The sequence below is a fragment of the Vigna unguiculata genome, chromosome 10, assembly GCF_004118075.2.
Source record: "Vigna unguiculata cultivar IT97K-499-35 chromosome 10, ASM411807v1, whole genome shotgun sequence".
Classification (NCBI taxonomy): Eukaryota; Viridiplantae; Streptophyta; class Magnoliopsida; order Fabales; family Fabaceae; genus Vigna; species Vigna unguiculata.
Window position 1 is genome coordinate 31,811,532 of NC_040288.1, and position 72,089 is coordinate 31,883,620.

A 72,089-nucleotide genomic window follows, 5' to 3' on the forward strand; every position below is an offset into this window, starting at 1 on the left:
AAAACAATTGGAAAAGAATATTAGTTGGAATGAATTATCATTATCTATCAATAAATTAGTCAATCAATTACCAAATATTCTTATTGACAAAAAGGGTAATCAAATCATATATACCAATTGCTAATGTTTCGAGTATATTTGATATTATTTCATAATATGGCTGAAGCATGGTAGGCTTGTTAGTTCCAAAGACACGCTTGAAGCGTGGTAGACCTATTGGTTCCAAAGATAAAAACTCTTGAATAAGAAACAGAGCTAAAACAAATAGAATTGAAAAATAAATTTTCTGATGATCTAGTTAGGTCAATAAAGTTCAAAAATGGATTACAATAACAAAATTCTCATCATATTTTTTTAGTTTTGTAAGTTGTTTGATGATGAAATCCTATTTTCTAAAGTACTAAATCTTAAGAATATTTTTTTCTAATTTTATATATTTGTATATTTATTTATAATAAATTATATTTATTAAAATATATAATTTTTTTAATAAAATCATGTGAATATAAATTTTAAAAAAATTCAATATTTATAAATTAATACGGAATAAAAAATTTGAATAGTCATTATAATAAATAAGATAATTTGAATAAATTGTAATTATCGTAATAGAAAAGTATCATAATAAAATATTGTAATTATGGTTGTTTTTTTTTTTTAAAATTAAGTTTGATAAGTGTATATTTATTTGGGTTAAAATAATACATGTAATCTTTTTTTTGTGTGTAATAAGTTAGAAAAATAAGATTTAAAAATAATATGAATGTAGGTGAAAATGTTTGAGAAGAAATTTAATGAAAAGTTAAAAACTAGTAATACGAATGTAAAACATTTTGGTTTATTTATAAAAGAATTATTTAAAGAAAATATTAAAAAAGTATAGAATTTTTGTAAAAAAAATTATTTAGAAAAATATAAAAAATTTAAATATAGAAAAATATAAAATTATTTAATAGAATTTTATAAAAAATTTAAAATACAAAAGATATAAAATTCAAAAAGTTAAATTCAAATTCAAATTCAAATAAGATAATTATTCGTTGAAGCTATTAGTTATTTAAATTAAAGATAATAATTAAAAAAACAACTTAGTTAGAACTAAATTTTTTTAATTTTGAAAAAAAGTTAATACTTAGTAAACAAAGAATAAAGAATAATATTAATTAAGGCGATCGATTCGAATTAAATTTGATATATATATATATATATATATATATATATATATATATATTCAAAACTTAATTTAATTTTTCTAATTTATTACACACAAAAAAATAATATTATTACATAAATTATTTTAACTAAATATATATACATTTATTAAAATTCAAAAAGTTAAATTTAAATTCAAATTCAAATTAGATAATTATTCGTTGAAGCTATTAGTTATTTAAATTAAAGATAATAATTAAAAAAACAACTTAGTTAGAACTAAATTTTTTTAATTTTGAAAAAAAGTTAGTAATACTTAGTAAACAAAGAATAAAGAATAATAATAATTAAGGCGATCGATTCCAATTAAATTTGATATATATATATATATATATATATATATATATATATATATATTTAAAAATTATTTTAATTTTTCTAATTTATTACACACACAAAAATAATATTATTACATAAATTATTTGAACTAAATATGTATACATTTATAAAAATTAATTTTACAAAAATAGAACCATAATTATAATATTTTACTTCGATAATGTTTTATTATCATAGATTATATTTAAATTATTTTATTTATTATAATCATTTTTCAAATTTTTTATTCTCAATTAATTTATAAATATTGAATTAAATATATTTTTTAAATATATAGTCACACGAGTTTGTAAAAAATTATAAATTTTTAATAAAACAATTTATTATAAATAATTATATAAATCTATGAAACTAAAAAAATATGTTGTTAAAAACGCGTTCTTCAAAAAATATAATTTCAGCCGTTAATAATATGCTAAATTAGAAAAAGTATGATGATAATTTACTATTTTGCAACAAAAATAATTGTACTTGAACAATAAAAGGATCTAATTTGAGGAAAAACATTTAAAATGGTTTATAATTACATCAATAAATTTCAAAAGATGGTTGATAATATTAGAAAAAGTCTTACATTGTTCTTGCACTGTCCTTGTACGTAGTATTATCCATAACCCACAAAATGAGACTAGCCATAATGAAATGTTCACCGAATGATAACTATTCCATCCTAGGCTAGTAGAAAATTTCTGATATAACTAATGATTGTCCATTGATTTGATATATTTACTCATATGATTGATATTCATATGATTTTATACTCTTTATGTAAATATTTATATTAACTAAGTTGATTTGACTCTTCTTTATCTATAAATATGACTCTTATCAATAATAATACACAGATGAGTTGCTCCCTATTCTCTCATTTTCTATTCTCTATTGTTTCTTCTCTTCTCTATTATCTATTATTCTCTTTGTTATTTACTTTATTTCATAACATGTTATCAACACGATGCTCCAACCAATTGAGGACTAGTGAAAGCTTTTTCTCTCTAACGATAGTGCGCTGCGTGTCTCAATCTAGACTCTTTCTAATCCTTTATCAATTTATAATTTTACCTTATATTCTCCCTCTTGTGATAAGAATTGTTTGACTTTATCAAATTTCATCTCTGTCTTATTATTTTTATTTTTATTATGACAGTGATTATTATTATTTTGATGATGATTATTATTATTAATATTATTTTATGTGCTAGTTCTAAACACGCGAAATGTTGCAAAATTTGGATTTGTGACCCTTGATATTACAAGGAAGAATTCCTTACAGTGGCGGAACTTGGACTAAAATTGTAGGGGGGCCAAATTAGATTTGTTATATATAATTTTTCTTTAGAAGAAAAACTATTCATTTTTTTCTCTTCATTTCCTCTTCTTAAAACAAACACACATAATAGTAGAATTCAAAAAAATATTACTATCATTCGCTATTATATCATGATACCAATTCATGAATACCATTTTAGACAAGTCATTCGTATCTCATCAATTTGATTTGGTGGTATTGTCAAATTTGATATCGTTTTTCCCAGATCACGTTATAATGAATTGTTAAATTCATTATATGTAACTCTAAGAACCATAGATATTTGTTTTATATTGTCTTAAATTCTTGGTTCTTATTAAATTTCTCAAGTTTAGTTAAGGTAAATGCATTTCTTTTTCATCTTCATCACAAACCTTTCTCTTTGAAAAAAATGAATCAATTTTTTTTACTTTTTATCATAATCTTTCTAATATAAATTTATCACCTCTTACCTATTTAAAAAAAATAAATTTTATATTCACAAATCACAATTATCACAATGCAAAACATAACAAAACTCATACTACTTTAATTAAATAAGCTATACTGTATAAATTCAAAACTTAAAAAAAAATTTACCATAGGTAGAGAAAAATACAAAATTCCAAAATTTCATAATTAAGGGTTATAATAATTTAAGAAAAATTATAATTAGGGTTCATACCAATTTCATAAAAGAATCCCTAAAATTATAATTAAGGTTTATATTAATTTGGGATAAACTTAATTTGGAAGAAACATCCTAAAAAGAATCATAAACTAACATACATACATCATAATAAGATACTAACATTGATTTGTGAGAAATCATGTAAGAATGTATACATGAATCTCAATCTATGTGTTTCCAACCTATCTATTTGTATTTATCTCTCTTCATACACTTTCATGATAATTTACACGGTGGAAAGATCTTATAGTCAGAAAAAAAAATCCTAATCTCTTTTATAAATTAATGTCTCTATTAATTTATTTTATTTTATCTTTTATTATAATTTTCCATAATATAATTTTAATATAAATAATATATAATATAATTTTAAAAAATATATAAATATATATAAAAAAAAATTCAAAAAAAAATGGGGGAGCCGTGGCTCCCCCTGTCCTATGCTAGTTCCGCCCCTGATTCCTTATATTGAATTTTAATTGTTGAAATATATTTAGATGCAATAGATATTGGGATATCATTAAATAAAGAAATAAAACATCTAAACAACTAATTTGCTCATGCGACAACAATATTGTGAAAAGAGATTTCACAAATATTATAAATTTATTTCATGCCTATATATGGTTGGCTGGACAAAGCAATAAAGCTTTTGATGAAAAATCATGAGATCCGCCTAATCTGCTCCATTCCCAAAAGTGAATGCAGCAATAAATATTATGAATTTATTTCATGTCATTGTATGGCTGAACAAAGCAATGAGCTTTTGATAGAAAATCATGAAACCTGTCCAAATTGGTTATACTCTATTCCCAGAAGTGAATGCAACAACATTTGATTTATATTTTCATGATTGTGATCGTGATATTGATTATGGACATGGTTATAAAGAAAATTTCAAAGACACATTTTGTCACTTGAAGTTGCAAAATAATGTCAAAATATTGACAAAAAGATGAAAGTATATATTATCATTACGATGGTAAATGCCATTTGAGTTGTATTTATTGTACACCAAAGCATCTTACAAATAATGAGAAGAACATAGAAATACATTTTTCTTATGAAGATGGTGATTCTGATTATGGCCATATGGATGCTACTCATCTTGATATTATTATTTTCTTTGCTAAAGCAAATGGAAGCATTAATCACCTCATTGATTGTGAGAGTGTTAAAAAGCAAATCTCATATTGATATTTACGTTTATATGAAGAACAAATGTTGACACTAGTACTAATGATGAGGATGTGTGTCCTATTGATAGTGCAATAACTTATACAATTCTCAAGAGTAATAAATTTTTCTCTTGTTTGATAATGCGAGACATCAACGTTAGTATTATTTATAGTACTACAAATAAATTTGAAGGTTCTGGAAGAGCTATTATACTTCTACTAAGAAGTTGAATAGAAACTTATTAAGTTTCAAGGATATTTGTCTAAATGGATATTATATTGAGACAAACAATGAAAAAGATATGAAATATTTTTATATCTCTATGATTGAGTTGAAAAAAAAGGTATTGGAGAAATTATCAACATTCTCTTATAGTTTGTACTACAAGTTTATTAGTACAATTGAAATGCATGTCATGGTAAACCAGAAGTTTACAAATCAAAATGATTGCTTTGTTTGACATGATCAATTATTATGATGCAAAAAAAAAGGGTTGAAAACTCATGTGGACACGTTTGAAGCTTGGTAGACCTATTGGTTCCAAAGATAAAAACTCTTGAATGAGAAAGGGAGCTAAAATGCAAGATGACCTACCGAAAAGGTGGAAATTCCAAAAGATTCATTTAATATAATTAATGATTCGGTTCCAGAAGAACCTCAGGTACCTGAAATTATTGAAAGTGATGAGATCTTAAAAATTATGTCATGAATCATATAATATGGAACCAAAATGAAGTCAACATTGATGAAACTTTTACATATAATCTAGCGATGAATGCTATGAATTATAATGAGGATCAATAGCCAATGATCATCGAAGATTGTCGACAAAGACATGATTGGCCAAAATGAAAATATGCAAAGAAGCATAATTATATTTGCTTGCTAAATGAAAGGTTTTTGGACGTATAGTTCGCACACCTGAAGTTGTGAAACTCGTTGGGTACATATGGATTTTTGCGCAAAACTCAAATTAAGAATGATGAAATTGTTAGATACAAAGCAATTTGTTGCTCAAGGTTGTTCACAAAATCTTGTATTGATTTGTGAGAAAAAACATATTCACTAGTATTGGATGCAACAACATTGCAATATTTGATTATCCTAGTTGCACAACAAGGTTTGCATTTACATCTAATGAATGATGTTACAACCTATTCGTACGGTTCGTTTGAGAATCATATTTATATGAAAATCCCGGAAGGATTTTATCTGCCCAACAAGACAAATTCTAAAGAGGGTTATTCAATAAAATTGAACATACTCTTTTATTGACTAAAGCAATCGGGACATGTGTGACATAACCGTCTTATTGAGTACTTATTAAAAGAAGGATATAGAAATGATCCTATTTGTTCTTGTATTTATATGAAAAGATTCAAAAATGAATTTTCCATAATTATTGTTTATGTAGATGACATAAACACCGTTGGAACTCTTAATGAGGTCACGAAGGCAATTGATTACTCAAAAAAATAATTTGAGATTAATGATCTTTGAAGGGCAAAGTCTTATTTGAAATTAGAATTTAAGTATTTAAATAAAGGTGTTTTTATACGTCAAGATACCTATATAATTAAGTTGCTTAAAATGTTCTAAATGGACAAGTGATGTCCATTATGCACTCCAATAGTTGTGAGGTTGTTAGATGCTACTCTTCTTAAACCTCAAGAAAATGATGAAGATCTTCTTGGTCCAGAAGCACCATATCTTAGTATCATAGAAACACTAATGTATCTTGCTAATTATACTCGATCTAATATTGCATTTGCTATAAATTTGTTAAGCAAGATATAGTTCTTCAACTACAAGAAGAAAATGGTTTGGAGTAAAACATATACTTCGTTACTTTAAGGGTACTACGAATATGAAATTATTCCATCCAAATGATTCAGATTCAGACGAATGAGTTATGTATATTCATGTTATTTTACATATTCTCACAATGTCACAATGGTTAATCACAAACAAGATGTTTGTTCACATGTGGTAGCACAATGGTTTCATGAAGGTATATGAAACAAATCATAGTAGCAACATCGTCTAATCATACATAATTACGAGGAAAGTTGTTAATATATTTCGCTAAGGTCTATAATTCAACATATGCAAGAAACTTGTGACTATCCCCGACAAAGATGGAATCAACAACCATATATGAAGACAATAGTGTATTGTTCAATTGAAAGGATGATATAGATATCCAAAAATTCATTCATGTGAAAATATGGCAAGTCTATTTATGAAGTTTTTTGCCAAGAAGAACTTTTGAGTAAATGATTCACAAGTTCGAACTCCATCACATTAATGATGTAAGTTTACAAGAGGAGGAGAAATAGAATATGTGATGAACAATATTGTATTAAAGAATATAGAATGTTGTACTCTTTTTCCTTCACTAGGTTTTTTTAGGGGTGGCAAACGGGCCAGTCCGGCCCGTTTTGGCCCGGCCCGTATGTGGCCCGTCAAAAAACGGGCCGGGACGGGCTGGCCCGTCAAACAAAAACGGGCCAATATTCACAACCCGTCTCGTATATGACGGGCTAACAGGCCGGGCCGGGCTGGCCCGTCTAGTTTTTTATTTTTTTTATTTTTTTAATTAGTTTTCAAATTTTTTAATTTGTTTTATTTTTTAAATTTGTTTATATATACATATAAATTATTATTAAAGTCATATTTAATCAAATAAAATATTATTTTAACTTTTAATTGATTAGTTAATGTTTTAATTAGATAAGTTAAAATAATTATTAAATTTACATATTAAATTATTCAATTATAACTAATAATTCAAACTTAATTTGTAGGTGTTAATGATTTAAATTATAATACTATTATATATTTCTACATTTAAAATATATAATCTAAAAAATTAATTTTTTTAATTATTTTTATTGTATTTTATTTTTTTAAAACGGGCCAACGGGCCAGCCCGTACTTTGACCCGTCAAGTTGACGGGCTGGACGGGACGGGCCAGAACGAGCTGACGGGTTGAAATCTTCAACCCAGCCCGTTCCTTTTAGCACGGGCTGACGGGCTGGCCCGTTGGGTCCAACCCGTTTTGCCACCCCTAGGTTTTTTATCTCAAAGGGTTTTTCCTAGTAAGGTTTTAACGAGGCACCTTCTTTTATCAATGGACACGAAGTGTTATGAATTAATGATTGTCCATTGATTTGATACATTTACTCATATGATTGATAGTCATATGATTTGATACTCTTTATGTAAATTTTTGTATTAACTAAGTTGATTTGTTTCCTTTATGGATTACATCTTGTATCTATAAATAAGACTCTTCCTATCAATAATAATATACAGATGAGTTGTTCCCTATTCTCTCATTCTCTATCCTCTATTCTCTATTGTTTCTTCTCTTCTCTATTATCTATTATTCTCTTTGTTATTCACTTTATTTCATAACAATTTCTAAATAAAGGTCAATTTTAATAATTAAAAATAATTAGTCACTATAATGATCAATTTAGATATCAATTTATAAACTAAAAATTATGAGTAATTAGTGGGTTATAATTAGTCTCTAAATTGGTAACTAAAATATTAAAATATTATTTTCTATTATGAGATACCTACTAGTATGACTTGGTTTATAAATTGGTTACTAACATTAACTACCAAAGTTTAGATAACTAAAAAAATTGATATCTAAATTAATCTCTAATTAGTAATTTTTTTAGTGTATTTTATTACTCATTTTATTCTATTACTATATATATAATTTTTATATCCCTGTTCTATCTACGTATAATTTACTTATATATAAAAAATAAACTATAATAATAATATTAATAATTAACATTTAAAACTTAATTTTCAGAGATCGGTGGAGATGGGAAGAAAAAATGGCGATTTTCAGAAGGAGGAAGATGCGTTGTTGTTAGGGATGACAAAATTATCCGTGCCCGCGGATATCCGCAGATAAAATCCGCGACAGATAGTTACTACCCGCGGGTATTTATTACCCGCGGATAGCGAGTAGCAGGTATTTTAATACCCGCTTATAAACGGGTCGGGTACGGATATCATACTATCCGTACCCACGAGTACTCGTTACCCGCAAAAAGTTAAAATTAAAATTTAATTTATATTTTATTAAGTTAAATTTAATTAAAATTAGAAATAATAGTATATTTTATTATGTCAAATTTAATTATAATTATAATTATAATTATAATTTAATTTAATTTATATTTTTTTTTATAATTTTATATTAAAAAATTTATAAAATACATATATTTTTTTTAAATATTTGCGAGTATCGGGTATCCATGGGTATCCGCGGGATTTAAAATATTCGCAGGTATTTTTTAAGCAGATAACCAACGAATAAACGAATGGGTAATAGACAGATATTTCTTTGGCGGGTCGGGTTGCGGGTAGGCACTATCCGTACCCGACCCGACCCGTTGCCATCGCTACTTGTTGTATTGTTTCGAAGAAGATGCCATTGAACGTAACGCATGTTCATGGTTTAAAATCGAATGAACTGTAAAATTTGCAACAATTTAGATAATTGACAAAATAATTTTTATTTTTTAACTATTTAATATAACTATTACGATACACGGTTATTAAAAAATATTATTTTTCAGTAAAATACGTTGCGTTAAAATCAAAAAATATCACATATTACAATATTAACAAAAAATTATATTTTTTATCAATTTTGTTTTCAAATATTTTTTTAAAAAATATTTATAAATTTTGTTATGAAAAAAAATATATAAAAAATTGCTGTTAATATTTTTTTACAAAATATTTTATATAAAATACTTTTCACAATAAATTTATAAAAATACTTATAAATTTTATAACTTTATAAAAAATAATTATTCACACAAAATTCTTAAAAAAAAATTCAAAAAAATATTTTTTCTTATAAATTTTTATAATAAATTTGTAAGAAAATTTTATGTAATATAAATTTTTTTAGTAATATCAAATTATAAAATCCAAATATAAAAAAAAACAATTTAAATTTTTATACGTGACACTTAGTCATTAATATTAATTTAATAAAAAAATAAATCAACTTAATTTAAAACACTGAAAATTAGAAAATATTAAAATTAATTTCAATCGTATTATTAAATATAGATATTAAATTATTAATTAAATTTCTTTTCTATTAATGGTTAGTGAGAAGACTTTTATTCAACCCTAGTCTAGATGATAAGATATCAGTAGCACACAATATTTATTATCATAAAACATTTCGTTCTCGCCACACTTTGATGGTCCATGCAAAAAATTTTCTAGTGCAAGGACCATATGTCACGTTCTTATTAATAGTATTTAGACTTTATTGTTTTATTCGGCTAAATAGATGAAAAAATGGGGAAAATGAAAAGAAAAAGATAAAAAAATAGAAAGAATAAAAACTGTAATTATTTGAATTAATTTATATAACTACGAATAAAATTAAAAAGAATATATCTAATATTAATAATATTTTTTTAATTTTATTTATTTGGATAATATTATTATAATAAAAAATAAATATTAATAAAAACTGAATGATATAATAATTATATTAAAAATAAAATTGTGTATGGATCTTGACCAATATTTTTAGGAGCCAAAATAATAAATTCAAAATTTATATATTTAATTTTGTCACTAAGGCAAAGATAATGAAATACACTATTTAGTATAACCATGACTATAAAATAAATCATAATTCCTTCATATTTTTGAACTCATCGATAATTGAACCATAACTAAAATTTTTAGTTATTTATTTTTCAATGTAAATAACCCTATTGTCGGCAAAAAATTTATCTTCCATTTTTATTCCGCAATCTTTTTTGATATTCTTTATTGCAGAAATGATATTTCTATTATAGTTGTAGAAACAACGGAAATAACTCACTTCTAATTCTTTGAACCTTAAGAAAGAATTTCTATAATTGAATAATCGAGTCATTAATGTCATGGCTCAGAATATATGTAAAGGAGTTGGATTTGACATGTTTTTATCTCCATAGGTAGTTTCCTTTTATTACTTTTAGGATATGAATTTGTTCTTCTATTCTTAATCAATATAATTTTTTTTTTAATTTTAAAACTAAAAAATAATTTATCATACTCTAGTAAAAGATTGTGATGTAAATCCTAAAAGAAAAATTTATGATAATCATGGCAAATTAAAAACTCAAAAAACAATAAAAGAGAAAATAAAAAATATCTTAATAATTTTTTTATTTTTTATTATATATTTATTTCAGATTTTATTATTAATTAACTTTGAATATTATACTTTTATAAAAGAAATAAAAGAAATATTTATTTTAATTCTCATTGATTCCTCATATGCTACAAATGATTTTAAAAAAAATCAAAATACTATAAATAATTTTTAAAAAATTAAAACTTTTAGCTACACATAATTAAAATTTTACCTACCTCGTTATATAATCCTATCTTATGTTCCGTCATTAAGTATGAGTAACAGCAGTTATAAAATGAGTTATGATCTCCATCTATATATAAGGTAACATTATGTACTACATTGATGGTTAATTATTTTGTTTCCTCTTCATCTCCATGATTGGAGATAACAATGGTGGTGCCTATATATTTAAAAGATCGCATACTCACAGTTAATCTTATCATCTATATCATTCCCAATATATACACGCTTTCCTATTTTTTTTTTTTATAAATTAAATTATGAGTTCATTAAATAACAAATACACGCTTTCTATCTTTTTTTTTATAAATTAAATTATGAGTTCATTAAAGATTAATATATCATCGGACACAAGGATTTTCTTTCAACGGTTATTACCTTCCTAATTTTATTAGGGAATTCTTGCCAGAAAATGAAAAAGATAAAGTAAAGCGAATTTTCAACTGTTATCATTTCTTTTTCAAATTGCAGCACCCGTTTCTCACATGTATTTCTATACATACTTTGATAGGAAAAGTGGGCTTTGGATACCTCTCAGTGTCGGTCTCTCATTTTCCCGTGACCAGAAGAGAAGCAAAAGAATGGAGTATCTTCTTCCACTTGTTCTAATCACCATAGTGTGTATAACCATTCATGTACTCATCTCAACCTTCAAACCAAAGAAAACCTCAAAATACCCTCCAGGGCCTCGCCCTCTTCCCATCATAGGAAACATCTTGGACCTTGGAAACCTGCCTCACCAAAAACTTGCCAAACTTTATAAAATTTATGGTCCTACAATGTGTCTCAAGCTTGGTAGCACTACCACCATAGTCATTTCCTCTCCACATGGTGCCAAAGAAGTAGTTCAAAAACATGATCAAATCTTTTCCAACAAGACAATCCCAAATACTGGTTTGTAAAAAAAGAGGCCTACTAGATTTGATTGATATAGAATTGGTACACACTTTAGAAACAAGTGGCAAGAAGAAGCATAGGACTATATATATATGTATAATTTTTTGAATTTTTACTCCTATAAAGATTTTTTGGATCACCAATGATTTGTGGTTCTTATCTATCACATACGTCACAAAAGTTGACAAGTAACAAGATTAAGTACTTTCATTGGGTCACTGGTTTGCAGTAAAAGAGGTCTACCAAGTCTGATATAGGAGTGGTACACACTGTAGAAATAAGTGGTGAGCAGCTTAAGGCTTTATGTACAATTTGAAACTTTACTCCAATAAAGGTTTTTTGGACCACCAATGATTTTCAGTTAAAAAATATGCCTACTATGTCTAATACATAACTTCTACATAATACACAAATAAGGGGCGAGTAGCTCAAGACTTTTTATACAAGTTCAAACCAGTTTTCCTACAAATATCAAATACAATTTATTACAACATAATTTTACATCTTTTTCAATGTGCATTACTATGTTTGAATAAATAACAATGCACATGACTAAATTAGAATAATTAAATCTAAGTCTTGAATCATTGATTCTCTATGGGTAGTGTCTTCATCTAGTATCCAATCACACACATATTTCTCCCTAATATGTTGTTGTACTAGTTTTCAATGACAAATCTAAACCAAAATTTTTTTGGAAGCTAAAATAATATACTCAAAATTTATATTTTAATTATTGTCACTAATTCAATAAAAATAAATACATAATTTAATATAGCTATAACTATAAAAAAATTACATGTTTCTAAATGATTATCCATCATTTTTTTTTTCAAATTCTTGAACTCATAAATACTTGAATCATAACTATTTTTTCAATTTAAATTATCATATTATATGCAAAATATTCATCTTCAATGTGCATATATAGTCTTCACAAGCTTTCATTTTATTGTTACGCGATGAGCAACTATATTGTCCTACTTTCATCTTCATCGGTAGTTTCTCTTTTATCACTCTTAAAAACTAAATTTTATTTCTTTGTTCTTCATCAATACTCTTGTTTAAAAACAAATTTAAGACTAAAATATAATTTATCATAATTTAATAAAAAAATTGAGAGTCATAATTACTATAAAAACTATGATAATCAAGTGACAATTAAAAACCAGCCATAAAAAACCACATCATAGATTATTTTTTCTTCTATATTCATAAAAAATGAATATACACAAGGGTCATGAGATAGTGTTGAATATTAAGATAACATTTCACTGTCAAGTGTGACAAAAGAGAGTTACATTTTTTTTTCTTTAAGAATAGAAGAGAAGAAATGAAAAATAATGGCAAAAATAATGAGTTTGTATTATTTTTTTTTCTTCAACAACAAAAGAAAACCTGTAAGCATGAGAGATTGAGTACAATATTTGAAAAATGTAAGGCCCATTAATTTCTGGTCCCTTTTTCTGCCCTAAAGTGAAGGGCTGTCCTTTTGAAAGTGGGCCTAGAGCTGGCCCAAGTAATATAACAGGACCCCAGGTCTACCCTAAATAACCTTGCTTACTCTGTTTTAGACAAACCCTTAGAGCCGTAGTCATCTCCCGCTCCGTTAGAGTTTTGGTGTTACTGTGACCCGAAGAGCTCGAACCAACATTTTTTTCTCCTCACGCAAGTATTTCTTTTTCCGTGCTTAAAACTCCTGCTACTGTTACTCTGAGTAGCTCATGCCTCTACTGCCATTCTTTTTCCCAATTGCTAAGTCACCCCTGAGCTAGCATCAGAGCTACTATACTAATCAAGTTTGGTCCCGGAGCCTTCTGCTGAACCCTTCCAAGTAAGAGAAGCTAGGGTCCAACTGTCTAGGTCGTTTCTGCTTGTTTGATGAGTATATGATCATTGTATGGTCTGTGTGTGAATTTAATCGGTTGAAAACGCCTGTTAATCTGTGTGGTTTGCGTGTGGGTGGTTGTCACTCGAAAGAATAGTGGCAGGCACTGGTTTCCTCGCCCAAGCGAGCTTGCCTCGCCTATGCGAGATTAGCATAGGCTCGCCCAGGACCTGTTGCTCGATCTCTCGCTTAGACGAAAGGTTTTTATTTTTGAGCGAGGAGTGGTCTCGCCTAGGCGAGAAGGGACTCGCCTGAGTGAGACCTCGCAGAGTCCATTCTTCCCCCTTTCGCGATCTCGCCTGGGCAAGAAGGGTTTCGCCTGAGCGAGAGGACCCCCTCGCCTAAGCGAGACTGTGGGGTAAGTTTGATGCTATTGTTGAATGGTGCACTGATGTGTGATTGCTTATTTGATCTAAATGCCTTATTATGAGGGTTGAGGGATGATGTCATGATTGATATATGAGGTTGCGGTGGAAATGGTATGTTGTTGTATGTTATATGAGTTGGAAAGCATGAGTTGCATGATGGGCTTGTTATACATGATGTTAGTATTATGGGAACTTCTGATTGGTTGATGAAACATGTTAAATGTGTGAGTAGGGCGTAATTCCATGATTCTTGTAGTGAGAGCTTATGGTGGTGCCTCATCTATTGGACATAATTTTGTGGATCCTTCTAAAGAGGGGTTCCTGGTGGTGCCTCAACTATTGGACTTAATTCCATGAACCTCGAGGTGAGGGTTCACGGTGGTGCCTCGAGATAAGGACGTAATTCCACGCGAGTATCGGGGTGGTGCCTCAAGGCCAGGACGTAATTTCACGTAGGCCACGTAGTGATGCCTCTTGTAAGGGTGTAATTCCGTGAAGGCCTCGCGGTGATGCCTCATTGCTAGGACTTAATTCCACTGTCTTGTGGTGGTGCCTCATTATGCGTATCCGGATAGTCAAGTCTTGGAGTCTCATATATTTTTGTTAGCTTTGGTGTGATGCTTGTTATTTATGCTTGGCTTTGAAATTACCTGTGAACTGTTATAAAATGAGATTCTTTTACACTAGCTTATCCTTTGCTTGCTTGTATGTTGTGTGTGGTCTCCTCTATTGCGATGATCATCAACCTTGTTGATGTGAGCAGATGTGAGAACCCCTGGCAGTGGTAGTGTTGATAGGGTTGTTGCAGCGTGCTGGACTGGACTGGTATTGGGCCCACTCTGGGGCCCATTGCTGGAGAATTTATCTTCTATGCTTTCCTTGTTTGTACTAAACTTCTTGCCATTAGTTCATTAGCATTTTACAGTTTGGGCCGTGAGAGGCCTCCTTTATATTTATGGATATGTTGGGGTACAAAGTACTTTATATTCCAAATCTTCGTACCATCTGGATATTATATATGTGGCATTTTATTAAATGAGTTTTTATCTATTATTTGGGACGTTACATTTATGGTATCAGAGTAGTCGTTCCTTAGGTCTGTGGACTTGGGTGTCCGCTTAATTTTCTCTGTGTTTTCTGAATGTTCTTAGCTAATCTCTGTCTTATCAAGCCTAACCAAGTGACTTTCCTGTGTGTCAGTGAACCATGGCACAATCTCGTAGGACTACGCAATCTTCTCAAGATGATGCGCCAGATATAGCCCGAGTGATTGAAGCAATGGTAGCTGCCATGGCGCAGCAAAGTACGGTAATGATGCAACAACACGAAACATCAATGCAACGACAAGCGGCAGTGCTCGAGCAGCAACAGCTGGTGATGCAACAGATGGAGGCTGCTAGAGCGGCTGCTAAGGACGCTCACAGGCAACATATGGAGGCCCTCCACCAACTAGAGGAGAACAGGGTGGCTGCCCCTGCTTTTGGCCCGGAGCCACGACCTACAGTCCGGGAGTGGAGTCTGGAGGACTTTCTGAAGCACCATCCGGTGAAGGTTGGAGGCAAGACCAGTCCGGACGCAACAGACCAGTGGCTGAAGGATTTGGAGAGGATATTTGATGCCAAGATGTGCCGAGAGGAAAGTAGACTGGCATTCGTAGTGTATATGCTCACGGGTGAGGCTGAGCACTGGTGGGTCAGCATGAAGTCCATGATGGAGGAGAGGCAGGAGCCAGTTACTTGGGATGTCTTCAGGAGGAAGTTCCTTTCCGAGTACTTCCCTGACAACGTCAAATACGCTAAAGAGGTAGAATTCTTGCAGTTAACCCAGGGAAGCAAGTTTGTGGCTGAGTATGCGGAAAAGTTCAAGCATCTCAGTCGTTTCTATACCATGCCACTAGATGAAGAGTGGCGATGCAGGAAGTTCGAGAATGGCCTCCGTGGGGATCTTCGTTTGATGGTGGCCCCGCTATCCATCAAGGATTTTGTCGCCTTGGTGGAGAAGGCAAGGGTCATGGAGAAGATGAAAGTAGAGGTGGAAACTCAGCACTCACACCAACAGAGGATGGGAGGACCATCTGTGTCCAAGCATAGGCACGAGGAGAGGAGGAAACCCTACTAGGCCTCATTCCCAGTCTTAGAGGTTTAGGGAATCCTCTTCTCAGCAGGGTACAATTCAGTGCTATCAGTGTGGGGGACCGCACAAGAGGAACGTTTGCCCTCAACTCGCAGGCTTCAAGAGGTGTAACAATTATGGCAAAGAGGGCCACTTTGGCAGAGATTTCCCCACCCTTATGAGGACGGCGACGCGCACTCCAGTTCCAGCCCTAGTTTAGAGTCAATAAAGGAGGGGAGGCAACAGGCCTCAAACATCGGGTAAAGTGTACGCCATGACTGGAGCGGAGGCAGCAGGCTCATGTAACCTTGTCATGGGTCGTTGTGTGATTACTGGTAAATCTGCATGTGTTTTGTATGACTCTGGAGCGACACACTCTTTTGTGTCTGAAACTTGTGTGCAAAGGTTGGGTCTGCCGGTTTGTGAACTGCAATGTGACCTTGTGGTATCTACTCCGGCGTTGAGTCTGGTCAGGACATCGTCCTTGTGTGCTAGGTGTCCAATGGAGGTAGAAGGTCGCAGGTACAAAGTGAATCTGATCTGCCTACCTCTGCAAGAGTTAGAGGTAATCCTAGGGATGGATTGGCTCTCTACGAATCGCATTCTTATAGACTGCCGCGAGAAGAGGCTGTTATTTCCCAACTCAGAGGAGCCTGAGTTGTTATCGTCTCACAGGGTTATGAAGGAGCTACAAGACGATGCACGGTGTTTCCTGATCTTCACCCACCTAGAGGTGGAGGGAGAAGAGATGAAGTCTATTATACTGGTAGTACAAGAATTTGAAGACGTGTTTCCAGAGGAAGTACCGGGATTACCCCCTAGTAGAGAGGTGGAGTTCTCGATCAATTTGGTACCTGGAACCAGACTAGTGTCGATGGCTCTATACCGTATGGCTCCGGCAGAGTTGGTGAAACTCAAGAAACAAATAGAGGATTTACTGGGGAAGCAATTTATCTGACCTAATACCTCACCGTGGGGAGCGCCGGTGCTACTGGTGAAGAAGAAGGATGGGAGTTCGCGGTTGTGTGTAGACTACAGACAGTTGAACAAGATGACCATCAAGAACAAGTATCCCCTCCCGAGAATAGATGACTTGATGGATCAGTTGCATGGATCCTCGGTGTTTTCAAAGATTGACTTGTGGTCGGGATATCATCAAATTCTAGTGAAAGCAGATGATGTACAGAAGACGACCTTCAGGTCCCGGTATGGACATTACGAGTATGTGGTTATGCCTTTCGGTGTGACCAATGCTCCGGCGGTGTTCATGGACTACATGAACAGAGTTTTCAGGCCATTCTTGGATAAGTTTGTCGTAGTCTTCATAGACGACATTCTTATCTATTCCAGGACTTAGGAGGAACACGCCGAGCACCTGAGACTAGTGCTTGGTGTCTTGAGAGAGAAACAATTGTATGTCAAACTGTCCAAGTACGAGTTCTGGATGGACGAAGTACAATTCTTGGGCCACGTGATATCGGCACATGGCATTGCGGTGGATCCAACGAAGGTTGATGCAGTGGTTAAGTGGGAAAGTCCCAAGTCAGCAACCAAAATTAGAAGCTTTGTGGGTTTAGCCGGCTACTATAGGAGATTCATAGAGGGATTTTCCAAGATAGTGACGCCCTTGACCCAGCTTACTCGGAAAGACCAACCCTTCGCGTGGACGGATAAGTGTGAGGAAAGTTTCCAAGAGCTGAAGTGACGTTTGACGAGCGCTCCGATATTGGTTATCCCGGATGTTGGAAAATCCTTTGAGTTTTATTGTGACGCATCCCACCTTGGACTTGGTTGTGTTCTGATGCAAGAGAAGAAGGCAGTGGCATATGCGTTGAGGCAACTCAAGGTGCATGAGAGAAACTACTCCACTCATGACCTAGAGTTGGCAACTATAGTTTTTGCTTTGAAAATTTGGAGGCACTACCTCTATGGTGCTCAATTCCGGGTATTCAGTGATCACAAGAGTCTGAAGTACTTATTTGATCAGAAGGAGTTGAACATGAGGCAGAGGAGATGGATGGAATTCTTAAAGGATTATGATTTTGAGCTTTTGTACCATCCAGGGAAGGTGAATGTAGTAGTCGATGCTCTGAGTAGGAAGACGGTGCACACCGTTCACCTCATGATCAAGGAGATGGAATTGCTAGAGAAATTCAGAGATATGAGACTATAGGTGGAGCTGGAATCAGGATCCATCAGATGTAGTACCCTGACCATATCTAGTGACTTCCTGAACTCAGTCAGAGAAAGACAGTTATTGGACATTAGTCTGAATAAGGTGAGAGAGCAATTGGGGTTAGAAGAGGCAACGGACTTTGTTTTGGGTAATGACGGCATCCTGAGATTTCGGGGCAGAGTGTGTGTGCCTAATGATGTGGAGGTGAAAAGGTTAATCCTCGAGGAAGGGCACAAGAGTCGTCTTAGCTTGCATCCGGGCATGACTAAGATGTATCAAGACCTCAAGGAGGCTTTTTGGTGGCAAGGGATAAAGAAGGATGTGACACAGTTCGTGTCTGCCTGTTTGACCTGTCAGAAGGCAAAGATGGAGCACCAGAGACCCAGTGGGATGATACAGCCCCTGGAGATACCGGTCTGGAAATGGGACAGCATCTCGATGGACTTTGTGACCCATCTGCCATGGACATTTAGAGGACATGACACCATCTAGGTCATAGTGGACCGACTGACCAAGAGTGCGCATTTCTTAGCAATGAACCTGAGGATGTCTATGGGTAAGTTCGCTCAGTTGTACATCAAGGAGATCGTGAGGTTACATGGGGTGCCTTCGAGCATTGTATCAGATAGAGATCCCTGGTTCACATCACGGTTTTGGCAAACCTTACAGGGTGCTTTAGGAAGCAAACTCACGATGAGTTCAGCCTATCATCCTCAAACAGATGGCCAGTCAGAGAGGATGATCCAGTCCCTTGAGGACCTACTGCAGACATGCATACTGGATCACTTGGGCGCTTGGGATGAAGTGTTACCGTTAATTGAGTTCACCTACAATAATAGTTTCCATGCGAGCATCGGGATGACACCTTATGAGGCTCCTTATGGCTGGAAGTGTAGGACCCCTTTGTGTTGGTATCAGGATGGGGAAGCAGTGTTAGTCGGACCAGAGTTGTTGGAACAGACCACCAAGAAGGTGAGATTAGTGAGGAATAGGATGCAGGCTTCACAGAGCAGACAAAAGGCTTATGCAGATCGCAAGAGGAGACCATTGGAATTCGAGACTGGAGATCACGTGTTCTTGAGGGTGACCTGAACCACTGGTGTGGGAAGGGCTCTCCGCTCGAGGAAACTTTCTCCTAAGTTCCTTGGTCCTTATCAGATCTCGAGGAGGATTGGACTGGTAGCTTATGAGATAGCTTTGCCTCCTCAGTTGGCAAATCTTCACCCGGTGTTTCACGTATCATAGTTGAGGAAGTATGTGTTTGACCCGGTCCATGTGTTGGAAGCTGAGGATATACAGATGAGGGAGGACCTCACTGGGGAGGTACCACCCATTGCTCTAGAGGATAGCAAGGTTGAGCAACGCAGAGGAAAAATAGTCAGATTGGTCAAGGTCATCTAGGATCGGAGAACAGGCGACTCTACTTGGGAGTTGGAGGAGGACATGAGGAAATCACACCCACACCTTTTTACCTGGTAAGCTTTCATTTTTGAGGTCGAAAATTTTTCTTGTTGGGGATAATGTAAGGCCCATTAATTTCTGGTCCCTTTTTCTACCCTAAAGTGAAAGGCTGCCCTTTTGAAAGTGGGCCTAGAGCTGGCCCAAGTAATATAACAGGACCCCAGGTCTGCCCTAACTCACCTTGCTTACTCTGTTTCAGACAAACCCTTAGAGCCGCAGCTGTCTCCCGCTCCGTTAGAGTTTTGGTGTTATTGTGACCCAAAGAGCTCGAACCAGCATTTTTTTCTCCTAACGTAAGTATTTCTTTCTACGTGCTTAAAACTCCTGCTACTATTACTCTGAGTAGCTCATGCCTCTACTGCCATTCTTTTTCCCAATTGCTAAGTCACCCCTGAGCTAGCATCAGAGCTACTATACTAATCAAGTTTGGTCCCGGAGCCTTCTGCTGAACCCTTCCAGGTAAGGGAAGCTAGGGTCCAACTGTCTAGGTCGTTTCTGCTTGTTTGATGAGTATATGATCATTGTATGGTCTATGTGTGAATTTAATCGGTTGAAAACGCCTATTGATCTGTGTGGTTTGCGTGTGGGTGGTTGTCACTCGAATGAACAGTGGCGGGCACTGGTTTCCTCGCCTAAGCGAGCTTGCCTCGCCTAGGCGAGATTAGCAGAGGCTCGCACAGGACCTGTTGCTCGATCTCTCGCATAGACGAAAGGTTTTTATTTTTGAGCGAGGAGTGGTCTCGCCTAGGCGAGAAGGGACTCGCCTGAGTGAGACCTCGCAGAGTCCGTTCTTCCCCCTTTCGCGATCTCACTTGGGCGAGAAGGGTTTCGCCTGAGCGAGAGGACCCCCTCGCCTAAGCGGGACCTGTTAGCTTGAGCGAGACTGTGGGGTAAGTTTGATGCTATTGTTGAATGGTGCACTGATGTATGATTGCTTATTTGATCTAAATGCCTTATTATGTGGGTTAAGGGATGATGCCATGATTGATATATGAGGTTGCGGTGGGAATGGTATGTTGTTGTATGTTATATGAGTTGGAAAGCATGAGTTGCATGATGGGGTTGTTATACATGATGTTAGTATTATGGGAACTTTTGATTGGTTGGTGAAACATGTTAAATGTGTGAGTAGGGCGTAATTCCGTGACTCTTGTAGTGAGAGCTTATGGTGGTGCCTCATCTATTGGACATAATTCCGTGGATCCTTTTAAGGAGGGGTTCCTGGTGGTGCCTCATCTATTGGACTTAATTCCATGAACCTCGAGGTGAGGGTTCACGGTGGTGCCTCGAGATAAGGACGTAATTCCACGCGAGTATCGGGGTGGTGCCTCAAGGCCAAGACGTAATTCCACGTAGGCCACGTGGTGGTGCCTCTTGTAAGGGTGTAATTCCGTGAATGCCTCGCGGTGATGCCTCACTACTAGAACTTAATTCCACTGTCTTGTGGTGGTGCTTCACTATGCGTATCCGGATAGTCAAGTCTTGGAGTCTCATATATTTTTGTTAGCTTTGGTGTGATGTTCGTTATTTATGCTTGGCTTTGAAATTACCTGTGAACTGTTATAAAATGAGATTCCTTTACACTAGCTTACCCTTTGCTTGCTTGTATGTTGTGTGTGGTCTCCTCTATTGCGATGATCATCAACCTTGTTGATGTGAGCAGATGTGAGAACCCCTGGCAGTGGTAGTGTTGATAGGGATGCTGTAGCGTGATGGACGAGATGGGTATTGGGCCCACTCTGGGGCCCATTGTTGGAGAATTTATCTTCTATGCTTTCCTTGTTTGTACTAAACTTATTGCCATTAGTTCGTTAGTATTTTACAGTTTGGGCCGTGTGAGACCTTCTTTATGTTTATGGATATGTTGGGGTACGGAGTACTTCATATTCCAAATCTTTGTACCCTCTGGATATTATGTATGTGGCGTTTTATTAGATGAGTTTTTATCTATTATTTGGGACGTTACAAAAAACTTAAAAGATAATGAAAAAAGAAAAAAAATTATTAAACTTTTTCTTCTTTTTTATATTTGACTTTCTGTTTTATTATTGATTTATATTAAATGTTATACTTTAAAAAAGAAATAAAAAATATCTAATTTAATTTTCATTCATTTTAAATATATTATTACCTAATTTAAAATTATACATATAAATTAAAATTTTAAAAATACATCTAATTTAAAAATTTTCAAAATATATAATTTAAAAAAATTCAAAAATGGACATTGACACAAAGCAACTCATAAACAAAGGAACAAACTCTGAAACAATGAAAAGAAGTAAACAATGGTACACCCAAACAATGGATCGAGAGCGACAATGACAATGAAGCACAACGAAGTAAGTACCATAACGCGAGATATATCCGAGAAAGCCAAACCCAAACAATGGAGCAAAATGAAAAAGGCTTTGTATTTTGTATTTAATTCGTTGCACCATTCAAATTTTGGATTCCATGGATAAAAGGGGCTTATCACCACCTGAAAAAAGAAAAATAGAAAATTGATTTTAAAAATGTCGCATGCACGTGTCAAAATAGATACTAAATTATTAGTTGATTGTTTTTTTTCTATTAAAAGTTGTGAAAGAATTCAACTTAGTTATGTTGCTTGACAACGCTTATGGAACGGAAAATTACCTATTGACAAATTTTTTTTGACAAAGTTAACAAATTAACAAAGTTAACATACTTAAATTTTTATTTTTTAATTAAAATAAAATAATAAAATAATTTTTTTTACCTAAATAAGAAAGTTTGTCAAAAACTTTGTTAAAAAACTTTGTCAACCAATAATAGCCCATAAAACTCTAAATTATAAGATATTAGAATCACACAATATTTATCTTTTATTAAAAAATAGAAAAATAGAGAACCATTTAAAAAATAACACCTAGGATTATAATAAAAATTGTCAAAATTTAATACTTAAAAAATTATTTTCCTCGTAAAAAACCTATCTCAAATTGTCCTGTCCTGTCTCATAAACATTTCGTTCTGGCCACACATTGATGGTCCGTACAAAATTTATTCCATCGACAAGGACCATATCACGTTCTCATTAATAATGTTTTTCAGTCTCTCCTTTTCCGGTGTCCCCAAGAGAAGCAAAACAATGGAGTACCTTCTTCCACTTCTTCTGATCACCATAGTGTGTGTAACCATTCATGTACTCATCTCAACCTTCAAACCAAAGAAAACCTCAAAATACCCTCCAGGGCCTCGCCCTCTTCCCATCATCGGAAACATCTTGGACCTTGGAATCCTTCCTCACCAAACACTTGCAAAACTTTCTAAAATTTATGGTCCTATAATGAGTCTGAAGCTTGGTAGCACCACCACCATAGTCATTTCATCTCCACATGTTGCCAGAGAAGTACTGCAAAAAAATGATCAAATCTTTTCCAACAGGACAATCCCAGATACTGTTCGAGTTCTTGATCATCACATACTTTCAGTTGCGTGGATTCCACCTTCTGCACAGTGGAGGATCCTCAGGAGGGCTTGTGCTACCAAAGTCTTCTCTTCTAAGCAGCTTGATTCTACCCAAGTTCTTCGCCAGGGTAAGGTGCAAGAGTTGATGGATTATGTGAAGGGAAGATGTGAGAAAGGTGAAGCCTTGGATATTGGTGAGGCTTCCTTCACAACTGTACTTAATTCCATATCAAACACTTTCTTCTCAATGGATTTTGCTCATTACGCTTCTGACAAGTCTCAAGAGCTCAAGGACGTCATTTGGGGTATCATGGAAGAAGCTGGAAGGCCTAATGTTGTTGACTTTTTTCCAATCTTTCGCATGCTTGATCCACATGGTGCTCGGAGAAGAATGAATGGTTACTTTGGAAAGTTACTTGCGTTTTTTGATGGACTCATAGATGAAAGATTGCGTTTAAGGGCATTGGAAAAAGAAGGCACGACATGCAAGGACGTGTTGGATTCTGTGTTGGAACTTATGCTTGAAGACAACTCACAACTCACTCGTCCCCATGTTCTGCATCTGTTTCTAGTAAGTATATGTATATTTTTACAACTCTTAGGTTGTATAACATCTTTTATCTTATATGACTTCACTTATTGATGTCAGGATTTATTTGTGGCTGGGATAGACACAACAGCAAGCTCAATAGAATGGGTGATGGCTGAGTTGCTGCATAATCCAGAAAAACTAGAGAAAGTTAGAAAAGAGGTTCAAACCCTTGGCAAAGGTGAACAAGTAAAAGAATCAGATATCTCAAAGCTTCCTTACCTGCAAGCAGTTGTGAAGGAAACCTTTCGTCTACATCCACCCATCCCAATGTTACTGCCACACAAGCCAGAAGTTAATGTTGAAATATGCAATTTCATGGTGCCTAAAAGTGCACAAATTCTTATTAATGTGTGGGCCATGGGAAGAGAGTCAAGTATTTGGACAAACCCAAATGAATTTAGACCTGAAAGATTTTGGGAAAGTGACATTGATTTTAAAGGGAAAGATTTTGAGTTAATACCCTTTGGAGCTGGAAGAAGGATGTGTCCTGGGTTGCCTATGGCTTCTAGAACTATTCACATTGTGTTAGCCTCTCTTCTATGCAATTATGATTGGAAGCTCAAGGATGGAGAAAAGCATGAGGAATTGGATATGTTAGAGAAATCTGGGTTGACCTCGCACAAGGCTCAACCTCTTTTGGTTATTCCCATCCAAGCATAAGAACAAAGAACATTACAAATATGATAAGTTGTAATGTAAATCGACATAATGGAATTCCTTTTATGAGAGATGGTTGATAAATGTGGACCTGCTATCTGGGTGGCACATGATGAAGATTTTAAGATTCAAATTTCGCAGCCTCCCCGATCCAATCGTGTAAGGTTTTAGCTAATATATGGTTAAATTATTGATCATTGCTATGCTATTAACCCTGAATAGACATGTTTTAAAGAAGGGACATAGTAGCATTTGCCTAATTATTAATTATGTACACATATCAAGAATTTAAAGATGAAATGACATATGTAATAAAATAATATGTGTGAACTTTGTACCTATTTTATTATACATATAAAGTTTAGAACTTGGTATGAATAACTTTTCAAGTACAGATCAATTATAATTTTTTAATTATAATAGTGATTATTTTAATAATTAATAAATTTTTATTTTGTAAATTGGTATCTAATTAGAGATCAATTATAATTTTTTAATTATAATAGTGATTATTTTAATAATTAATAAATTTTTATTTTATAAATTAATATCTAATTTTGTTATTATAATGACTAACAACTTTTATTTATTAAAATCGGTTGTTCATAAAGCATTTTTTTATAGTGAAAGGTCTATATAATGCATAAAGTATTTTAAAACACAACATTAGCATACTAAAAATATAAAGTTTTATTGTCTTCCAAATGCTACTCATGTACACTGCAAAATATGAAAATGATATCTACTCGAGTACACCCCAAAATCATAATAAGTCATCATACAAATAATGCATATAAGAGTAAGCTACTGAAAATAAATTTCTAACATAAGATAATGATATTAAAGGAAATTTTTTAATAACAATTCTTAAAAATTTAATTCCATCAATCACAAGCTTACAATAATCACATAGACCACGATGAAACTAAACATTAAAGAACATTAAACCAATGGAATATCAATTGACATCTTCAAAAAGACTTATATTAAGTATGTCGTATAAAAAACTAACATCTTATCCAAACCAAGATTTAGAATTACAAGTGGATATAAGATGTATTAAGACAAGTTCATTAAAATTCAAGCATATATCTTGGTGTGTAAGAATTTTCTCTTTGGCTTCTCACACATGATATCTAAGTTTATGTAACTTAGATCATCAATGAAGTAAGGGGATCTCTCTTACAATATAGTTATCAATACTTAATACACAATTCAAATAACAAACCACATATCACCCACAAATTAACACGTGACATTGACACAACCTTCAAAAGACTAAATGTATTGACTAGAATCTAAGACCATGCCCATGTTATACTCATCCTGCATTGTCAGGGTTCTCATTGTAACATCCTGACCGAATATTACTAGTTTAAATAAAATAGAGCAATAAATAATAATAAATTGGCAATTAATAAAATCTCTTAAAACGTTAGAAATTTAAAACTTTATTAAATTGCGTAGTTCCAAAATCTCAATTTTAAACTAAAATATTACAAGTTCGAAAGTGTAAACATCCTTCATAAAGGAAATACAAGAAAACCATGCTTAATTAAAATAATCTCCACGCTAGTCCTCACTCTAGCTCTATGCATCTTCAGCTCCACCTAAACCATCATTTGTTCTCTTGCAACAAGTTACATGATCATCTCCAAGCACATACAAAAAGGGTGAGCTCAAAATAATTAAACATGTATAAACAATATAAAACCCTCACCCAATGCATAATAATTTATCCCAACCCCTCTTCTGAGAACCTTTCATTATGCACTAGAAATCATGGCCTACCAACCTCACCGGCCACTACCATGAAGGGCAATCAAGTGAAACCAATACGTACGAGCCACAACTCACACGCTCACACCAGATTTCCAATATCACCAGGCCACTACCCGAGATCGCCATGTGTTACCATTCATTCCAAGCCACAACTCAAGGAATGTCTTTAGCAAGTTTCATACTTAAAGTCATCACCACAAGTCATGTAAAACTATCAATCTCATTAACCTGACCTATACAAGATTAGTACACACTCAACTTGGATCACAGGGATTCTAATGCTTCCACGAACCTTCCTGCTCGTGATCCAACTCTACGAACCTCCTCGCTCGTAGTCCAACCCTACAGATCTCCCCGCCCGTAGTCCAACCCTACAGATCTCCCCGCCCGTAGTCCAACCCTACGGACTTCCTCGCCCGTAATCCAACATGCGTGATCCATCCAACTACAAACCTCCCCGCTTCCAGCAACTCCCAAGTGTGAGCACGGAACATACGAACCTCCCCACCCGTATCCTCACATGAGATTATCATTAATACGAACCTCCCCGCTCATATTAATCACGAGTTCCATCACCAAATCACGAATTTACTTGCTCGTGATGCAATCAAGCATACCCTGGCCCAGGTTCGACATTTCAATTACGCAACATGCAACAAAAACAACACACTGCATACTACGCTATCGCCTAGCGCTGCCTATGTGCCGCTAAGCGCGCTTATTCCTCCGCAAACCACTTAGGGGTCTTAACATGTCGTTGGGCGCCACTTGCTCCAACAACTTCCTTGGTTCACCTATCGTCTAGCGGTCCATTCTGCACCGCCAAGTGTTACACAAGTAGCATGATAACTTCTGATTTTTGCACCCAATGCAGATCTTAACACCTGAAACTTCTTATGCACATATCCATACTACCAATTTACATGTCAATACATTACATGTGCCTCAAATGTACATGATCACACATCATATACATTAGTTATATATGTTTACATGTACCCACTAACTTAAACCATGCCGACACTTAAATTACACCAATAAGCAACCATGCTCATATAATAAATAAAACTATAACCGCAAATGCTAAAAGTAACGAATCAAAACATTTTAACTTTTATACACATATAATATTATATTGAAATAATATTAAGAACTAACACCTTAACGTTAACACATCCTATACATTATATAATATTCACACAGTAACTAACATGTACTTACAAAAATAAATCAACTTCCAGTAAATCCAACTTTTAGATACCACATGGTCTTCCAAATCTAGTTAAAATAATTTTTATTCACACATCCTTCATTATATATTTAATTATATTATAGTAAACTTTTCACTTTATCATTACTACATTTCACATTATTTGCACATTGCCTTTTAAATAGACGCGGTCATCATTGTAATTATAAAATGCTATTATCTACATGAAAATATAAAACCCAATTATCAACAGTGGATTTCAAAAGTATACTTAGTTTTATTGCATCTTCAATATTAATTACATCGTCACTTTTCTTTTATAAATTAAAGTTTCGATTCCAATATACAATACTAAGGAATAAACTCTCAATTTGCTACTATATATATTTTCCCCCAAATTTATCACCACTCTAACCTTAACCATGTTGCCCACCGACTTTGATTTCAATATAATTTATACATATATGTCATAATATTTTCTCTTTCCAATTTAAATACACTAGTGTCCTATTAACCCATACAATCCAACCTAAAAACTTATTTTTAGGTATACAAATCAATATACCGCACTCATTAACTTTTAGTTATCATAATGTGTCTATAAAAAATATATTTTAATACCTATATCTAAAATTTGATCCAAGAAAACTTTATTTCACTGTACTGCACCAGGAAATGAATTTGAATTTGTTACTGTTGTGCATAAAATAAATTCCAACCTTCTCTATCACCTACTTTTAATTCCTAAAAATGATTGCTACGAATTCCCCCTACCTCCCTGTACAGTATCAAACCCAACCCTTTTTGATAATTCAAAATAAACAGCACATAAAAGTTATAATGGCACTTTAATCCAATTAAATTTAAAAATATTCTTTCTCTTAATTCCGCAGCAGCCTACTAATTATTTCCAAACTCATTATATTAACTGCAGACCATCGTATTAACTTGTAATTAAAACCTCTAAACCGTTTATTTTTTACCTTAAAGTGCTGCACCAAAAATTAATTTATATTAACTATTTATTCCACTATTTCTCTTTTAAATCCAAATGCCTGTTACTCTCTACATCCAAATGCCTGTACCATCCTAATTCAACGTAACCTTTATCTTCCAGGACGTCAAAATTCAACATAACCAATTCAACACGTCAAAATTCAATTCAAATGTTTATATCCAATTAAATTTCACTAGAGCACCAAACTTATTGAGCTAGAAATCCAAGACAACCCTCAATTTCCATCAGTGAAATTCACATTTCGTATTCTCCAAACCTAAAATTCATATCTCCTCCGAATTTAGTGAGCCCTAATGTTTCGGGTGTAGAAACTGAGTATCTATTTAAACACTGATTTGTCTTCTTCCTTTTCTTTGTCACCACTTAGTTCTTCTTCTTCCCCATGCTCGGTTTCCTCTTCTCCTGTTGCTCGGTTGTCCAAACGATCGAAATACTTGTCAATTAGGCTTCGATATTTAAGTCAGTTCAAGTTCATTCCGGATTAACAATTAATGTTCTAATAAACGAAGTAAATGAGAGTATTCACATTTACTTACAATTATTGCAACACCCCTCTTTTTCTAGAAATAGAGCCAAACCCACTCTCATTTTCTTCTTCTTTGCAAACTCAACTCTCCCCTCTGTCTCCCTCTCTCTGACCCTTGCCTCTATCTCACCAACCTTGCTTCTTGATCAGGTCCTGGAGAGGAAACCACGCCTGAGCCTTCTGCTGCCTCAACTCATAGCCTCTCATCTCCTAGGTAAGTCTTCCTTGCAGTTTAAAGTCTGATTTTGAAATTCAACTCGAAATTCTGCTTCCATTCAGAGTCTAACCTAGTGCTCATCCTTTCTATGTGATTGGATGATGAATTCTTCTAGGTTGGACTGAGGAATTCTGCTCCCCTCTACTAGGTTGTCTTCACCCAAGCTTTAACTCAAGAATAGGTAAGGGAAGCTGACTCTTTAACTCATTTTGATGTGAATTGTGTTCGTGTGTGATTTAATTGCATGATTGCTCGTTAAATTGGTGTTTGAGACTGTTGGTGTGTGAATTTGAGTGGGGGATGATTTTGAGCGAGCTTGCATGTGGAGAACAAGGAGGATGTCCTGGTAGTTTCGCCTAGGCAAGTTGCTCTCACTTGAGCGAAAATACCAGAAGATCACCCCTGTCACTGTGCAAAATCTCGCCTAGGCGAGCTGGAGTCGCCTGAGCGAGATAACATCTTGTCTAGGCGAGCCAGTTTAGCCTGAGCGAGAGTTCGACCAGTTTTTTTTTTAATTCGCCACTGTATGATGTCTCGCCCAGGCGAGATCAACTCGCCTAAGTGAGATAAACTCTCTAGCTTAGGCGAGACATTCTAGTCTAAGCGAGATTCCCTGCAGAAGTTAGTTTTCTCACTGTTTTTCTTACGTGATGCTATATTGATTGCTTTAAGATGATGATGGCTGATCTTGTATGTGATCTTTATGCATGTTAGACTGTGTGATGGAATTGAGTGCGAATTTTATGTGAATGGGAATATATTGGAGTTAGGATTTCAAGGGAAATCCTAAGGAATATGTTTTTAGTGAATGTAAGGGCATGACGACTTAGATTGGTGGCATCCTGACGCTCCTAGTAACCACTATGACTCAAATAGAGTATGATTGATTACGTCGGGAGGAGTAGTAGGAGGTCCTTGTCTATGAATCCGATCTGTCATAGAGGTGATGGGATTTACCTTGGGAGTGGTTGGGTGAATACCCCTTGTGCCTAAAACTCTGCAGAGTTTGGGAACCATCTCAAGTGCAAGTCACCAAGAGCTTCAATGCCACTTACATAATTTGGATATCGAGTCTAGGAGGGTGTGTGGTGCATGGTTGGGATTGATTGAATGATTTTGATAAATTGCGTGATAAATCCTATTTTCTGCCTAAGTGTAACAACTGCATGAATTACTCTTGGTTTAAGTTAGCTTACCCTTCTTGTATGTCGTGTGTTCCTTGTGTCTTCTGTTTTTGCAATTATCGTCCATATTGAATGGCGTGAGCAGATATAGGTGCAGGTGAGGATACACCCTTCCGAGACAGGAGATGATTATGCTAGGCGTATTAGTAGTAGATGTACCCTTTACTTTTGCTTAACTGATCGGGTGATTTGTAACCCTTTAGTTGTGTATGGGTGGTATGTATTGATCAGTATATTTATGGTTATTTTGAGGATTACTGTATTATATATTATACTGGCCTACGTCATCATCTGCTTCTGAATTATTAAAATTTAAATGTTTTGTTTAATAGTTTAAAAACTATGAAAACGGGATGTTACAATTTGGTATCAGAGCAGTGATTCCTTTAGGATCTGTAGGTGTGAGCTTGCTTAGTTTCTGTTGCGTGTTCCTTGTAACGTGTTTGGCATGGTTGTAGCACCTGTTAACTAATCTGATGGTTCCTTCCTTGTGTGGTCAGAACTATGGCACCTAGACCTCCTCCACCTACTGTTCCAAATCCAGATAATCCTCATTTGGTGGGAGCAATTGAGGCAATGATAGCAGGCATGCAGCAGCAGAATGCTAACATGGTGAATCAGTAGAATCTAGCCTTGCAACAGATGGAGTCTGCAAGACTAGCAACAGAAGCGACTCAGCAGAGGCACTTGGAAGCTCTGCATCAGATAGGAGAAAACCATTCGGCCGCTGGTTCATCCCAAGCTTCACTACCACGAGTGCAAGAGTGGAGTTTGGAGGATTTCCTACAATACCATCCATCCCGCTTTGATGGCAAAGTTAGCCCGAATGGAGCTGATCAGTGGATGCGGGACATGGAACGAATCTTTAATGCTAAGAGATGTCCTGCAGAGAACAGGCTGGCATACACTGAGTATCTTCTTGCTGGAGAGGTCGTGCATTGGTGGTCTAGCATGAAGATGATGTTGGAGGACAGCCAAGAGACCATCACCTGGGAACTGTTTAAGAAGAAGTTCTATGCTGAGTTCTTCCCAAATAGTGTGAGGTATGCGAAGGAGTTCGAGTTCTTGCAGCTGACGCAAGGAGAAATGTCAGTGTTAGAGTACGTTGAAAAGTTCAAACACTTAGGTAAATTCCACACCCTGAAGATGGCAGAGGACTGGCAGTGTAGAAAATTTGAGAATGGGTTGAGGGGTGACCTCAAGCTCATGGTGGCTCCGCTCTCTATCAAGGAGTTCCCTGCCTTGGTATAGAAGGCAAAAGTGATGGAGAAGCTTAAGGATGAAGTTGAAGCTCATCAGAGGTCTCAGCTGAAGGTGGGAGGACCATCTGGGTCCATGAGCAGACACGATGACAGGAGGAAGCCATACTCTAGGCCTCAGCCACAAGGGCCTAGGAGGTTCTCACATCAGCCCCAACAGTCCCAGCCTTCTAGGCCGTAGTGCTTCCACTGTAGGGGGGCCCATCTGAGGAGCGCTTGCCCCCAGCTTTCTGACAGGAGGGCATGCCATAGATGCGGCCAGGTGGGCCACTTCATCAAGGATTGCCCGGTTGACAGGAGCACAGTGTCGAGGCCTTCACCACAGCCTCAGTCACAACCATCGGGGAGAGGTGCGAGACCACAGGCGGCGGGTCGGGTGTACACTGTCACTAGTGCCGAGGCAGCTGGATCAGGTAACCTTATCATCGGGTCTTGTGTGATAGTTGGTAGGAGCTTGCATGTTCTGTTTGATTCGGGGGCGACACATTCTTTTGTGTCGAAATCTAGAGTGGTGGAGTTGGGTCTTCCGGTGAAGGAGCTCTAATATGACCTGGTGGTGTCCACACCTACTTCTAGGTTGGTCAAGACCTCGACCATGTGTGCGAGGTGCAAGATCGAGGTTGAGGGGCGCAAGTACAGGGTGAACCTCATCTATTTACCCTTGGTGGGGCTGGATGTTATCTTGGGGATGGATTGACTATCTGTCAATCACATTCTCATTGACTGCAACGAAAGGAAAGTGTTGTTTCCTACCTTAGAAGATGAAGATTTGTTGGTGTCCTCACAGCAGATGGACAAGGCAATGAAGGAAGGGTCTCAATGCTTCTTGATTCTGACTCAATTGTCCGTTGAGACTGAGATTGGACCCTTGGAGGCGCCTGTAGTTGGGGATTTCTCAGATGTGTTTCCTGAGGATGTGCCTGGCCTACCCCTTACTAAGGAGATAAAGTTCTCCATTGACCTAGTGCCAGGAGCAGGGCCAGTGTCGATAGCACCCTACAGAATGGCTCCTGCTGAGCTAGTGGAGTTGAAGAAGCAGATTGAATAGCTACTAGAAAAACAGTTTATCAGGCCGAGTGTATCGCCTTGGGGAGCGCCAGTATTGCTGGTTAAAAAGAAGGACGGTAGTTTCAAACTCTGTGTGGATTACAAGTAGTTGAATAAGCTAACCATCAAGAACAAGTATCCTCTGCCAAGAATTGACGACTTGATGGATCAGTTGCACGGTGCTGCAGTGTTCTCCAAGATTGATCTGAGATCAGGATACCATCAGATTCGAGTCAAGTCTGATGATGTGCAGAAGACCGCTTTCAGGTCCAGGTACGGACACTACGAGTATGTGGTGATGTCGTTTGGTGTGACTAACGCCCCCGCTTTGTTCATGGACTACATGAACTGAATCTTCAGGCCATTTTTGGACAAGTTCGTGGTGGTTTTCATAGATGACATCTTGATCTACTCGCGGACTCCTGAAGAGCATGCAGAGCATCTGAAGATAGTTTTGAGCATACTGAGGGAAAAGCAGTTATATGCAAAGCGGTCAAAATGTGAGTTCTGGATGACTTCGGTTCAGTTCTTGGGGCACATGATCTCGACTCAGGGCATATCAGTGGATCCTCTAAAGTAGAAGTTGTGCTAAATTGGTAACGCCCTAAGTTAGTGACTGAAATAAGGAGCTTCGTGGGGCTGGCAGGTTACTATAGGAGATTCATTGAAGGATTCTCCAGGATAGCAACGCCCTTGACCCAGTTAACCCGCAAGGATCAACCTTTTGCTTGGACCGACCGGTGTGAAGAGAGCTTTCTAAAGCTAAAACAAAAGTTGACTAGTGCTCCAGTGTTGGTGATTCTTGATACCGGTAAACCTTTTGAGGTTTACTGTGATGCTTCTCATCAGGGATTGGGATGTGTTTTGATGCAAGAACGGAGAGTGGTAGCCTACGCCTCACGGCAGTTGAAGAATCATGAGAAAAACTACCCCACGCATGACTTGGAGTTAGCAGCAATGGTGTTTGCACTAAAGATCTAGAGACACTATCTGTATGGTGCACAATTCTAGGTTTTCAATGACCATAAGAGTTTGAAGTATCTCTTTGATCAGAAAGAGTTAAACATGAGGCAGAGGCGGTGGATGGAATTCCTAAAAGACTTTGATTTCGAGTTGTTGTACCACCCGGGGAAGGCGAATGTGGTGGCTGACGCCTTAAGCAAAAAGGCGGTTCACGCATCTCACATGATGGTCAGGGAGCTGGATTTGGTGGAACAGTTTAGAGATATGCAGTTGCAGGTGGTTTTAGATGAGGGAGTCATTAGATATAACCATCTCATTGTGTCTAATGATTTCCTTAATCTGATAAAGGAGAAACAGCCATCGAACCCCAAGCTACAGAGGACAGTAGAGTTACTTGGCACTAAGAAGGCCAAGGATTTCTTGATGGGAGGTGATGGGGTACTGAGATTCAGAGGCAGGGTTTGCATACCTGAAGATTTAGAGCTGAAGGGTATAATTCTTGAGGAAGGGCACAAGAGTCGTTTTAGCATGCACCCAGGCATGACTAAAATGTATCATGATCTGAAGGAATCGTTCTGGTGGTCGGGCATGAAGCAAGATGTCGCTCGATATGTATCGTCATGTTTAACCTGTCAGAAGGCTAAGATAGAGCACCAGAGACCAGGGAGAATGCTTCAACAGCTTGAGATACCCGAGTGGAAATGGGATAGCATTGCTATGGACTTTGTCACCCATTTACCTCGGACCGTGAGGAACCACGATGCTATATGGGTGATAGTAGACCGTCTCACCAAGAGTGCTCACTTCCTAGCAGTAAACTTGAGGATGTCTATGGCGAAGCTAGCTCAGTTGTATATCGGTGAGATCGTGAGGTTACATGGTGTGCCATCGAGTATAGTCTCTGATAGAGACCCACGATTCACCTCCCGCTTCTGGCAAACACTACAGGATGCTATGGGTAGCAGGTTGGCTATGAGCTCCGCTTATCACCCTCAGACCGATGGGTAGTCCGAGAGAACCATCCAGTCTCTTGAGGATCTCTTACGGACGTGCGTGCTGGACCATCTGGGTGCGTGAGATGAGGTCCTTCCTTTGGTGGAGTTTACATATAATAACAACTTTCACACCAGTATTGGCATGGCATCTTATGAGGCCCTCTATGGCAGGAGATGTAGAACTCCTTTATGCTGGTATCAGGACGGGGAATCAGTGGTGGTGGGACCAGAGCTTCTGAGGTAGCCTACTGAGAAGGTCAAGCTCATACAAGAAAGAATGAAAGCATCTCAAAGCAGACAAAAATCATATGTTGATCAGAGGAGAAGACCTTTAGAGTTTGAACCAGGGGACCATGTTTTCTTGAGAATTACCCCGACTACTGGTGTGGGAAGAGCCATCCGCCAGAAGAAGTTGTCTCCTAGGTTCGTCGGTCCATACCAGATTCTGAGAAGAGTTGGACCAGTGGCATATGAGATTGCCCTACCTCCTCCTCTGGCCAACCTCCACTCAGTGTTCCATGTTTCCCAGCTCAAGAAGTATGTGTCCGACCCTTCCCATATACTTGAGATGGAAGATCTGCAGATTAGAGGAGATCTTACAGTAGAAGTTCAGCCCGTTGGTTTAGGAGATGTTCAGATGAGGCAGCTCAGAGGGAAATCCATCAGACTAGTCCAGGTCATCTAGGACAAGAGGACAGGTGATTCCACTTGGGAATTAGAAGGAGATGTGAGAAAGTCATATCCACACTTGTTCTCTGGTAAGTCTCAATTTTCGGGTCGAAAATTTTTGTTGTTGGGGAGAATGCAACACCCCTCTTTTTCCCGAAAAAAAGCCAAACTCACTGTCATTTTCTTCTTCTTTGCAAACTCAACTCTCCCCTCTGTCTCCCTCTCTCTGACCCTTTCCTCTATCTCACCAACCTTGCTTCTTGATCAGGTCCTGGAGAGGAAGCCACGCCTGAGCCTTCTGCTGCCTCCACTCATAGCCTCTCATCTCTAGGTAAGTCTTCCTTGTAGTTTAAAGTCTGATTTCAAAATTCAACTCGAAATTCTGCTTCCATTCAGAGTCTAACCCAGTGCTCATCCTTTCTATGTGATTGGATGATGAATTCTTCTAGGTTGGACTGAGGAATTCTGCTCCCCTCTACTAGGTTGTCTTCACCTAAGCTTTAACTCAAGAATAGGTAAGGGAAGCTGACTCTTTAACTCATTTTGATGTGAATTGTGTTCGTGTGTGATTTAATTGCATGATTTCTCGTTAAATTGGTGTTTGAGACTGTTGGTGTATGAATTTGAGTGGGGGATGATTTTGAGCGAGCTTGCATGTGGAGAACAAGGAGGATGTCCTGGTAGTTTCACCTAGGCAAGTTGCTCTCGCCTGAGCGAAAATACTAGAAGATCACCCCTGTCACTGCGCGAAATCTTGCCTAGGTGAGCTGGAGTCACCTGAGCGAGATAACATCTCGTCTAGGCGAGCCAGTTTAGCCTGAGCGAGAGTTCGCCCAGTTTTTTTTTTAATTCACCACTGTATGATGTCTCGCCCAGGCGAGGCCTAAGCGAGATAAACTCTCTAGCTTAAGCGAGACATTCTAGTCTAAGCGAGATTCCCTGCAGAAGTTAGTTTTCTCACTGTTTTGCTTACGTGATGCTATATTGATTGCTTTAAGATGATGATGGTTGATCTTGTATGTGATCTTTATGCATGTTAGACTGTGTGATGGAATTGAGTGCGAATTTTATGTGAATGGGAATATGTTGGAGTTAGGATTTCAAGGGAAATCCTAAGGAATATGTTTTTAGTGAATGTAAGGGCATGATGACTCAGATTGGTGGCATCCTGACGCTCCTAGTAACCACTATGACTCAAATAGAGTATGATGGATTACGTCGGGAGGAGTAGCAGGAGGTCCTAATCTATGAATCCGATCCGTCATAGAGGTGATGGGATTTATCTTGGGAGTGGTTGGGTGAATACCCCTTGTGCCTAAAACTCTGCAGAGTTTGGGAACCATCTCAAGTGCAAGTCACTAAGAGCTCCAATGCCACTCACATAATCTGGATATCGAGTCTAGGAGTGTGTGTGGTGTATGGTTGGGATTGATTGAATGATTTTGATAAATTGCATGATAAATCCTATTTTTTGCCTAAGTGTAACAACTGCATGAATTACTCTTGGTTTAAGTTAGCTTACCCTTCTTGTATGCCGTGTGTTCCTTTTGTCTTCTATTTTTGCAATGATCGTCCATATTGAATGGCGTGAGCAGATATAGGTGCAGGTGAGGATACACCCTTCCGGGACAAGAGATGATTATGCTAGACGTATTAGTAGTAGATGTACCCTTTACTTTTGCTTAACTGATTGGGTGATTTGTAACCCTTTAGTTGTGTATGGGTGGTATGTATTGATCAGTATATTTATGGTTATTTTGAGGATGACAGTATTATATATTATACTGGCCTACGTCATCATCTGCTTCTGAATTATTAAAATTTAAATGTTTTGTCTAATAATTTAAAAACTATGAAAATGGAATATTAGAATCATCGTACACATTCTCATTCTCATTCTCGAATATCAAGATAGCAAGAAAAAATACAATAAAATATCAAATAGTAAAAAAGTTGCACCACACAAAGTGACACCCTGCGACATCACCACATCACCCTACCTCTGAAGTTCTAACTTGATATCTCTAACGGCATTGGAGTGGCTGCCAACTCTAACTTGAAATTCGAAACTCAACGTTCAGCAGAACTGCTGGAATGCCCAACACTATATTAGTAAAATGACATACAGTTTGATTTTTCCTGCATTAAAATGTTCAAATTTATTTAGATATGTTCAAATTCCACACTTTTTATACTAAAACAACACTTTGTAATTCAAACATTCCATTTTGACAAACCCTTTGAAATATCAGAAATCATACAACACCAAGTTAATCATTTACTCAACCAAATTCACAAATCCAATCATTCACTCCAATCATACAAAATTTCACAGACCCACCAGCTCAGAAGTGCAATTATACAGAATCAAATAAAATATGATGCAGTAGTCATTATCTTCCAGTCATTTCATTATGATGAGTGGCCTCATTTTGTCGTTTATGGAAATAATGCTCTCTGTAAGAACAAGTCATACCATCATTCCATAAGAGGATTGCTTTGGATAAGAAGATCAAAAGTGAGATAACTAAATAAATTGTTTAATATATAAATAAAAGTAAAAATAAAATGAATATTTTTATTCATTATTAGTATTTTATTTCATTTTATATTTTTAAAATTATATCAGCAATATTAGAGTACGTTATTATTATTTAGAGTAAGTTACTAAAAATATCATTTTAATAAACATCAAGACTAATATATGAGTTTTAACATGTGTTTCAATTCTAAACTAACATATATTTTGTTGGAAGAAGATATATCAGTATTGTGTCTCCTCTGATAATGTTGTGACAGTTTAAACAATGATTTGGTGCTCAATCATGAAAAGATGCGATAAGCAGGAAAAAGAAGGAACATGAAAAATAACAATAAAATATAAACAGTACTAAAATTTTTTATATTATATGAGATTTTTTCTATAAATTTGTTGGAAGAGAATTTATAAAAATAAAATTTTTTTTACTGTTTTTTCGTGAGTAATTATTAGGATTTATTTCATGAGTAATTATTTTTTATGAAATTATAAAATTTGCAAGTACTTTTTACAAAATTTATTGCAAAAAGTATTTTATATAATATATTTTGCAAGAAAATTAATAACAATTTGTTGCAAATTTTTGTTTTCACAACGAAATTTACAAGTATTTTGTACAAAAAAAAATTTTAAAACAAAATTCGTATGAAATATGATTTTTTTTAGTGAAAGTATATATATATATATATATATATATATATATATATATATATATATATATATAAAAAGCTGAGAAATAAGTAAAATAATTATTTATACCCATTATTTTTTTAAGAGTATCATATGAACTCAAGGCATGAAAGTGCCACTATTGAAGTTATTGAAGAAAGAAAAAATTCATGTGCAAAACATTGCACCTGGGTTACCATTTATTAAGTCACGGGTTGGCACATAGGGAATGAATTCATATGTTGTTAATTAAATTACAAAAATTTTATTCCTTGACTCACCAACATATACTCCCCACTGATAATGAAGAGAGTGAAGATTGAAATAAGTTTTGTACATCCTTCACACATGTTCAAAATGTATACCATAGGTTAGCACTTATGTAGCCATGGGTAACCAAAAATACTACACAGTGGTTTCACACATCCTTTCACACTTTCTACTTTTTCCCTTCCAATTTGCATTTCCACCTTTTGTTTTTTCTCTTTTTGCTTGCTTCCAAAGAAAACCAACGTGAAAATTGCAAAAAATTAAAAAAAAAAAAAAGAAAGTGACAATAAAACATCAAGTTGTGAGTGAAGTTCTCAATAAATGGATGTTAATATATCATTTTCCTTAAACTTAATACCTACTATAAATTCTAACAATAAATTTTATATTATTTATTTTTGTGTAAAAATAAATATTTTATCAATAAAATTCTTATAAACAAATCAAAATATAAATATATAAATAAAAAATAATTCGTACTTCAAACAAATTTTTTAATTTAAAATATTTAATAAACATTAAAAAATAAATAATACAACACCACATTAAACATTATATATTAAATAATTTATTTAATTATTTCTATTTTATTAATAACAAAAATAAAAATTAAATATATTTATTTTAAAAAAACTTTATCTTTCCATCATTTAAAAAAAAAAAATCAGTACAGAATTCGGGTCCCTGAGGACCGAATTCAAACTGGTATAAGAAAAAAAAATTACAAAATTGAATTTAGAATTCGGTTGCCCGAAAACCGAATTCTAAACGTAGAATAAAACTGTGCTATGATGTAAATATTCTGCACAGTATGCTATCCATGGAATATTTTGGAAAAAGTGTGCTACATGGGGAAAAAAAAATCATATTTATTATCTTCCAGTCATTTCATTATGATGAGTGGCCTCATTTTGTCGTTTATGGAAATAATGCTCTCTGTAAGAACAAGTCATACCATCATTCCATAAGAGGATTGCTTTGGATAAGAAGATCAAAAGTGAGATAACTAAATAAATTGTTTAATATATAAATAAAAGTAAAAATAAAATGAATATTTTTATTCATTATTAGTATTTTATTTCATTTTATATTTTTAAAATTATATCAGCAATATTAGAGTACGTTATTATTATTTAGAGTAAGTTACTAAAAATATCATTTTAATAAACATCAAGACTAATATATGAGTTTTAACATGTGTTTCAATTCTAAACTAACATATATTTTGTTGGAAGAAGTTATATCAGTATTGTGTCTCCTCTGATAATGTTGTGACAGTTTAAACAATGATTTGGTGCTCAATCATTAAAAGATGCGATAAGCAGGAAAAAGAAGGAACATGAAAAATAACAATAAAATATAAACAGTACTAAAATTTTTTATATTATATGAGATTTTTTCTATAAATTTGTTGGAAGAAAATTTATAAAAAAAAAAAATTTTTTACTGTTTTTTTTATAAATTTTAATTAGCACGTAATTTTTTCGTGAGTAATTATCTTTTATGAAATTATAAAATTTATAAGTATTTTTTACAAAATTTGTTGCAAAAAGTATTTTATATAATATATTTTACAAGAAAATTAGTAGCAATTTGTTGCAAATTTTTGTTTTCACAACGAAATTTACAAGTATTTCGTACAAAAAGAAATTTTAAAACAAAATTCGTATGAAATATGATTTTTTTTAGTGAAAGTATATATATATATATATAAAAGCTGAGAAATAAGTAAAATAATTATTTATACCCATTATTTTTTTAAGAGTATCTCTCAAGCAGTGATTATATTTCAATCATTCTCAATAGAGATTGTGAGATTGGAATGATAAGAGAGTGTCTATAAGGGAAACTTTGGCATGAATCGTAATAGATAGTTAATTTAATGTGTTTATTTTTTTAATGTTATTCATGGCATAAGGGAGTAAGTTGAGTGTAGTGTGTACTTAAGTAATTAAAGAGATATTTTATTTATTGTAACTCCCAAGCGGTTGAAGTTAAAACTTTATATATCAAGATTTGTTAAGTCTTTTATATATCAAGTTACTTTTTCTTTTCTCTTATTTATGGTTTCCGCTCTATCTAAGAGTTATCTATACTTTTCTTATTAATATAATTATTTAATGTTATTTATGAAGTATATATAAAGTCATTTTTATGCATTCTGTAATACAATAAATGATACGTGATAGAATAATGTTTTATAAAATTCTCTTCTATATTTCATGTTTTCGTGAATGTAAATATTATTGAGGTATTATAATGTCACATTGATATCATAAAAACTATCTAGATTCAAAGGTGAATTGAAGAACTCTATCACAAGTAGGAAAAATTAGAGTGTATTGTACAATTGTAGTAATTTGTGTTGGGTCTTTGGAGAGAGATCACCGAAAGATTTAACACCAATAAGACATGAGTTCAACTTAAACATAAGGGATTGACACCACTCTTCACCAAAAACCTTAAGGTGATGGATTTATGGGTCTTCATCCTTATATGGTACTCAATTGTCTCATTTTTACTCAATGTGGAACTTAGACTCACACTTGGATTCCCAACACCTTGCACATCATTGAAAATATTGTCATTCATTCAACAACAAAAACATATAGATATATACTATTGAAGGGGGAAGCATGCTCAATCCAATAAAAATGATTTTGATGATGTCCAAAGTCATACAAACACCTTGTATCACTATTTTAGGCTTAGTCCTAAACTTATCATTTGATAGGTGTTGTATATCTAGGATTACATGTAAGCCAAGCTTGAACTGTATAGACTAGCTATCAATCTATTGGATATGTCAAATGTAGAACTTGTTAATGGATTGAATATTTAACTAATGGATTATCATAAAGCACTGCACTGATGTAGTAAAAATTCACCCACGATAATCGATTAGGTAAATTCCCCAATCCACTAATCTCAAGAGTATAACTCTGATTTAAAATAGATTTGAAATCAATTTGAGAATTACGCATCATTGAATCAAGAAGAGATTTTTCTAAGATTGAGATTTGTAGAGTCCTTGCGCTTTATTGGGAGATCACTCAATTGAACATTCAAGAAGATTGTGGATTCAATCTTGGAGGGTCAAGCTTGGCTTTAGGATTGAGTGTCACATCTACACATCCATTAGGTGTATTTGTTTCTTACTCTCTTTTGAATTGTATTTCTGTTTACTGTTGATTCACTATGTGAGTGAAGGTCTAGGTGCAATTGTGTGGAGGCATTGCATCTAGGAGGAGTTCTTGATTTATAGATCAAGCTCCTTAGTCTTTAGGGTCTTGACTTATATAGATGTTCTTGTAATTCTTGTAACTCTATTGATTTAGTGGAATCCTCCTAAGCTTGGGTTGCTTAGGAGAAGACTAGACGTAGATTCGTCTTGAATCGAACCAGTATAAAAATTGTTGTGTTTTCTTGCTTCTTTCATCTTTTATGTCATTCTTAATTGATTAAGTCAGTCCATTAAATACAAATTTGGAAAACTGGTTATTGGGATTTTAAAGATTGAAGATAATTTCAAGATTCCATTAAAATTAGTGAAAGAGTGAATAACCAATTCACTCCCCTCTTGGTTGGCTTATATTAGACATATCTCTTTTAACATATACTACAACTATGTTTAAGAGAAGTGGTATAGGAAGGAAGTGTAGACTATGGAAGACTTATAAGATGAGTGTGAGCAAGTGCCTCTTGATTTTTTAAAAGTTATTACTTGTTATGAATTAATGGTCGTCCATTAATTTGATACAATTACTCATGTGATTAATATGATTGATACTCATATGATTTATTACTCTTTATATAAATATTTTTGTATTTTGTATTAATTATTTGATTTATATCCTTTCTGGGTTATTATGTGTGTATCTATCTATAAATAAGATTCTTCCTAATAAGATACACATAAAAGTTACTCCTCATTTTCTCATTCTCTATTCTTCCTTTTATCTCCTTCTCTTTATTATTAGCTTTATTTCATAACATTACAAATATCTAAAAAAAAAGTATTTTACCTCCCTAATCTTATATATTTGTCCCCCTAATTTTGTTCCTTTTAATTCTTTACTTTCACTTTAAAAGATTGGTTGCTTGAAACCCAAATAATTTCTTATTGTCCCCACTAACTTATGGTCTTAGATCCACCAATGAGTTTAGATACACAAAATATTCAAACCAATGAAATCCAGTTGACATCAATAGCTTTATGTGGGATTGATGTCACTATGACCTATTAAAAAATAAACAACATAAATGGTAAAGAATAAAACACGACGTAAATAAGGATTTGAATAAAAATCTTCAAGTGAGAAAATATTAGAAAAAAAATCCTACATCAAAAGAATTTTACTCTGATACTTATTTCTCTTGTTATAAAAAGTGCATAACGTTGTTTTTAATAAAACACATTATAACTACTTCCTTTTTATTTTTCTACAAAGAGAAAACTTAAAAAAAAATTCTTATTAGTTATGTGTTTTTATTTGTAGGAGAGAGTAGTATTATTTTCTTTTAGATTTAAAAAGATGAATGTATTTCAGAGAAGAGAACACTACTAGTGTTCAAATTAGCAAGTTAGAAGGAAGAATGCTTCAATTTTTCCCACGCCGACAAACAATCATCTTCATCTAGCAAACAAAAAGGGTGATCCAAGATCACAAAAAATATATTATCTTCACATCTTAGCTAGGAGTGGATGTTTGACAATGAATACTCAGTTATTAGCTAGGAGTGAATGTTGTTCAAAGGATATTGTTTAAGCCAAAAGTGACTTGTAGAAAGAATACTTGAAGGAAATTAGTCAAAAGTAGTGTGGGAAAGAATAGTTAGTAGAGCCAATAGTGGTATGAAAAATAATATTAGGTAATATTAAAAGTGGCTTGAGAAAGAATAATTGGTTGAGTTAAGCCAAGAGTAACTACTAGATGTAATCCATATAATCAAACAAATTAGTATAAAAAAAATATTGTGTATACTCTATCCTTTGTACCTTGCATGTTATTAATGTCTCAAGAAATGTTGTACAAACACTTAATATAAAAAATATTTTAAACAAGTAAAAAGAAATTTTCACATATAACAATACAAGAAATGTCACATTTAGCATCCCTATAATCCCATGCAAATGGGGAAAAATGAACAAAATAGTGTTAGTTTGCGTGGATGTGTGACCTACCTTATTACTAGGTGGCTAATGATTTTTGTAAGGGTATGTGAAACCAACTCGAGTAGTGCCAGTCAGACCGACGATAAAAATGGACATTAGCATCACTCATTGTTTTATTTTAAAATAAATGTCATGGTGAGGACAAACCTTTGCTTATTGTTATTTTTTAATAAATATTATAATTAGGGACAAGTAGACCCTCGCTTATTTTTTTCTAATAAATGTTATAGTTAAGACGGCCTAACCCTTGCTAACTTCTTTTTTTTTAATATAAATCATAGTTCAAGATGGTGTGGCCCTCACTACCTATTTTCTTTTAAATAAATATCATAGTTAGAGGTGGTCTAACCCTTGTTAACTAATTCTTTTTAGGTTAAATTATTCTTTTAGTCCATCTATTTGTCATGAAATTTAAGTTTGGTCCTCAAATTTTGTGTGGTCTCAATTTGGTCTTCATTTTCTTAAAAATGACTCAATTCGATCATCACCGTTAACTTTGACTAGACTGTGTTAAAGTCAACGTCACGTGTCAATTATTAGTTTTCTTGATTTTTTTATGAATTTTTTGATTTTTTTTTTAAATATTTTTTGATTTTTGTAATTTTGTTTTAATTTTTATTTTTGACATGTGTCACTTCACAGTTATGCCACGTGTCAAAGTGACTCAATTTGGTCTCCATATTTGACACGTGGCACAACCATGAAGTGACATGTGTCAAAAATAAAAAAATTATAAAAATTCAAAAAAAAATATTAAAAAAATTAAAAAAAAAAAGAAATTAACATGTGGTATTGACTTTAACACCGTCTGGTCAAAGTTAACGGTGAGGACCAAATTGAGTCATTTTTAAAAAAATGAGGACCAAATTGAGACAACGAAAAATTTGAGGACCAAACTGAAATTTCATAACAAATAGAGGGACAAAAATAGTAATTTAACCTTTTTTTTAAATACTGAAATTATTTAAAAACTGAATGAAAAGAATAAAAACTGAAATTATTTAAATTAATTTATATAACTATAAATAAATAAATAAATTATAATAATATTTTTAATGTTATTTAGTTGAATAATATTCTTTATTTTATTATAATAAAAATATAAATATTAATAGAAACTTAATGATATAATAATACTATTAAAAATATAATTGTGTGTGTATATAGATACATATATTAAATTTTATAACATAATTAATTATCTTAAAAACGTAATGGATTATCTGTTACATTTCTACAAAATTTTAGTTAGGCATGAGATGCTATCAGTCTCGACATAATGTTGCCAGTGTAAATTCCTTCTCTTGAACGGAATATGCAATTTAAAGATTATTCAGTAACAGCGTAAAATAACTTTGTATTGTCATTAATAAATTACCATTTATTATAATTTTTTATTTTTAAAATTATATAAACTGTTTTCTGTGATTGACTGTGAGTACCTTATTATTAATATCTTCTTTTCAAATATCAAATATTAATTTCTAGTTTAAACAATGGAGTACCTTTTTCAACTTGTTCTAATCATCATAGTGTGTAACCACTTATGTACTCATGTCAACCTTCAAACCAATGAAAACCTCAAAATACACTTGAGGGCCTCACCCTTTTCCCATCATACGAAACATCTTGGAAACCTGCCTCAAAATACAAACATAGTCATTTCCTCTCCACATGGTGCCAAAGAAGTACTTCAAAAACATGATCAAATCTTTTCCAACAAGACAATCCCAGATACTGGTTTGTAAAAAAAGAGGCCTACCATATTTGATTGATATAGAATTGGTACACAATTTAGAAACAAGTTGCAAGAAGCATAAGACTTATGTATAATTTTTTGAATTTTTACTCCTATAAAGGTTTTTTGGATCACCAATGATTTGTAGTTTTTATCTACCACATATGTCACAAAAATTGACAAATAATAAGGTTAAGTACTTTCATTAGGTCACTGGTTTGCAATAAAAGAGGCCTACCAAGTCTGATATATAAGTGGTACACACTATAGAAATAAGTAGTGAGCAGCTTAAGGCTTTATGTATAATATTTTGAAACTTTACTCCAATAAAGGTTTTCTGACCACCAATGATTTGCAGTTAAAAAACATGTCTACTATGTCTAATACATAACTCCTACATAATACACAAATAAGGGGCAAGCAGCTCAAGACTTTTTTATACAAGTTCAAACCAGTTTTCCTATAAATATCAAATATACATTTTTTTTATGTGCATTATTATGTTTGAATAAATAACAATGTACATTACTAAATTAGAATAATTAAATCGAAGTCTTGAATCATTGATTCTCTACGAGTATTGTCTTCATCTAGTATCCAATCACACATATTTCTCCCTAATGTGTTGTAGTAGTTTCCAATGACAAATCTAAACCAAAAATTTTCGGGAAGCTAAAATAATATACTCAAAATTTATATTTTTAATTATTGTCACTAATTCAATAAAACTAAATGCATAATTTAATATAGCTATAACTATAAAAAAATTACACATATCTAAAGGATTGTCCATCATTGTTTTCAGATTCTTGAACTCATAAATTATTGAATCATAACTATTGTTTTAACTATTTTTTTCAATTTAAATTACCATATTATGTGCATATATTGATTCAAAAGTCTTCACAAACTTTCATTTTTTTTCTTCGTCAATACACCTGTTTAAAACAAGTTTAAGACTAAAATATAATTTATCATAATCTAAAAAAAAATGAGAGACACACTTAATATAAAAACTATGATAATCAAGTGACAGTGAAAAACCAGCCATGAAAAACCACATCATAGATTACTTTTTCTTCTATATTAGTAAAAAATGAATATACACAATGGTCATGAGATAGTGTTGAATATTAAAATAACATTTCACTACAAAGTGTGACAAAAGAGAGTTACATTTTTTTCTTCAAGGATAGAAAAGAAGAAATAAAAAATAATGACAGAAATAATGAGTTTGTATTTAATATTTTTTTCTTCAACAACAAAAGAAAACATGTAAGCATGTAAACATAAGAGATGAGTACAATATTTGAAAAACTCAAAAGATAATGAAAAAAGAAAAAAAATTATTAAACTTTTTCTCTTTTTAATATTTGATTTTATGTTTTATTATATTAAATGTTATACTTTATAAAAGAAATAAAAAAAATATCTAATTCAATTTTCATTCATTTTCAATATATTATTACCTAATTTAAAATTATACATATAATTAAAAAAAATTAAAAATAGATCTAATTTAAAAATTTTCAAAATATATAATTTAAAAAAAATAAAAATTGGACATTGACACAGAGCAAAACATAAACAAAGGAATGAACTCTGAAACAATGGAAGGAAGTAAACAATGACACATCCAAACAATGGATCGAGAGCGACGATGACGATGGAGCACAACGAAACAAGGACCACAACGCGAGATAAATTCGAGGAAGCCAAACCCAAACAATGGAGCGAAATGAAAAAGCTTTGTATTTTGTATTTGATTTGTTGCACCATTCAAATTTTGGATTCCACGGATAAAACAAGGCTTCGTCACCACCTAAAAAAAAATAAAAAATTGATTTTAAAAATGTCGCATGCACGTGTCAAAATAGATACTAAATTATTAGTTGATTTTTTTTTTGTTTTATTAAAAGTTGTGAAAGAATTTAACTTAGTTATTACCTTGACAAGACCTTATGGAACTATAGATTAGAAGATATTAGTATCACAAGATATTTATCTTTTAACAAAGTTTTTTTGGCAAATTTCTCACAATGATAACGTAGGAATCTCATTGGATGAAAAAAATATTTGGTCTGGATTAAAAGAAAAGAGAAAGGTTTGATATGTCTTGAAAAGAAAATATAGTAAAGATTTGATCTGACTTGAAAAACAAAAGTAAAATGAATTTTTTAACAATTAAATTTTGATAACTTTATGGTATAATATGGGATCACATCTTTTAAGTAGAATTTAATTTTTTTATTTATCAATTTTTATGTATTCCAAAATCAGTTGAAAGATAATATATTAAGTAGTAAAAAAAAATTATCAAAATTTAGTTATCAAAATATTATTATTTTATAAACTTTTCACCACTTGAGATGACATTTTTAAAAGTGATTTTTTTTTTATTTATTTATTTCTCGATATTTAAAAACATTTAAAACATGATTGTCGTGTCTAAAAAACATTTCGTTCTGGCTAGGGATGGCAACGGGGCGGGGCGGGTACGGGTATCATGATCCCATCCCCATCCCCATAATAAAAATTCATCCCCATCCCCATCCCCAAACCCAACGGGTATACAACTTTTGACCCATCCCCATCCCCACCGGGTAACGGGTATTTTCTTATACCCATACCCATACCCATTTTTTTATTGTTCCATATATCAATTAAATATTTTTTATAAAAAAATTTAAAAATCACACCAACGGAATCATGATACTATCAAAATATTCAATATTAAAATAACATACTCTTTTTTATTTTCATGATGTCAAATATTAAGAAAAATATTATAATAGTATAAATCTCAAATTAAAGTATCAAATAACAACTAAATAAAATTCAAATAATTATATAAAAGCTAAAAAATTACACATTACTAAAATTTTATAATAACCAAAATATTTATTAATTTTACAAATGATCAGTGGTTTCATTTGCATTCGATCCACCTACACATAGAAAAAAAATGAAAAATTAAATATGATATAATAATTGAAATTGAAAATTTTAATTACTAGAATATAATGTACCTTCTTCATCAGATTCATTTTCACTCATGAGAACATCTTTTTCTTTTAATTTTTTAACACCTACAAACACCAAATGTAGAATATTAGATGAGAATTCACAAAAAATACTAACAAAAAATATTAATAAATTTGAGTAACTTACCTAGATGGTTTGAGTTCCATATCCAACTTCTTGTACACATCAAAGCCTCTATAGTAAATAATTAAACATTATCATGAAACAAAAAATAAATAATAAATAAAATTATCATAAAGGAGTAAAGATAATTAAATGTGTGACCCAAATTTGAGAATATACATTTGAACATAACATAACGAAAAAAAAATGTATAATTAAGATTATGATAAAAGGAAAAGTACCTTGAAGATCTGCTTAAACCTTAAAGAACAAGCCAAACAATTAAAAGAGAGTAAAAAAGTGTATAACCAAAGTAACAAAAAGAAGAGCTACAAAATAAGAGTCAAACATTTTCATGAAAATAAATAAATAAATAAAGATAATCAAATGTGTAACCTAAAAATTATTTCATAGAATGAAATTGAGGAACACCTATTTGAACATAACCATGTACAGAGAGTAAAAATTATGTAATAAGAAGAAGAAAAATTACCTTCAAAATTAAATCTTGAAAAACAAACCAGACAATTGAGAGAGTAAACAAAGTGTATAACAAAAAACAAAGAGAATGAGAAATATGTTATATATATATATATATATATATATATATATATATATATATATATTATATTATATATTATATTACTATGTATATATATATTATATGTGTGGATATCTTATGTTTATATATATATATATAATTATTTATATATATTATATTATATTATATATTATATTATTATTACTATGTATATATATTATATGTGTGGATATCTTATGTTTATATATATATATATATATATATATATATTTATATATATATATATATATATATATATTTATATATATATATATATATATATATATATATATATTTCTTTTAAATTTTTATAAATTTGTTATGTTATAAATTTGTTTATAAAAGATCTCACTAGTTAAATGATTAATTTGTTTTATACGTATATATTATATATATTATATTATATTATTATGTATATATATTATATGTATATTATATTATATTATATTACATGTATATGTGTAAATATATATATATATATATATATATATATATATATATATATATATAAAAGTATATTTTATTTATATGTATATATACTATATTATATTATATTATATTATATTATATTATATTATATTTTATGTGTAAATATATTATTTATTTATATATTTTTTTTAGATTATTTAATAAATTATAAATAGTTTAGTAATTTAAGCGGGGACGGGTATTTGGGCGGGTATATATATATCCCCATCCCCATCTCCAGTTGAAAATTTCAGGTATTACCCATACCCATACCCATACCCAGTCAAAGCGGGGATTCCCCGTCAAAACGGGGACGGGTTCGGGTGATACCCAGGTTTATTTACCATCTCTAGTTCTGGCCACACTTTGAGGTCCATACAAAATTTGTTCTATGGACAAGGAAGGCCCATGTCACGTTCTCATTAATAGTATTCAGACCTTATTGTTCTCATTAATAATGTTTTTCAGTCTCTCCTTTTCCAGTGTCCACAAGAGAAGCAAAAGAATGGAGTACCTTCTTCCACTTCTTCTAATCACCATAGTGTGTGTAACCATTCATGTACTCATCTCAACCTTCAAACCAAAGAAACCCTCAAAATACCCTCCAGGGCCTCGCACTCTTCCCATCATAGGAAACATCTTGGACCTTGGAAACCTTCCTCACCAAACACTTGCAAAACTTTCTAAAATTTATGGTCCTATAATGAGTCTGAAGCTTGGTAGCACTACCACCATATGCATTTCCTCTCCACATGTTGCCAAAGAAGTACTGCAAAAAAATGATCAAATCTTTGCCAACAGGACAATCCCAGATTCTGTTCGACTTTTTGATCATCACAAACTTTCAGTGGTGTGGTTGCCACCTTCAGCACTGTGGAGGACCCTTAGGAGAGTTTGTGCTACCAAAGTCTTCTCTTCTCAGCAGCTTGGTTCCACACAAGTTTGTCGACAGAGGAAGGTGCAAGAATTGATGGATTATGTGAAGGAAAGATGTGAGAAAGGTGAAGCCTTTGATATTGGTGAGGCTTCCTTCATAACTGTGCTTAACTCCATATCAAACACTTTCTTCTCAATGGATTTTGCTCATTACACTTCTCACAAGTCTCAAGAGTTCAAGGACATCATTTGGGGTATCATGGAAGAAGCTGGAAGGCCTAATGTTGTCGACTTTTTTCCAATCTTTCGCCTGCTTGACCCACAAGGTGCACGGAGAAGAATGAATGGTTACTTTGAAAAGTTATTTGCGTTTTTTGATGGGCTCATAGAAGAAAGATTGCGTTTAAGGGTATTAGAAAATGAAGCCAAGCCGTGCAAGGACGTGTTGGATTCTGTGTTGGAACTTATGTTTGAAGACAATTCACAAGTGACTCGCACTCTTGTTCTGCAATTGTTTCTGGTGAGTGTGTGTAAAATGTTTCTGTCAAGTTGTAAATTATTTTACTAATCGGTCACATGTCAGGATTTATTTGTGGCTGGAGTAGACACAACATCAAGCTCGATAGAATGGGCCATGGCTGAGTTGCTACGTAACCCAGAAAAGCTAGAAAAAGTGAGAGAAGAGCTTCAGAAAGTCCTTGTCAAAGGTGAGAAACTAGAAGAATCACATATCTCAAAGCTTCCTTACCTACAAGCAGTGGTGAAGGAAACTTTCCGCTTGCATCCACCTGCCCCAATGTTAGTGCCACACAAGACAGAAGTTGATGTTGAACTATGTGACTTCATGGTACCTAAAAGTTCCCAAATTCTGGTTAATGTATGGGCCATGGGAAGAGATTCAAGTATTTGGACAAACCCAGATGAATTTAGACCTGAAAGATTCTTGGAAAGTGACCTTGATTTTAAGGGCCAAGATTTTGAGCTAATACCCTTTGGAGCAGGAAGAAGGATCTGTCCTGGATTGCCATTGGCTTCTAGAACTGTGCATATTGTATTGGCCTCTCTTCTGTGTAAGTATAATTGGAAGCTCAAAGATGGAGAGAAGCCACAAGACATGGATATATCTGAGAAATATGGGATTACTTTGCATAAGGCACAACCTCTCCTAGTCATTCCAATCCAAGCATAACACCAAGGAAGATTGTGTTTTATCATAACAAATCTGGTATAAATAAGCATCTGTTTTTGCATAGTTCTTTTTCATGAAACTTCTTTTCTGCCTAAACCTTTGATAATTGAATTTGCATAGACTAGAAAAAAACATAAGAAGTAAATTATTGAACTTGTATTGGTTTTATTGTTTTAATATATTGATATAAAGTGGATTCATTATAGAATGTGGATTACCGTGTAAAAATGTGGATTACCAATGTGTTGTTCCACGTAGTAGGGGACGAAGTTAATCAAGCATGTGTTTTGGTTTAGATACTAAACGAGTTTTTGAACTTGCTTAACCTTAATGGGTTAAGAGGTATTCTGAGGAGGGGTGAAGTAAGAATGTGCAGCATTCAAAATGAATTGTTTAGGCTAATATTTGCATCGTCGAGCACTTGCAGCTGGAGCCTGATGCTTCTAATTCCTCATAGGTTAAAAGTACACCATACCAGCTTTCAACTTCAAACATACTTTTCTACCATTTTTTTTTTCAGGTTATTTGCATTTCCAGTTATGGAGGGATACACCTAGGAGTGATACATGAATCTCTCCAAATAAACAAATTAACAAATAAGCTATCATACTTTTCTTCACCCGGATGACAATTCATGAAAAAAACATTAAACGGTTTATGGGAATCTTCAAATTCAGTCTTCAAAAAGCAGTTTGTTAATCAAGTCATCAATGGTGATTTGAGGTATGTTAAGGACAAACCTCTTTTCTAACATTTGGTACTCAACAAAGTAGCATCCGAGAGTAATAAGAAAGCCTTTTTTCAAATTCAGATTTTCATTTCTGAGAAAAATCTTAAACAAACGGTGCCTAAAACATGTGACCTAATGATAATGCAAAAGGCATCCCTCCCACAAGTACATAACACGGAATCAAAAAGACTGCCTAGTAGCCTAGTGTCACCAATTCATTCCCTAATAATTAATAAAGGCCATCAACAAACGTCAATATTCAATCCCCAAAGCTGGGCAGCCAAAACACATAGATACTTTTCTTTTTGGTCCTATATTCCAGTATATAATTATTATAGCCTAAGAAATAATGTTAAAGCTACAAAATTTATTCCGCATCACCAGATCTACGATACGGCATGTATCTGTGGTCCTTGGCAGCATTCCTTCTCCTCCTTTTCTCAACAAATGCTTCAAGTTTGCCAGATGACTAAAAATGATGAATGGACAGATTAGCCGAAAAGACAGCAAACAAGTGGTATAATGGGGTGGGGGCAGGGGTAAACATAAAAAGATGTTCTAAGATATACCTTGAGCTGATTATATTTCTCAATCGGCCTTTGTTTCCGTATTTCAGCTGCCAGGAATGGAAAAGGATGTCAGCAGATATAGTAATGCTTCATCAATTCATTTAACATGTATTTATCTGTTTGTGAATGGAAAAGAGAGCATGGCAGCAAGGATTACATTTCTTTAGATAAAAGGGACGTTTCCCCTGCTTTGTTGCTTCTCTCTCTTTCTTTTTATGATTCGCCAATATTTCTGTATCAATATTCTTCGTTGAATCAGACTTCATTTGTTTATCCTGAAAAAACATGCAGATATGATGAGAAAAACAATAAATATCATACTTTTGGAGGTAGAAAACAAACTAGTAAAAGTTGTTGGAAGGGGGAGCCTTTCATCCATAAATGAAGAACAATTTTGATGATGTCTACTGATCTAGGATAAAATATAGCTTGGTCCAGTTAGGATATGCATTAGGCAATTAGCTTCTCTTTATCAAATGTATTTCAGGCCTGCTGTGTAATTCTGCATATGATTAGTTTTTTAACTAATGGATTAACTGTGAGTATGGTACAAAGTAAGTGAAAATATACTCACGATAATCGATTAGGTAAATTGCTAATCGAATTAGTGACAGCAAAAACCTTTGTGTAAAAGCTGTTTTGGAATCTGTTTTGGGTCTGGAAAAAATCAGAAAGATCACGCAGTTTTCATCTGAGATAGAGCCATCTGAGAAACACAAAGTTTCAGAAGATTCTGCAAGATAACTCAAGTACAGATCCAAGAAGAATTGATGGTTGATTCTACCATGATGGATCTTGCTTGATTCAAGGAGCATCAAGTCAAATCTGCACAGCTTAGGTGTTTTCGTTTCTTGTTTTGTTTTCTGTATTTCTGATTACAGTAACTTCAGTGTTTGAAGTGTGGACCTAGGTGCAATTGTGTGGATGCATTGCTCTTAGGGGGAGTTCTTGATTGTTGAATCAAGTTCTTGGGTTTTGGGGGTTAGAATTACATAGGTGTGCTTGTAATTCTTGAAACCTTTATGTTTAGTGGAATCCTCCTAAGTGTGTTACTTAGGAGAAGACTGGATGTAGATTCTTTTTGAATCGAACCAGTATAAATTGTGTGTCTTGCTTCTTTCTTCTCTCTCATAATCTTTCTTGATTGATTTAAACAGTCCATTAACCCAGAACTGCGAAATTGATTAATTGAGCTTTAAAACCTAAAGATTTATTCAAGATTCATCTTAAACCATATAAAAGCTTGTTAATCAATTCAGATCCCTTTGTGGTTAAGGTGATTAGACAGATCTGACTTAAAAATTGGCACCAGAGCTGGTTAATCGCACGCTAATCGATTAGAAAGATCTTGTTATGTCTAATACATCTCAAACCTTTGCTGAAGGGGCATCCATTAACAGGCCCCCTCTGTTTGCTGGGGAAAACTATCCCTCTTGGAAAATTCGAATGAAGATCTTTCTTGAATCAGTAGACAAAGGGGTATGGGATGCAGTGGTAAATGGACCTTTTAAACCAATTAAAATAGTGGATGGAGAGACTTTTCCTAAAGAATTCTCACAATGGACCCCTGATGAGAATAAGAGGGCACATTATGATGTTAGAGCCAAAAATATTATATCTTCTGCACTAACTTTGGATGAATTTTACAGGGTATCTGTGTGTGAATCAGCCAAAGAAATGTGGGATGTCTTGGAAGTAACCCATGAGGGCACGAATGAAGTCAAAAGGGCAAGGAAGAATACTCTCATTCAAGAGTATGAGATGTTCAGAATGAAGGCTGGAGAAAGCATTTGTGATTTGCAGAAAAGATTTACACATATAGTAAATCACCTCCTAGCTCTTGGCAAGACCTTTGACAAAGAGGAACTCAATATCAAAATTTTGAAGAGCTTAAATAGGACATGGCAGCCCAAAGTTACAGCAATTTCTGAATCTAGAGATCTCAGTAGCATGAGCATAGCCACTCTCTTTGGAAAATTGAGGGAACATGAATTAGAGCTTGGAAGACTCAAGGAAGAAGAGGATGGAGAAAAGAGGCACACTATAGCCTTGAAGAGTGCAGTAAAAAGGCAGATTCTGCAAACGACTCCAATGATGGAAACTCTGACAGTGAAGCTTTGAGCTTAATGGTGAAAAAGTTCTCAAAATTTCTGAAGTATAAGAACAAGACTAACAACAGTTATGCAGGAAACAAGAGGCAGATCAGATCTGGAACTCAAACCTGCTATGAGTGTGGTAAGACAGGACACGTCAAAGCTGATTGTCCAGTGCTGAAGATGAAGCAGAAACTGGATGAGAAAAATGAGGCAGAGAAGCACATGAAGAAAAAGAGAGCCTATATTGCATCGGAGGAAAATGACTCCAGCACATCCAGTGATTCAGATGACAGCACTGAAGAGGAGAATAATCTGTGTCTGATGGCTAAAGCTGAAACATCCATTAAAGCAGAATCATCCAAAAACAGTGTAAGTAGTTTCACATCTGACCATGAGGAAAATGACTACTATGAACTGCTTGATGCCTTTAATGAACTGCATAAGGAAACTACAAAACTACAAAAGTCAAATAGCAAACGTAAAGGAGAGATTAAGTGGCTGGAGGGTAGAATAAAGCAGTTAGAAGAGGAAAATGAGAATCTAACAACTTGCTTGGAAAGATTAGAACAATCTGAAAAACACTCCAGGTCTATATGTGAGCACTGCCCAGGACAGTTAGAAAAGATAGAGTATTTGATGAAAACTCTCTCAAAATTTACCCTAGGAAGATCCAACCTAGATGCTGTACTAGGATCTCAAAGGAGTGTGCTGAATAAAGAGGGAATTGGTTACAGTGGCAACTCTAATCGATTATCGTGTAGAAATTTCCTCAACATCAGCAAACCATCCTCTATTATCTGTACTTACTGTTCTGAACCTGACCATTTTTCTAATTCTTGCTACTTTAAAAATTGTGGGGTTCCTAAAGGAGAGTACAAATGGGTACCTAAAGGAACACCTCAAACCACTAACATGAAAGGACCCAAGTTCAATTGGGTACCTGCATCTTCTCTTTAATCTTTGTTTCAGGTGTGTCTTGATGCAAGGAAAACAATGTAGCTTTTATATAATGGATGCTCAAGACACATGAAAGGAGATGTGAAGAAGTTCTGCAGGATATCTTACAAAGCCAATTATTGGTCATGTTACAAGAGGTGTTAATAACAAAGGTCAAATTTTAGGCATTGCCAAGGTGAAAAGTTCCTCTTCTATTGTGATATTGCAACTGATTTAAACTGATATTGCAATACTTAATTGCTGATTTGATTTATGGCTGTCTGCACTCTGATGTTAACCTGCGCTACTGATTTCACCTGCTGCGTTGTTAGTATTGTCATACATTGTATGCCTACTGTGTTCAAACTGTGTAGCTGCTTGCCTAACCTTGGCCTTAATCCATTATCGTGTTCTGTCTGAAGCTTAGTCTGTGTTAAGTTTTGCATCACATAGTTGCTACTTAATTTCTCAAAAGGAGCCCGCTAATCCATTATGCGAAATTGTTATGCATTATGGTTGTTATCCTGGTTGTTATGCATTATCTCCTGCTGCATCTCTTACATTTTTGCGCTGTTTAGATACAATTATCCTGCTGTCCTGTATTGCATCCAAAATCTGTCTAATTTTTTTTGCTAATGTCCAAAAAGGGGGAGAATTTGGTATATTGATAGTTTATATTGGTAGGGGGAGTATGGAATTAAAATGATATATGTTAAATGCCTATGCTGTTTTCTGTTGTCTAGTTTATGCCTATGTTGGTACTGCTGTTGTTGTTTGCTTAATATGCTGCAGGTAGGCTTATCACAGTCCATGTTTTGGACATCATCAAAAAGGGGGAGATTGTTGGAAGGGGGAGCCTTTCATCCATAAATGAAGAACAATTTTGATGATGTCTACTAATCTAGGATAAAATATAGCTTGGTCCAGTTAGGATATGCATTAAGCAATTAGCTTCTCTTTATCAAATGTATTTCAGGCCTGCTGTGTAATTCTGCATATGATTAGTTTTTTAACTAATGGATTAACTGTGAGTATGGTACAAAGTAAGTGAAAATATACTCACGATAATCGATTAGGTAAATTGCTAATCGAATTAGTGACAGCAAAAACCTTTGTGTAAAAGCTGTTTTGGAATCTGTTTTGGGTCTGGAAAAAATCAGAAAGATCACGCAGTTTTCATCTGAGATAGAGCCATCTGAGAAACACAAAGTTTCAGAAGATTCTGCAAGATAACTCAAGTACAGATCCAAGAAGAATTGATGGTTGATTCTACCATGATGGATCTTGCTTGATTCAAGGAGCATCAAGTCAAATCTGCACAACTTAGGTGTTTTCGTTTCTTGTTTTGTTTTCTGTATTTCTGATTACAGTAGCTTCAGTGTTTGAAGTGTGGACCTAGGTGCAATTGTGTGGATGCATTGCTCCTAGGGGGAGTTCTTGATTGTTGAATCAAGTTTTTGGGTTTTGGGGGTTAGAATTACATAGATGTGCTTATAATTCTTGAAACCTTTCTGTTTAGTGAAATCCTCCTAAGTGTGTTACTTAGGAGAAGACTGGATGTAGATTCTTTTTGAATCAAACCAGTATAAATTGTGTGTCTTGCTTCTTTCTTCTCTCTCATAATCTTTCTTGATTGATTTAAACAGTCCATTAACCCAGAACTGCGAAATTGATTAATTGAGCTTTAAAACCTAAAGATTTATTCAAGATTCATCTTAAACCATATAAAAGCTTGTTAATCAATTCAGATCCCTTTGTGGTTAAGGTGATTAGACAGATCTGACTTAACAAAAGTGAAGTACGTACAATCCATGATATACGTTCTTCTATTTCACTTATGCGCTTCGGATCTTTATACTTTTTCAATTGCTTCTTCAGACCCTGGTACAGCAAGATGATGTAATCAGAGTTCATAGAGTAAGCCCTACAAAAAATTCTACACGTATAATCTGGAAGACTACCTGTCTTTCAGCAGGGAGATCGTTTTCATATAAGAAATTATACCTCTTCTTAAACCTGCAAGTCCAAGTACATATATTACAAGAGAAGTTCCAAGATTTAGTTGAAAGCTTTGTTTAAAATGAAACTACTTGGTTATGCACCAAGATACAGACCAACATAAAGATCCTTCAACATAGTAATAGAGGCATAATATGTGAAAATGTGTGTGCATGTGAAAAACAAACAAGATATAGATTGCAATTGGTCTTCCTACTCTACATAAGCTTGCAAATGGCCCTATAGGGTAGTAGCCTAGTAGGTCTAAAATATTAAAATGCTATGCAAGCTTCTACAGGGCCTCATTAGACTTTGAGGAGTTAAACCTCACGAATTCAGTGAAAGACAGTAACATAAATTTAAAGAAAAAACTAATAGAAAGTTACACTCTTTACAAGGAACAAATAAATCTACCTTCTTTGGAGCTTGGATGACCTCTCTAAAAGCAGAAACTGGCTTCTTGCTACTGGCCTCCATCGGCCTAGTAAAACATTACAAGTTTCTTTGCATCAGGTTTCATGGACACCAGAAACAAAATTAAAAAAAAAAAAAAAACTCAATTAAACTGTTAAAAATGCAATACCTATTCTTGTTGGCCCTTTTTAACTTTTTGTCATCTTTGGGTTTCTGAAAAAAAGCATGTGCCCCATTCGAGCGTGCTTTCTGCAATTCCTCAAACGTTACATCTGCTAACTCCTTCTCTATCTCCTCCTCCTACTGTAATCATTAAAATCAATCACACTTTGCACTCACTATAAACCTAGTTTTGAAGAAATCCCCCAAAAAAGAAAAAATACAAAATTATAACTTTATGAAACTTTTTCAAGTTACTCACATCTTCTGAGGAACTGTCGGGAATAGAGTCTTCTGTCTCGAATTTTTCATACTGCGTTTCCATGGATTCTGGGACTATGGCTCCTTGCTTTTCCCTTTTGACAAGTAAATGAAATCGGTTAGTACCCAAAAAAAAGTTATGAATTTTACGTGAAAAAATAAAATTGTTGAAGTTGAAAATGCATAAATTGATTGTGGGAGGAGTACCTGAGTCAAGTATTTTAGGACCAATGTTCGAAACTCAACATTCAGCAGAAGTGGTGTACGTGACATACAGTTTTATTTTTCCTGCATTAAAATGTTCAAATTTATTTATTTAAATACTTCCACTCTTTTTATACTAAAACAGCACTTTGTAATTAAACATTCCATTTTCACAAACCCTTTGAAATATCAGAAATCATAAAACACGAAGTTAATCATAATTAATCATTTAATTCACAAAACCAATCATTCACTCCAATCATATAAAATTTCACAGACCTATCAGCTCAGAAGTGCAATTATACAGAATCAAATAAAATATGATGCAGTAGTTATTAGATTTTTTTCCCATGTAGCACACTTTTTCCAAAATATTTCCTGGAAAGTATACTGTGCATAATTTTGCATTTTTTTTTCTTATACCAGTTTGAATTCGGTCCCAGGGACCCGAATTCTGTGCTGATTTTTTTTTTTTAAATGATAAAAAGATAAAATTTTTTTAAAATAAATATATTTAATTTTTACTTTTGTTATTAATAAAATAGAAATAATTAAATAAATTATTTTAAATAATAGAATTATAAATGTGTTATTAGTTATTAGAAAAAGATAATAATTTTATTTGTTTTTGAATTTGTTGATTTTAAAATTGATATAATTAATTTTTTTTTAAAATAGATAAGAGTAAAAAAAATTAAAAAAATCGAATTAGTAATGTTTTATTAGTTATTTGAGGTGTTATTTGAAAAAATAGTAAAATAAAGAATAATTTATTGTGTTTATGAATTTGTAAATTAAAAAAATGAATTTGTATTGTATAGGAAGTGATTTTATGTGTAATTTCAAAATATAAAATTCAATTTAATTTTAAATTTTGTTTCATAATTTGTGAAGTATGAATTTTTTTTAATATGTGTTAACAAAAATAGGAATTATAAGCTTCTTTTAATTTTGGATAATTGTTAAAAATTTTATATTTTAAACATTGTAAATTTGTCTAAATTAATTTAGAAATGAAGGAAATAATTAAAATAATTTAAAACGATTTTATTATTGTATATGAAATTAATTTTTTATATGTTTTTGGTTTATGTAAAATAAGTAAGAATAAAAGATAATAAGAAAAGATGTGCCATTGAATTGAATGAAGTTTATATCTATTGAAGACAAATCAAAGTACAACATAAACTAAGTGGTTTGATGCAGATCATGAAAGTGCAGGGTTATTAGGACAATGATTTCTTGTGTGTCCTTCAGTTCTACAATAGGAACACTTTCTTGATTGTCTTCCTTCCCTAATGTCCATCTCAACCCTAATTCTACTTGATTTAGGATGACCCTTCTCAGTCCTTTTTGTGGCAGGATGAGGCCAAACCTGTGGCCCTTGGTATGGTGGCCAATATTCTTCATGTCTTAACTCACCAAATAAATTGTCATATACTTTGATGATGACATCCAGCCTGTAATGTGGACTTATGTACATGCTGAAGTCGTGATGTGCATACTTGCAAGCTGCAATAACATGTGAACATGGTAGATGTAGTTTTTGAAACTTTCCACAATCGCACCACCTTTCATCTAACCTGACTACAAATTTTCCTACCGGACGAACCTCTCTGGGATTGACCATCTCCTCCACTCTAAATCTTGTGGTATTTCTATCAAATTCAAGGACGTGGTGCGTGTTGGACTTGGAGTCCGCATCTTGTAGGAAGTTCGTCGCATATTCAGAATACACATGACCAGCACTGAGCATTGCAGTTATTTGTCTACCTCTTTTGGTAAAGTATGTGTTGCACCTAGTGTACGTGGCCAATACTATGGATGAAATTGACAAATTTCTTGTCTTCTTCAAGACATAATTTATTGCTTCAGCCAAATTTGTTGTTACGTGACCCCACCTTCTTCCTTGATCATATGCAAGACACCATTGTTCCCTTGGAATTTGGTCAACCCAAGCTGCTGCTTCTGAGTTGTCTTCTCTAATGATGTTGTAGTAGTAGTTACAGCGTGGCTCCGTCAATGCGTACGCTACAAATATAATTTTAAGAATAATTTATGAGTTAATATTGGGTGTGGATAATTGACAGCCAAAAAAATGAAAAGGACATATTTACATGTAATAGCTTACCCATGTTGATAAGGTCCTTTTTTAGAGTTGTATTCTTGAATCTTTTTGTAAAATTTTGTGCAATGTGTCGAATACAACACACTTGCACACAGTTCCCTTGAGTCCAGCCACTACTCGGTCTGTTGAATGCTACACTGATGGAATTGTGGCGGTCTGACATTAAGCATAAATTTTGTTGAGGCGTAACGTGTGTCCTTAGGTTTTTAAGGAAAAAAAAACCAAGCTTCAGCGGTTTCACCCTCTACTATAGCAAATGCGATGGGGAAAATGTTATTTCTCCCATCTTGTGCAACAGCTACTAGAAGGGTGCCCCTATACCTTCCGTAAAGGAAGGTCCCATCGACTTGGACTATTGGTTTGCAAAATGAGAAGCCATCAATGCATGGTTTGAATGTCCAGAACACCCTTCGAAAGTGTTGTTGGTTTTGTAGGACGTCGTCCCCATCTGTAATTGGACTGGTTTTCAACTTGTATACAAATTCAGGCAAATAAGTTTGCATGGCTTGTAGTAGGCACGGCAATCGGTTGTATGATTGTTCCCAGTTTCCGTACACATCTTCAATTGCTTGTTGTTTCGCCAACCATGCCTTTCTGTAGGTTGTGTTATATCCCATAGAGGTCTGGATGGAAGAAATTATTGTTGCAATTGGTGTGGATGGGTCTGACTCCACCATTTGTCTTATGTGTTGAGAAATTATTCTTGAGCCTAGGTGTCTGTGGTCTTGCGTTATGAGTTGTGTGGCACATGTGTGCACACCTTCAACTTTTCTAATTTCCCACACTTGGTCCCTTGTACATAATATTGCTTGACATTTCCAAGGACACAACTGTTGTACACATTGCACCCTCAACCTTGTGGTGTTTGAGTGTGTCGTTTTGTAGGTGCAATGGTTTGTTATGTGGTACCTATTTAAAGCATCTAAAAGTTGTTCCTTTGTTCGGAACCTCATTCCTTGGGTCAGTGTACCAACATCGTGGTCAATGTTGTCATTCAACATTGTGTAGTGGTCATATGCGTTTGGGAATTCTTGGTGTGGGCTTGGGTTGTATTCCTCATATAATTGGAAGTGTTGTGGTGGGTTATAGGGGACATGTGTCTGAAGGTGAGGGTCTTGTTGTTGTATGGGGTGGACATCTAGTGTTTGGTCATGGTCATCATGTTCATAAAAAAGTATATTGTCCTCATCTTCACTAAATGCATCTAAGGATGCTGGAGGTAGACCTAAGTTTTCAAGTTCTACCATAACTGGAGGAGAGGACCTTTGGTTGTTGTGATGTGCGGGAGTTTGAAAAATATTTGAGGTAGACGGACCGATTAATAGTTCAGTATATGATTGTATATCATTTCCCCAATCCCCTAGGTAGGTAGTGTTAAGGTCAAATAGTTGTTGTGGTTCAGTGTTTGGATGTGGATGTTGCGCATCAAAATGTGTTAAAGAAATATTTTCAGAAGGTCTCGTACCTGAGTTGTAGGTGGTGCAGAGTTCAATAGATGTAACAGTTAGGGTGGCATGTATCATGTCGAAAGCGCCATCCAAGTCGTCGTCATCTTGGATTTGAGTTGTTGTGTATGTCACATGTTGGCCACAAACTTTAGTCAGAAATTTAAAGTGAATAACTAGAACTCCATCCCTTGGATCTCTATTTGCCTTCTCCATTATTATGCGAATAAGTTTGGACAAGCCGAAACCTCTATGGATGCAGATCATGATTGTTTTTGCAAATGCAAAGTAGGCACCAGTTTGAGCGTCACTAGCGATTTCTCCATCGTCGTATACACAGACAAACATTGACCCTTCCATCTTAGGTTGTAGTTGAACCTGACTTTCGATGATTTTTTAGAGTGCAGAGAAATTGCAAGATTAAGATTGTGACTTTAGAAAGTGATGGTAGTCTTTAATACCGAAATTAAAGTTATCATGTGACTTTCTATGTGAACATGTGACTTGCACGAGATTTAATGTTATCATGTGAGTGGCACGAGCTTTTATGTACTCATGTGATTCACACGACTTCTTATGTTTCCATGTGAGTGACACAAATTATTATGAACCCATGTGACGAGCACGACCTCCGATGTTAGCATGTGACTTGAGAACATTTTATAAGAGATTAACATTTCATCATCCCCATTATGTAAGTTCAAATTCATTGAAATTAAAAGTTGCATAAACATATATGAAAAAGAACTTCATAAATAAAATTACATACTTTAAATAAGAAAATATAAACCTCAATCTAAGTTGAGGGACATGTTGAAGTTATTAGAAAATTCAAAATAAACTTCGTCAGGGATTGCACTTCTATGCTTTGTTGTAATAAATGTCATTATCTTAACTGGAAGATGACATGCTTTTGTCGTTCCCATGTAAAAAATGGACTCAACATCGTCATCTCCACACATCGTACAAGATCGATAGTGCGTAATGTCGCCCGATATGAAGATCGGTAACCTGTAACGTAAGTCGACTTCATAGTCGTCCAACGTTGCACCATTGAATTCCTTGAGGATTGCCTGCTTAAGTTGGGACAACGTCATAGTATTTGTTATGGTCACCCATGCCGTGTTGGAGCTAATGTATGTATCGGAATAGTTATCTTTAGCATAGAAGCTGCCATTGTAGTACACCAACACAGTGAATGTTGTAGATGTCATTGAGGGGTAGGAGTGATATCGCACTGACTTGATTAGATTGATGAATGAATTTATGAAGGGCATTATTTATAGCCTCATTGGCTCAGCGTGGGATACAACAATGACAATTTTTGTTTGTTTATGTTAATGGTTTAGATTCAAAGTAGACAAATCGAACGGACAAGATTTAGATCCACTTTGCTGATCAACCAATGACTTTAAAAGTGGTTTGTTTTGTAGTAATCTTTATTATGTGTTGCAACTTTAATTATTTCGCATGTGATATGTCAGGTTATAATAAAAAGCACTGCACCTGATGAGTAGCATGCTCTAGTCAATGTCATCACGTGAAAGCAACATCACAGACACAGTTCATATACACACTGCACGATGAATTCTAATCAGACTTTATCCCACTTTACTTTGTCACGTGAACCCACTTTATTGCAGGGGTCAACATTTTTTTGACCATGAAGTAACCAATCCGCTTATAAATTATTAGGTCGTTCAGTTCACAACCATAACTGCTTATTACCAAAACAAGGATGGTGCTCCATCACGAAAATAACATTCACAATAGTTTTCTTGTTGCTGTTAACTACGAAGGTCGCATTAATTGTGCTTTTTATGTGTCAACTACTATGAATTTACAAATGTTGAAAGAAGAAATTACAAGTTATCGTTGCTGCAGTCAAGGAAGAAGAGTCAAAGATGTATGGTTTCACAAGCCTGTGTTAGGACGTTGGGACCAGTATGAAACAATTAAGCTCCTTACGGATGATGATGTTCGCGACATGGTTGCCTTCTTCCTTCCACTCCCACATGATCTCCCAATGAAGCTTTCCGTGACCCTACATCCTGCTGAAGGTGACAATTTGGATGCAACAACCTCAACTTCAACCAGTAATGTCGATGACTAAGGCTTAGTTCGTTATGTGTTTATGGAAGTCTTTAAATTATGTGTAGTAATGTTTGTCATTAGTACTTAATTTCCAATAAAGACTTAAGTGTGTGCAATGTAAAAAAAGTATTTGTGTGTAATGGAACTTTTATTGAAGTACTAAGTACCTGTTTTTGAAGGACATTATCTACGGTTTAATATTTGTTGTCGTATCTTAAATTTCTGTCATTGATTCGATTCCATAACACACTATTGTCATTAACACAAGAAATAAAATTTACAAAGTCATTCACTTGAATTTGGTGTACACCCTCTTTTACAACTAAGCACGTATTGTCCTTGCACATTAATCCCTTATCAGATTCACATTAATGACCCTTTATTAGTATTGAGCACCTATTCTGAACCTAATTTATGTAAAATTAAATAAAAATATGTTGGTATTCACAAATATTTAGTAATGTTTGGGCCATAGTTCTGAAAAGGTCTCTGCACTGTGTAGTCACCATCATGCAGGCTTTAGTCAACCTCATGCAGTCTTTAGTCACCATCATGTAGGCTTTAGTCACCAACATCGGCAGGTTTTAGTCACCATCATGTTGTGCAAAAAATGTGTAAGGAATGTGATTTGTTTGTGTAATCCAACGGCTAACTTTTCCCTTGGCAAGTCTTGAGTCGTCTATAAATGTTGAATGTTGTTGTTTTCAATTCAAGTTATCGTAACCAAATCTACAAAGAGTTTATCAAGATGTTGTTATGGAAACAACAACAACACAGGGCCACATACATTTATGCTCGGGTATGTTAATTGCATTTTTAATTTACACACGTAATTATTAAAAATAATCACATCTTTTTGTTTTTTTGGTTTAGGACACGGAAGGGAGCATTGTGTCGTCTTATTGTCACTCAATGCCAGAACCTCATCCAAGTATTGTGCCTGTAATACAAGAAGCAGGGTTTGGCGGTGTGGCTAAATTACGACATCTAAAGGTTGACCATGGTTTAGTCACTGCCTTGGTTGAAAGATGGAGGCCTGAAACACACACATTTCATTTTCCAACTGGAGAATGCACCATAACCTTGGAAGATGTGTCACTTCAATTGGGTCTTTGTGTTGACGGACATCCTATCATTGGTCCAACTATGTTAGATTGGGACGAGATGTGTGATAACTTATTAGGTTTAACACCAGTAAAGGGGGAATCCATTGTCGGTTCTATGATAAAACTTAAATGGTTAAGGGATAATTTGTTGTCTATAGATGAAAATTCTAGTATTGAGGTCATTCATGCACATGCTAGGGCCTATATATTAGGAATGATAGGTGGTGTTTTAATGCCAGATAAAACTAGAAATAAAGTACATTTAATGTACTTGAACTACTTGAGTAATCTTCGAAGAACCAGTAGATATAGTTGGGGTTCAGCCTGTTTGGCTGTCTTGTACAGGGAGATGTGCAGAGCAACCGATGCACGTGCAAGGACTATGGGTGGATGTGCTTCATTGTTACAATCATGGGCATGGTTTCGCATGCCTTTTCTTGCACCCATTTCAAGAGTTCCACCAACTTTCCCGCTAGTTTGCCAATGGAGCGGCGGTCGAGTATTGAACTACAAAAATGTCCCCCACAATGATTTAGTCGGATACCGAGCAAGGATAGATCACATGCAACAAAATCAGGTAACATTATAAATTTGTGTACCGATAAATGGTTGTAACTTAATGATTGACATTTTCAATTATTGTTGTAGTTTATTTGGGTCCCTTATGAGGGATTGGGCTCTATCATTGATGTTGGAGCATATCGCGACCAAGCAATATGGACATCATGCACAAGTTTAATTTGTTTTGCAATTGTCGAATGGCACCAGTCCGACAGGGTCAAGTTACAATTTCGCCTGTCACAGGACATCCCTGAAGAACCCAACAACCTTGATCATTTACATAAAGTAGACATGAGGGGGCGACAAGATGAGAACTGGGTTACTAGACATTCGCAATGGATACAGGAATGGAATAACCGGCGTAACCTTACGTTGACTGGAGTACCGATGCTTGGGCCACTTCAACACACAATGGAGTACATGTCATGGTATAGTTCAAACTCATTTTTATATTTGTCAGTTCCACAAATGTTAAATGATCCTAGAATGCATCGTCAATCAACATTGACAAATGTCCCTCCACCACCACAAACTACGCATGACTTAAACACTCCTCCACCACGAGGTATGGAGGGAACAAGGAATTCAGTTTCACCAAACTCAGAACTAGGCATACCAAGTATGTTTGCAACTTATGATGAAACTCCACCTTCTGCACAACTGTGGTTGCATACATATTCCCAAAGTCCAAATTTCTTTGAAGGTGCATCAGCCACAACAAGACTCAGTTTACTACGTCCACAATCCTTACACACAAGCATCATCATCTGCTGCAAATGATGATCATGAACCTGATGAGGAACATGAACGACAACCTTCACTGGTTGAAGAACCTAGACCTGAAGTGCATAGGAGAAACCCCACCAGAAACAGGCGTTGACCTCGGTGTGGAACTGGACACCACTACGGTGATTAAAAGGACAAATATGTACTTTAATATTGTATTACATATGTATTAGGTCGTCTTTATGTGTTTGTAAGAGTTTGCCATGTTTAACACAAATTCGCATATCAGTAATGCAAGAACTTAATCATTCCAAATGCTTCATTGCTAAATAGTGAACAACAACTTCTTTAGATAAAGTGAACAAGTTCAACCATCTTAAAGTATAATGTTAAAACATATAAAATAAAACTAAATATGAACAAAGTTGTCACACTTCTCAAGGCATGAAAGTGCCACTATTGAAGTTCATGTGCAAAACATTGCACTTGGGTTACCATTTATTAAGTCACGGGTTGGCACATAGGGAATGAATTCATATGTTGTTAATTAAATTACAAAAAATTTATTCCTTAACTCACCAACATATACTCCCCACTGGTAATAATGAGAGTGAAGATTGAAATAAGTTTTGTACATCCTTTCACACATGTTCAAAATGTATACCACAGGTTAGCACTTATGTAGTAATGGGTAACCAAAAATACTGCACACTGGTAGTGAAGAAGAAATATATACACCTTTATTTTCCTTTTCCAAACAACAAATAGGGGCAAACTAGACTCACTTGAAGGAATATGAGTATGAAGATTTAACTTTATCATATGAACTCAAGGCATGAAAGTGCCACTATTGAAGTTATTGAAGAAAGAAAAAATTCATGTGCAAAACATTGCACCTGGGTTACCATTTATTAAGTCACGGGTTGGCACATAGGGAATGAATTCATATGTTGTTAATTAAATTACAAAAATTTTATTCCTTGACTCACCAACATATACTCCCCACTGATAATGAAGAGAGTGAAGATTGAAATAAGTTTTGTACATCCTTCACACATGTTCAAAATGTATACCATAGGTTAGCACTTATGTAGCCATGGGTAACCAAAAATACTACACAGTGGTTTCACACATCCTTTCACACTTTCTACTTTTTCCCTTCCAATTTGCATTTCCACCTTTTGTTTTTTCTCTTTTTGCTTGCTTCCAAAGAAAACCAACGTGAAAATTGCAAAAAATTAAAAAAAAAAAAAGAAAGTGACAATAAAACATCAAGTTGTGAGTGAAGTTCTCAATAAATGGATGTTAATATATCATTTTCCTTAAACTTAATACCTACTATAAATTCTAACAATAAATTTTATATTATTTATTTTTGTGTAAAAATAAATATTTTATCAATAAAATTCTTATAAACAAATCAAAATATAAATATATAAATAAAAAATAATTCGTACTTCAAACAAATTTTTTAATTTAAAATATTTAATAAACATTAAAAAATAAATAATACAACACCACATTAAACATTATATATTAAATAATTTATTTAATTATTTCTATTTTATTAATAACAAAAATAAAAATTAAATATATTTATTTTAAAAAAACTTTATCTTTCCATCATTTTAAAAAAAAAAAAAATCAGTACAGAATTCGGGTCCCTGAGGACCGAATTCAAACTGGTATAAGAAAAAAAAATTACAAAATTGAATTTAGAATTCGGTTGCCCGAAAACCGAATTCTAAACGTAGAATAAAACTGTGCTATGATGTAAATATTCTGCACAGTATGCTATCCATGGAATATTTTGGAAAAAGTGTGCTACATGGGGAAAAAAAGATCATATTTATTATCTTCCAGTCATTTCATTATGATGAGTGGCCTCATTTTGTCGTTTATGGAAATAGTGCTCTCTGTAAGAACAAGTCATACCATCATTCCATAAGAGGATTGCTTTGGATAAGAAGATCAAAAGTGAGATAACTAAATAAATTGTTTAATATATAAATAAAAGTAAAAATAAAATGAATATTTTTATTCATTATTAGTATTTTATTTCATTTTATATTTTTAAAATTATATCAGCAATATTAGAGTACGTTATTATTATTTAGAGTAAGTTACTAAAAATATCATTTTAATAAACATCAAGACTAATATATGAGTTTTAACATGTGTTTCAATTCTAAACTAACATATATTTTGTTGGAAGAAGTTATATCAGTATTGTGTCTCCTCTGATAATGTTGTGACAGTTTAAACAATGATTTGGTGCTCAATCATGAAAAGATGCGATAAGCAGGAAAAAGAAGGAACATGAAAAATAACAATAAAATATAAACAGTACTAAAATTTTTTATATTATATGAGATTTTTTCTATAAATTTGTTGGAAGAAAATTTATAAAAAAAAAAAATTTTTACTGTTTTTTCTATAAATTTTAATTAGCACGTAATTTTTTCGTGAGTAATTATCTTTTATGAAATTATAAAATTTATAAGTATTTTTTACAAAATTTGTTGCAAAAAGTATTTTATATAATATATTTTGCAAGAAAATTAGTAGCAATTTGTTGCAAATTTTTGTTTTCACAACGAAATTTACAAGTATTTCGTACAAAAAGAAATTTTAAAACAAAATTCGTATGAAATATGATTTTTTTTAGTGAAAGTATATATATATATATATATATATATATATATATATATATATATATATATATATATATATATATATATAAAAGCTGAGAAATAAGTAAAATAATTATTTATACCCATTATTTTTTTAAGAGTATCTCTCAAGCAGTGATTATATTTCAATCATTCTCAATAGAGATTGTGAGATTGGAATGATAAGAGAGTGTCTATAAGGGAAACTTTGGCATGAATCGTAATAGATAGTTAATTTAATGTGTTTATTTTTTTAATGTTATTCATGGCATAAGGGAGTAAGTTGAGTGTAGTGTGTACTTAAGTAATTAAAGAGATATTTTATTTATTGTAACTCCCAAGCGGTTGAAGTTAAAACTTTATATATCAAGATTTGTTAAGTCTTTTATATATCAAGTTACTTTTTCTTTTCTCTTATTTATGGTTTCCGCTCTATCTAAGAGTTATCTATACTTTTCTTATTAATATAATTATTTAATGTTATTTATGAAGTATATATAAAGTCATTTTTATGCATTCTGTAATACAATAAATGATACGTGATAGAATAATGTTTTATAAAATTCTCTTCTATATTTCATGTTTTCGTGAATGTAAATATTATTGAGGTATTATAATGTCACATTGATATCATAAAAACTATCTAGATTCAAAGGTGAATTGAAGAACTCTATCACAAGTAGGAAAAATTAGAGTGTATTGTACAATTGTAGTAATTTGTGTTGGGTCTTTGGAGAGAGATCACCGAAAGATTTAACACCAATAAGACATGAGTTCAACTTAAACATAAGGGATTGACACCACTCTTCACCAAAAACCTTAAGGTGATGGATTTATGGGTCTTCATCCTTATATGGTACTCAATTGTCTCATTTTTACTCAATGTGGAACTTAGACTCACACTTGGATTCCCAACACCTTGCACATCATTGAAAATATTGTCATTCATTCAACAACAAAAACATATAGATATATACTATTGAAGGGGGAAGCATGCTCAATCCAATAAAAATGATTTTGATGATGTCCAAAGTCATACAAACACCTTGTATCACTATTTTAGGCTTAGTCCTAAACTTATCATTTGATAGGTGTTGTATATCTAGGATTACATGTAAGCCAAGCTTGAACTGTATAGACTAGCTATCAATCTATTGGATATGTCAAATGTAGAACTTGTTAATGGATTGAATATTTAACTAATGGATTATCATAAAGCACTGCACTGATGTAGTAAAAATTCACCCACGATAATCGATTAGGTAAATTCCCCAATCCACTAATCTCAAGAGTATAACTCTGATTTAAAATAGATTTGAAATCAATTTGAGAATTACGCATCATTGAATCAAGAAGAGATTTTTCTAAGATTGAGATTTGTAGAGTCCTTGCGCTTTATTGGGAGATCACTCAATTGAACATTCAAGAAGATTGTGGATTCAATCTTGGAGGGTCAAGCTTGGCTTTAGGATTGAGTGTCACATCTACACATCCATTAGGTGTATTTGTTTCTTACTCTCTTTTGAATTGTATTTCTGTTTACTGTTGATTCACTATGTGAGTGAAGGTCTAGGTGCAATTGTGTGGAGGCATTGCATCTAGGAGGAGTTCTTGATTTATAGATCAAGCTCCTTAGTCTTTAGGGTCTTGACTTATATAGATGTTCTTGTAATTCTTGTAACTCTATTGATTTAGTGGAATCCTCCTAAGCTTGGGTTGCTTAGGAGAAGACTAGACGTAGA

At 33.8% G+C, this 72,089-nt stretch overlaps 7 protein-coding genes across 7 annotated transcripts; 6 read left to right on the top strand and 1 right to left on the bottom strand.

The window, feature by feature from the left end:
* The first annotated feature begins 15,499 nt into the window (after positions 1-15,499).
* Positions 15,500-16,411, top strand: LOC114165540. The gene has a single exon (XM_028050137.1). It carries the CDS (start codon positions 15,500-15,502, stop codon positions 16,409-16,411), a length of 912 nt encoding a protein of 303 aa, XP_027905938.1.
* A 268-nt stretch (positions 16,412-16,679) lies between these two features.
* On the top strand, positions 16,680-17,363 carry LOC114165542. Its single transcript, XM_028050138.1, has one exon. The coding sequence runs from the start codon at positions 16,680-16,682 to the stop codon at positions 17,361-17,363; it is 684 nt and encodes a 227-aa protein (XP_027905939.1).
* A 5,656-nt stretch (positions 17,364-23,019) lies between these two features.
* On the top strand, positions 23,020-25,058 carry LOC114165978 (geraniol 8-hydroxylase-like). The gene is made up of 2 exons (XM_028050624.1): positions 23,020-24,048; positions 24,127-25,058. The coding sequence occupies exons 1-2, from the start codon at positions 23,110-23,112 to the stop codon at positions 24,727-24,729; spliced, it is 1,542 nt and encodes a 513-aa protein (XP_027906425.1). The 5' UTR covers positions 23,020-23,109; the 3' UTR covers positions 24,730-25,058.
* A 6,247-nt stretch (positions 25,059-31,305) lies between these two features.
* Positions 31,306-31,914, top strand: LOC114165543. The gene has a single exon (XM_028050139.1). It carries the CDS (start codon positions 31,306-31,308, stop codon positions 31,912-31,914), a length of 609 nt encoding a protein of 202 aa, XP_027905940.1.
* Positions 31,915-31,926: 12 nt separating this feature from the next.
* LOC114165544 lies at positions 31,927-32,466 on the top strand. The gene is made up of 2 exons (XM_028050140.1): positions 31,927-32,060; positions 32,160-32,466. The coding sequence occupies exons 1-2, from the start codon at positions 31,927-31,929 to the stop codon at positions 32,464-32,466; spliced, it is 441 nt and encodes a 146-aa protein (XP_027905941.1).
* Positions 32,467-50,636: 18,170 nt separating this feature from the next.
* Positions 50,637-52,622, top strand: LOC114165976 (geraniol 8-hydroxylase-like). The gene is made up of 2 exons (XM_028050623.1): positions 50,637-51,579; positions 51,643-52,622. The coding sequence occupies exons 1-2, from the start codon at positions 50,641-50,643 to the stop codon at positions 52,246-52,248; spliced, it is 1,545 nt and encodes a 514-aa protein (XP_027906424.1). The 5' UTR covers positions 50,637-50,640; the 3' UTR covers positions 52,249-52,622.
* A 422-nt stretch (positions 52,623-53,044) lies between these two features.
* LOC114165545 (ribosomal RNA processing protein 36 homolog) lies at positions 53,045-59,475 on the bottom strand. Its single transcript, XM_028050141.1, has 7 exons — positions 59,409-59,475; positions 58,992-59,058; positions 58,541-58,595; positions 58,386-58,460; positions 53,705-53,822; positions 53,548-53,594; positions 53,045-53,447 (listed from the first exon to the last, which is right to left on the bottom strand). The coding sequence occupies exons 1-7, from the start codon at positions 59,473-59,475 to the stop codon at positions 53,346-53,348; spliced, it is 531 nt and encodes a 176-aa protein (XP_027905942.1). The 3' UTR covers positions 53,045-53,345.
* Positions 59,476-72,089: the final 12,614 nt, after the last annotated feature.

Coding starts and splice junctions, on each gene's coding strand:
- LOC114165544 (XM_028050140.1), top strand. CDS start 31,927: ATGGAGAAGCTTAAGGATGAAGTTGAAGCTCATCAGAGGTCTCAGCTG. Junction 32,061..32,159: donor CAGCCACAAGGGCCTAGGAG/GTTCTCACATCA, acceptor GCTTTCTGACAG/GAGGGCATGCCATAGATGCG.
- LOC114165976 (XM_028050623.1), top strand. CDS start 50,641: ATGTTTTTCAGTCTCTCCTTTTCCAGTGTCCACAAGAGAAGCAAAAGA. Junction 51,580..51,642: donor TTGTTCTGCAATTGTTTCTG/GTGAGTGTGTGT, acceptor GTCACATGTCAG/GATTTATTTGTGGCTGGAGT.
- LOC114165542 (XM_028050138.1), top strand. CDS start 16,680: ATGACTGGAGCGGAGGCAGCAGGCTCATGTAACCTTGTCATGGGTCGT.
- LOC114165540 (XM_028050137.1), top strand. CDS start 15,500: ATGGCACAATCTCGTAGGACTACGCAATCTTCTCAAGATGATGCGCCA.
- LOC114165545 (XM_028050141.1), bottom strand. CDS start 59,475: ATGGAAACGCAGTATGAAAAATTCGAGACAGAAGACTCTATTCCCGAC. Junction 58,461..58,540: donor ATCTCCCTGCTGAAAGACAG/GTAGTCTTCCAG, acceptor TTGCTGTACCAG/GGTCTGAAGAAGCAATTGAA. Junction 53,595..53,704: donor TCCCTTTTATCTAAAGAAAT/GTAATCCTTGCT, acceptor CATTCCTGGCAG/CTGAAATACGGAAACAAAGG.
- LOC114165978 (XM_028050624.1), top strand. CDS start 23,110: ATGTTTTTCAGTCTCTCCTTTTCCGGTGTCCCCAAGAGAAGCAAAACA. Junction 24,049..24,126: donor ATGTTCTGCATCTGTTTCTA/GTAAGTATATGT, acceptor TATTGATGTCAG/GATTTATTTGTGGCTGGGAT.
- LOC114165543 (XM_028050139.1), top strand. CDS start 31,306: ATGGAGTCTGCAAGACTAGCAACAGAAGCGACTCAGCAGAGGCACTTG.